The sequence below is a fragment of the Nicotiana sylvestris genome, chromosome 6 (genome assembly GCF_000393655.2).
Source record: "Nicotiana sylvestris chromosome 6, ASM39365v2, whole genome shotgun sequence".
NCBI lineage: Eukaryota > Viridiplantae > Streptophyta > Magnoliopsida > Solanales > Solanaceae > Nicotiana > Nicotiana sylvestris.
In genome coordinates this window covers 140,828,070-140,893,489 of record NC_091062.1, presented here as the reverse complement: position 1 = coordinate 140,893,489, position 65,420 = coordinate 140,828,070, and the positions used below count along the sequence as shown (strand labels likewise).

The window sequence follows — 65,420 nt, the reverse complement described above, 5'->3', positions numbered from 1 at the left end:
TGTAACTATGAGCTAGAGGTAAATATAAAACATGATAATCTACTAAAGAGTCTTACTGAAATATCATAGATGCGGAAAATACTGAAAGGTCTGCAAGTATAAACAAGTAGACGACAAGGCTAACACATGAAATCCTGCTAAGATCTGACTGACTGAGTTATAGTCTACGAAGCCTCTAAAGAATACTGCAAATGCTAATTGTTTACCGGGACAAGGTCCCCGGTATACCTTATTAACTGAAATACTATAATGACTAAAACAAAAGAGCGACAAGGCCCCGGAAGACTGGGGCTCACCAATAGCTGATACGAGATGTCCTAGCAAGCAGAATCGTCAACCTGAAAATCGTTACCTGCATCGCGCGATGCAGGCCCCGGGCAAAAGGGACGTCAGTACATTTGAATTGTACTGGTATGTAAAATAGCTGAACAAAAAAACTGTCAACACTGAAACTGAAACTGAACTGCTAGCTGATAAACTGATAACTGGACAAGGAAGTAAGGATGTGAATGCTCCCTCTTCTGAATGATGAACAACCTGTTTATCTGAACATTAAACTGCGGCCTCAGGCCCAATATTTATGTATATATATATATATATATATATGTGCACAACTGCGGCCTCGGGCCCAAGTATACGTATACATAAGTGCGACCTCGGGTCCAAAATGCATAAAGCATAAACTGCGGCCTCAGGCCCAAAGATGCATAAAGCATAAACTGCGGCCTCAGGCCCAAAGATGCATAAAGCATAAACTGCGGCCTCAGGCCCAAATACAAGTGTTCAACATTCAGGGATTTAAAATCAAGAACTGAGAATCATAATGCAATATATGATAGTGAAATATTGAATCACATTGAGTTACATGATACTGGAATACTGCATCACACTGAGTTACATAATACTGGAATACTGAATAGAACTAGACTGAGACATGTATTCTTGAACTGATTGTGAACACTGAAACTTTAACTGTTTATGACATACTGAGTAATCTATACTAAGACTCGGGGGAATCAAACTCAAGTCTATATTGAATACACACTGAGCTCACAACGTTCAGAATGAAAGTCATGAACGAGTTATGAAGCTAAAGAATAGAAGTTCTACAACGATTCAAGGAACTAGGCTTAACTATATTTCTGAGGCAATTGATACGTCATAAAAGAAACGTAATGTAGGGAGAATCATTAATATTCTCAAACATAGAGAGTTAGCCTCACATACCTCAATTTGCCCCTTAGTGATACTACAATGATCCACACTACTAAGAACCTTCAATCTACAACAACAACATCCAATGGAACCCAATATTAGTAATAAATTCCATAACTTATGCCATTTAGGCATATTATCAAACACCTTGTAGGCATAGATATTTACACCTCATAACTATAGTGTTGGTTCATCCAACTATCACCATTAACCAACAATTCATTCCACCATCATTCCTAACAAATTTATAACTTCCAACAACATATGTATGACCATCCATTCACACCCAACCAACAAATCCTATCAAATAATCACCTTTAAATCCCTACCATGGTCATGCATTTAAATTGGGAATTTATGACTTCCAATCACCATACCATAAGTTGTAATACTTGATTCATACTCATAATTCCATAATAACACCATATATGTAAGTCTAAGGGTGTAGGATTACCTCTTGTAGATCAAATCTTGAAAGACAACTTTTGGGGTGTTCTTGAGATTTTGAAGAAATCCTATGATACACAATCAAAATCATGTTGTAACTAGTGATTGAGAAGTGAAATCACCATGACAACACACTTAAAAACTCACCTTAAGTGTGCAATTGGATGCCTTGGTCGAGTTGGGGGTGTAGAGGAAGCCCTAAGCTTGAGAAATGACTCAATTTCTCTTATTTCCGGTCTTTAAGATATTTAAAACCTTCCAGACGCGCAAGCTTGCGCGCTGGAGGCAGAATACTCAGCAAAAACGCCCGACTTCGCGCGCGACTTCGCACTCTTGTTCGCGCTAGTGACACCTGCCTAGTAAAATGGTCATAACTTTCTGTATACACCTCCAAATGACGAACGGTTTGTTGCGTTGGAAACTAGACTCAAAGGGATTTAATTTAATAGGTTGTGAATCACACAACTCATTATATACAGGTAGATATGCTCGCCCAAAATGAGGTCTTGTGCATACTCATTTGCAAATTTTCAGCTATAATGAAAATTTTCAACTTGGCTTGGACTTAAGCCTTTCCTTAGACCCCAAATTACCTATAATATGCCTCGTACACTTATTATCATAACCACTCAATTACCATCACGCTAATACTCGTTTAATGCATCCACAACCGATTCAAATTACGGGTTGTTACATAATTAATTAATCATAAAAATATAAAGTTGTCATGAGTCATATCAAGATAAGAGCAAAATAACTTCCTTCAGAAATAGTAAAAGCAAATTAATGTTATTTTACTTCATTGGAAGGCTACATCGATTATGTATCCAATAAAATATATTAATAATTAATCGGTCATAATTTGCAAGCCTAAATCTAGCATCGTAGATTAGACTAAGATTTAATTTGTATGCACCAATAATGTAAAACTATTTTAACAAATATATAATATTAAAATTTGAAATAGAAGGTCGAATTTCATACCTGGATTATCCAATATTCTTCTTTCTTCATGTAAGATATCATCTGATAATAAAATCCATGTTGCCTCCCAAACATATTCTGGCCGTGATATTGAATTTGATAATAGTAACATAGCAAATAACTGCCTAAGATATGATGGGATTCCCCAGTTACTTGCCTCCTTTATGGCATCCACATACTCTTTGTCATCATCTAATAAACCCAGTGCATAACATGCATCTCTAAAAGCTAAATGTTCATGATTGTCGATTCTGCGTAAATCCTCATAACACTTAGGTCCTTTAATGACATTCAACAACATTCGAAGGTAATATTGCTCTCCACTTCCAGGTGGTACAAAGAATATTCTCCCTATTGAAAATATAGAATTTCTTTTTTTTTTCCACTTTTTTAGTTTTTTATTCCACACAAACTTAAGAGGAAATTCTGCATAAGTTAATTCTCTTGCTTATTCATATGTATTATTTGCCTCAAACCAGCTTAAAAACTATGATTCCTTTACACTTGGTCTATTGGCAATATCATCAATTGAATCATCATCAGAGAAAATAATTGTTTGTTCATTTGGTAGATGAAAGGAAAGTCTTTCTACCGAAGGTTCTCTATGGTGAATTGAAAATTTAAAAATTTTCCAAGTAGCTTCACACGGTGATATGTATCGACAATCATAATACATTGTTATTTCATCAATAGCGGTGAGTCTTCCTCATGCACACTTTGAGAAAAAGCTGTTGTCACACGATCATGACCCTTATTAACGTACTTAAATAAGTACTTGATTGATCGAGATTGATTGCATCATTCAACATTTATATGTGCGCCATACTTCAATAATAAATATCTATTGTGTGGCACCACGTACCTGTTATCCAATTCAATACCTTCTTTCTGGATAGTTCTACCATTGTCCTTTCTTTTATAAATAGGATATCCATCTTCATCGATTGTGGTATTTTCTACAAACTTTTTTGGAAAGTGTTTTGTACTTCTACCATTACGCATGCAAGGAGACGATTTTCTAGCAGAACCACACGGGCCATGCATCATGAAATTCTTCACGACCTTATAATAATACGGATCGACCGATTCATCTGGTATTTCTGCTGAAATTATTTGATCTATATCTCCAACATTTGGATATTTATTATGAAGAAAGAGCAATATGTGTGCATGAGGCAACCCCCGCTTTTGGAATTCTATACTATATATCACTGCAAAAAATAATAATTTGCGATTGGGGTAAGTGGTTGTAATTTATATGTAAAACAAAATGCTTTATTAAATCAGATTATAATTCTGATAAGAATTTATTATAAAAGATTAATTCTATACCTGATTTAACTGCTCCAATAATTTATTTCTCTTTCATATCCTTTATTAAACGATCCAATTTGATTTTGAACACCCTAGATAAAATGTCTGGGCGATCTTCTGGTTGCAAGCCCTTGCTCTTTACCAATCTACTAATCTCAGGCCACTTTGGGTTGCAAGTAAATGTGATGAATAGATTTGGATATCCAGCCCACTTGCAGATTGCCATAGCATCTTGATAATTTTAAATCATGTATCTTGCACCCCCTGTGAAGCTGGATGAAAGAATTACCCTTTTACCTTGAGAAGAAGGATTTATCTCTCCATGTAAAACTGCATTTTCTAATCCTTTATACATATGAGCTCGCAATTGTTTTTGATGAGTTCTAATATACTTCAACCTAGACGATTCAACCATTGTAAATCCATCGACCAAGAACTGTTGAAATAATCTTCTTGAGTTCACAATTGTTGGTACTTCGCCATTCCTTTCTTGAATTTTGTATGCGAAATATTCACGCATGCTAACAAAATGCCTTCCTCCACTTGATTCGTCATTTCCATTTAAAGGAATGTCTTCTCTATAATCATCTTCACCAAATGGAAACAATAAAGGATACTGAAGACCTAAATAGGCAGCATTCAACTCATTTATCCTTTGTAGATGTCTAGATTGGATTTCAACGATGATGTCTCGGTCACATCTAGATACATCAAAATCTCCAACTACCAAAGCAGCAACCTCTGAAATTATTGATAAGTTGTATCTTCTTCCATCATAGTTCCATTTTTCTATCAATCTGAGTCTAAAATTGGAGTGAGTATCTTACTGAAATTTGTCTCTGACCATTCTAAATGACTTTGTCAAAACATTCTGCTCATCAAGCATTTGTTTCAGATCTTGAACAATTTCAGCATGAAGTTGGTTTATTCTTTCACCACGACTGCATAAAAATAGGTTTTATAAAATTGATCTAAGTTTTTTTGTTAGATTATTCATGTAAATATAAATTTAGAATAATTGAATACTAACCCCAATGCATGAATTCTATTCTGAACTTCGTTTTCTTTGTCGTATATATATAATTGTGCAAACTTGGGGTGGATCCTTCGGGAGGCAATAAACTCCAGATTTGATGATAGTTTTGTCCAGATAATTTGAATGTTCTTGGCCCCTTTGTTTGATTAACAGAAGCATCAACTTTTCCTCCCATTGAGGTAAATGAAAACATTGAGTTATAACTTCTAATATTATCTCTGAAATGGTTACTTTTTTGACCTAGATAAAAGTATTTGTTGGTGAATCAATATTTGTTCATATATTGAAGATACTATTGAAGTATGGTAAAAGTAGATTTTCTTGTTACCTGATCCGAATAATAAGTGTTTTAAAATTGTGGGAGGTTCTTTTAGCTTTGGTAGGTGTATCTTTCCATGATTACAACACAAAGAGAACTCTGGTTATTTAGCTCTGACTTTCTTGTTGATTCTTTCTTCGTACCAGAAGTAAGCACCACAATGTTCACATTCATATGTAGGATCGCCTATATCCCAGTACTCTATGAATAAAAGAAGCAAATGTAAGATTAATGTCAAGATGTTATGTTATGGTATGCCTACTTATTGTATATACATATAGAAATAATAAATATGCATACCTTCATTTTCAATAATTGCATATCCAACATCAGGCTCTAAATATTATTAAAATCATATTAAGTTAGCCATATAAATTGAAAAGGCGGACATGAATGAATCATTGTTTGTGTTAAGATAAACATACCTTCATACTCGTCTTCATCTTCAGTTGCATCATTATTTTTTGCGATTGTTTTCACGTATTATTACGTTAAGTATTTAATCAAACTACCATTATTTTGAATATTAGTATAAATGTAGTTTATTTGTGTAATTTAATAGCTAAAAAGTTTATTCATTAAAAACATACTTGGTACATCACCATCAATATTGACATCCTCAAGTTCTAATAATAAGTTATAATAAAATGCCGTTAGTATATATAAACGATTCATGTTATATAAATAATTTTATTTATAATAAGAACATTGCAGTAGGGGTAGCTCATTTAAATCTGGTAGAAGATAATTTCTCTGCACATTTGAAGGTGACAAACCAAATTGAAAATGTTTCTCTTGAGGTAAATTTGGATATCGTGCCTGAGATTGAGACGATGAAGCGTGTGCACAACACTCTAAAAGTGTATAATGTTATCATGTGAAATGTTGGCGATTTGTTATGTCTGTTAAAGGTTGTGTTGCCTTTTCTTTTCCAAAAGCATCCCCTCTGATAGTAGCAGGACAAATAAAGTCTGTAAACCATAAAACATACAAATCAACCAACTAAAAGAAGTGGAATAAAATATCAGCAAGATGACATTAAACTAATATTGGCTAATACAGCCATTCATGACACCCATAAGGGACTGACTGTAAAATTGCAGTAAATGAATGCCTAAAATCTATAATTGAATAACTTTGATTTTATAAACATATCTACTAATTTTCTAGCCAAACCTTTCTCTCCACAAGTACATATCCACAAATTAAATTAAATGTCGTTGCATTTGTAGGCTTTATTTTCTCAATCATCTCATGAACTAATCTCCAGATTATCTTGAATTCCTAATACTCTGCAAAAATATTCATTATAAGACGGTACTGATTTGATATATTCTAGTAATTTCATTGTTGACCAAACCATAAAAGGAACTTGTATCCTAGCTTAGCACACCTATTTGTATTCCCGTTATTTATAGTTTTCATATTTAGAGCTCTCATCTTTTATGAACAACATTTACATCCCAAACACTAACGACAAAATGACGATTAGTTTGTTCAAAAGATCAAGAACCTTGTGATGTTGCAAAGCGTAGTTGTTGCAAAGTCCAAATCAATGTATGTTTAAGAAACCTAAGGATTTAATCAGAAAATTTGGGTAGAATAAGCAGGCGGGTACAAACACAAATCAACTATTAGCACCAACGATTAATAATACAAAGGCAGAACTTAAAGATTTCAAAATGATTCAGATATCATTACACACGCGTGAAGGCGTTTCACTTTTTTCTAGCCTGCAAAAAAAAAAAATAGAATGTCGGGAACTCAATGCTTGTGCCATATTTCCCCCTTGGAAAAACAGGACATTTGATAAGATTTGAACCTGAGCTTTCGATACAAATATAATTCTGATATAATCGCCTATTACTCGACTCGTCTACATTACATTAGATCACATGAGATTATTCGCGCTATTAGTTGCATTGTAAACATTGTATTATAAGATGTAATTTCAATCGCTTTCTAATCACTCTAGCTAAGTTTCTTTTGTATCTACATAATAAAAATGTCCTAATTAAAATCGGCGAGCCTCATGACTATTCCACTAAATTAAACTACCGCCTAATATTTTTTGTGTTTTCAGATTTTGAGATGAAAGAGATATAGATCATTAATTAAGAAAACTGAACATAGTCAACAACTTTAATAGCCTGTTTGGCCAAGCTGCAAAAATCAGCTTATTTTGAGAAATATTTTTTTTTTCAAAAGTGTTTTTCTCAAAAGTACTTTTGGTGAAAAACAGTTTGTGTTTGGCTAATTACTTTGAAAAGCACTTCTGAGCAGCAATTAGTGTTTGGCCAAGCTTTAAAAAACTACTTCTAAGTGTATTTTTCTCAAAAGTGCTTTTAAAAAAAGTGCTTTTGGAGAGAAGCTACTTTTTTCTGCTTCTCCAAAACTGCTTCTGCTTCTCCCCAAAAGCACTTTTTTTCCTTTCAAAAGCTTGGTCAAACACCTTAATTTTAGAAAAAAAGCACTTTTGACCAAAAGAAGTGCTTTTGCCTCAAAAGAAACTTGACCAAACAGGCTATAAGTCACCACATCTCCAAAATTAGTAGTTCAGTTAAGTTAATTTAAACTCCACAACATATATCACTTCTGCAACGTACATGAAGATTAATTTATTCAAAAGAACACATAAAAATTTACTTAACTAATAACTTATGCAAGTGTACGGTGGACATTGACAGAGCTTTTGAGACATCCAATAGCCACAAAATTTTTAAAGAATTACGTGTGGCAATTAGCCTAAGAAAAATCAGAGATAACAGAAGAGGAGTTAGGAAATATGTAGTATTTGGAAGCAATGAACAAAGAGTTTGTAAGCAGCAGTCAGGCAAATCTGCAAAATAGTGGATAAAAGTTCATACCATTATTATCCGAACAATATTTCGGCTGTTTCTGCTTGCATATGTTCATCCTATTTTTTCTTGCGAGCTTCTTCTCTTCTTCCATGTCAAATTGAGTAGAAACTGACTTAGGTGTGAGAAGTTGTAAAGTCGTGCGTTGAATGCAGTTGACGATACAGGGCATATACTGCGCCTCTATTTCGCTTTAAATGGTGTATTTGTATTTCATCGTATTTTTTTTAAGTAATTCTATATATTTTAATATAAATCCCAGTTTTTTCTTTTTCTGAATACAATAATATTGAAGTTGGGTTTTGGTGTGTTTTAATGGTTTACAACACAACGTAAATAGGATTAGATTTGTCTACTGATTTTGAGGAGAAAGCAATAGTGTATTTAAAAATGTAACGACCCGACCGGTCGTTTTGAGCTCTAGCGTGCCGTTCAGTAGTTTGAGGCCATGAGTAACTTCATTTCAGGTATTACGACTTGTACGCGTGGTCGGAATTGAATTTCGGGAAGTTCGTTGATTTGGAAAGAGAATTCTCATTTCGGAAGCTTTAAGTTGAAAGAATTAACTAGGATCAGAATTTTGAGTAAACGATCTCGGAATTGGGATTCGAAGGTTCCAGCAGGTTCGTATGATGATTTCGAACTTGGGCGTATGTCCGGACTGGGTTTTGGAAGACCCGGGAATGTTTTGGCGCCTATTGTGGAAGTTAGCATTTTGGAAAAAAATTCATAAGTTTGGGTTGAAGTGCATTTCAGTGTTATCGATGTCCGTTTGGAATTCCGAGTCGGGAGTAGCTCCGTATGGTGATTCTGGTGTTGGGATCGCTATCGGAAGTGAATTCGGAAGTCCGTGGGTCATTTTGGAGTCATTTGGCTAAATATAGAAATTTGAAATTTTTTGAGAAGTTTGACCGGATGTGGACTTTTTGATATCGGGGTTGGAATCCGATTCCGAAAGTGGGAGTAGGTCCGTAATGTCGAATTTGACTTGTGTGCAAAATTTGAAGTCAATCGGACCAAGTCCGTAATGTGTTTTGGGACTAGTTGGTATGATTGGTTGGGTCCCAAGGGCCTCGAGTGGATTTCGGGTGATTAACGGATCGAATTGGAACTTGAAGGATGAGCTGAAAGGGTCTGGTTGCTGGTGTAATTGCTTCTGCGGAGGGTTCACCGCAGAAGCGGCCCCGCAGAAGCGGTTGAAGTGAAGGAGTCAGAGACCGCAGGTGCGAAGGAATTCCCTCACCTGCGTGATCGCAGATGCGGTCGGTGCGCCGCAGAAGTGGGCTGGGGCAGCTGGAGGAGGACCACAAAAGTGGTATTGGAACCGCACCTGCGGAACCGCAGAAGCGGTCAAGTGACCGCAGGTGCGGAAAGGGCTGGTGGCAGTGAGTATTTTAAAAATCGGGATTTGGCCATTTCTCTCATTTTCCTCTTCGGGTTGGACGATTTTGGAGCTTTTGGAAGAGAGATTTTCTTCATCTATGTCAAGGTAAGTTGTTCCCACTTCTTAGACGTTAAATACATGGTTTTGTTTCGGATTTGACCATGAAAATTGGTAGAAACTTGGGGTTTGAGGAAAAACCTAGAAAATGGATATTTTGGATTTTTTACCACGATTTTGGGTATGAAATTGAGAGTAAATTATATATTTGAGTTCGTGAGGCTATGAGTAAACTTAATCTTCAAAATATTTCGGAATCCGGGCACGTGGGCTCGAGGGCAATTTTGTCATCTTTTCGATCGGGGTTAGAAATTGTTATAAATTGGATTGTAATGAGTAATTGAACATATATTAATGGATTTGCATAATTATTGGCTAGTTTTGGAGCATTGTGCATCGATTCGAGTCTTCGGAAGAGCGCGGAACACCGGTTATGGATCTTCGGAGCAAGGTGAGTCTCCTTTCTAACTTTGTAAGAGGGAATTATCCCCATTGGTGAAATAATTGGTTATGTGCTCCTATTTGTAGGGGCTACGTACGCACGAAGTGACAAGAGTCCATGCGTAGCTACTAATATGTATAAGTTAGGGTAGTCTAGGACCCAAAAACATGCTATACTTGGAATATCTGTAATCTTGTTGGCAGTTGAATTGCTTAAATCCTATCGAATTGGTAAATGAATTTCTAAAAGGATTAAACTTCTTTTTCTTAAATCATTAAAAGAGGATTGACTTTTATTTGGATAAATGTTTCCCGATAAATTCTTAATCGACTGTTTGAGCATGTATTCTATGTGTACCTGCGTCGCATGTATGATTCGCGAGCAGGGTGATTGTTTATTTAAAATTGACCGCGTCGCATGTGTGATTCGCAAGCGGGGTAATAGATGCATCTATGGTTTGCGTCGTTCGACCCTCGACAGTGCACACTTTACATTTCTGTTGGATCGGGCCGTACGACCTCGACATGGTTTGCGCATGCTTGTATTGCTGGTCTTCAAACTTATTGAAGTTGTTATTGCCTCTTCCTGGCTTATGAATATATGTTAAATGATGCAGAGAAATTTGGAAATTTCCTATAAAAGAAAGAATTGTCTACTTGCTTCAACCTATTGAATTACAATCATGTTTATAAAAATCCACGATTTAACATATTATTGATATAACATTATTGGACCCCTAGCAAGTGTCGAAGTCGACCTCTCGCCTCTACTTCTTCGAGATTAGACAGGATACTCATTGGGTACACGTTGTTTTCGTACTCATACTACACTTCTATGCATTTTTGTTGCATAGACACATGCATCTCTAGTGGCCTAGTGGGCGTAGCAGCATGGTTGATCGGAGACTTAGGTGAGCTGCATTTTCCGAGACGACCCGCATCCAGCAAGTCTCTTTCAGAGTACTATGTTTATTTTCTATCCAACATTGTATTCTGGACGGTTGTTGTATTACATTATTTCTTAGAAATTACTCATGCACTTGTGACATCGGGTTCTGGGATGTCTATGGGTTTATTCAGAAATTTTTAAAAGTTGTTGGATGTTTCATTATTTATTCAGTGGAATTTACTATGAATGGTTTAAACGTATAAAAGAATTGATTTCGGAAATAAAAACGAGAATTTAATTAAGTATTTTGGTTGGCTTGCCTGACAGCGGTGTCCGGCGCCATCACAGCCCTTAGTGGATTTTGGGTCGTGACAAAAAAAGTTGGTTTTCTTTTGCTTTATTTTGTGGTTTTTGCATTTTAAGACCCTTTTGTTTCCTTTAACTTATCTTTAATATGAGAAAGCTAAACTTTTCTGCTTTGGTCCCGGTCTCGCAGTAGTGACCCTCGCTTCGCTGTCCGGGACTTTCCTGATCTCTTCTGCTCCGGTCCCCATCTCGCGAAGTGACCCTCGCTTCACTGTCCAGGACATTTCTGGTCTCTTATGCTCCGATACCGGTCTCGCAAAGTGACTCTCGCTTCGCTGCTTCATTTACAAATTTGCTGCCTAAATTCTGCATTTAACATTTTCTCTTCTTTTCCTTACTTTTCAATTCTTTGCATTTTTTTCTTTAGTCTTCCTTTGTAATGTTAAACTTTAATCCTTATATCTCCACTAATTAAACACATGCATTTAAGCCCCAAATAAGCAGCCACCAAAGAACCAAGCTTTTCAAGTCCCTGAACAACAAGAGGCTATTCTTGTTCACTGATTGATCATGCTCAACAGGTGATAATGATTTTAGTAAATGCAGACCTGTCCAGTGGAACCTATACAGATTGAATTTGACATATCAAAGTATTAAGTAGCCTCTCAAATCTCAGCCAAAAGAAACGTTTGATAAGGAGCGGCCCCAAACAGTCCCAGCTTCTCTGTTTCAGAAATATACACTGTCAAGAATGAAAGATTAAAATACACCTTGAGTGTCATCACTATAATACATCTATAAAAAGAAAATACAGAGAGTTCTTCTAATATTCCTTTATGCATCCATAAGATGAGTCCCATGAACTAACCCAATTCTCCAGGCCCTGAAAATTCAATTGAAAGTAGCATGATCTACTACATTTTGATTCAATACTATTTATAGGCTGACATTTTAAAATCAGATAAAATGTTAATGTACATCCAAAAAACAATATACGCAGTTGAATAGGAAAACTTTACTACCAGAAAGAACCATGAAAAGCTTCAAATATCTTATCCATAAGTATTAAATTTCTAAACTAAGTAAAACGGAAAAGTGAAATAGCATAAATAACTTGAAATGATTCAAATACATTGTTCATAACTAATAAAACTACTAATAAGACTAATCAGATAATTCTTGGTTTCTCCAAGTGTTACATTTACAAACACCTTATGCTGTTTTTGTCACGACCCCAAATACCAGTCATGATGGCGCCTATCACATTACTAGGCAAGCCAACTCATTCATCTAATCACAACCCTTTTTCCTTACAGTAAGCCATTTTCTAACACAGGTTTTTAAATATCAAATTTTCATAATAAGTGTTTAAAACACAATTACATATGCGGAAGTCAAATAAACATGAAAACTACACAGCCCCCAAGTATCTGGTGTCACGAGTCTAGAGCCTCTACTATATAAGTGACTGTCTGATACAACATAAGTCTAGAAAATACGGAAAGAACAACATAAGAAGGAGAAAACAGGGCTGCGGACGCCATGCAGCTACCTTGAAATCTCCGGCAACCTCTGGATCAGCTGAGGACCCTCACTCTGCCACTCGGGCACCTGAATCTGCACACAAGGTGCAAGGAGTAACGTGAGTACACCAACTTAGTAAGAAATTAAAGTAAATAAGGTCTGAAAGCAGTGACGAGCAGTTAAAAATCATATAACTGAATATACAACAGGATAACAGGTCAACTCCACAGTTTAAAACCAGTTCCGTCGATAAATCATCAAATTTTAGTTTAAACACTTGAAATCATATACTTAGCAATTTTTCCAACAGAGGCTTATTTTAAAAGAAGAGTGAAATCGGTAAAAATAACATAACTAGGCTCAGGCAAGGTATCACTCAGAATATGGCCCCTCGGGCAGCCTCTCAGTCACTCGTGACTCAACTCTCGTCACTCAATACTCACTCTCAGCACTCAGGCTCATTAATATCTCATAGTAATAGAAATCAAAGTAATGGTTGCGGCGTGCAGCCCGATCCGTAATTTATAGTCGACTATGCTCACTGAGGGTGTACAGACTCCGGAGGGGCTCCTACAGCCCAAGCATCATATCGCTGTGGTGCACAGCCCGATCCAATATATATATCGCTGCGACGTGCAGCCCGATCCATATAAGTATCGCTGTGGCGTGCAGCCCGATCCATAATATATACATATAATATCCTCACTATTAGGTTCTCAACCTCTCTCAGTCATTAATCTCACAGCCTCTCGGGCACAACAATAGAAATTAGGGAACTCAGCCCAAACGGTCCTCACATTTTAAAGTAGAGTGATAAAATCAGTTTTAAACATTTAAACAGGTTAAATATGACTGAGGATATGCTTTCAACAAGTAGAGTGAGGAAAACAATAAAAAGGCCCCTAAGGGTCTCAATTGGTTGGCACAAGGCCCCAAACATAGCATACAACCCATATTATAGTATAAATATCTAAAGTACGGAATATCATAAGGTTCCAAATCAAATACGCGGCTTAATAGTCGCTACGGGACGGACCAAGTCACAATCTCTACCGGTGCACACCCACACGCTCGTCACCTAGCATGTGCGTCACCGCATTTGTCAAAACAAGTCAATACCGGGGTTTGTACCCTCAGTTCAAGATTTATAATGGTTACTTACCTCAAATCGGTGAAAATACTACTCCACGACGCCTTTTCCCCTCGAATCGGCCTCCACTCGTGTCGAATCTATCCAAAATTAGAATCACGACGTCAAAATATGCTAAGGGAACGAAGCCCAAGCGAAAACAATCAAATAATACCAAAAATTCCGAAATTGGCCAAACTCGACACTCGGGCCCATGCCTCGAAATTCAATAATTTTTACATCAATAGATTCCTTATCTCCCCACGAGTTTATACATATCAAAAGTTCTGAAATCCGACCTCAAATGGTCCTTCAAATCCTCAAGCAATGGTCTAAGTTTCCAAGTCCTAGTTTTCTCAATTTTAGCCCTTAAATTCCATTAATCATCGCTCTAATCCGTGAAATAATAGCATAGGAACGGGTTTTAGGTCCATATTCCCTACCTCAATGAAGTTCCCTTGAAATCACTCTTCAAAATCATCGAAAAAGCTGCCAAGCCGAATTAGAAATGGTGAAAATAACTCAAAATCGCGAAGGGCACAATTTATACCTTTTGCCCAGACATTTTCGCATTTGCGGCCCCTTTACCCGCTTCTGCAATACCGCATTTGCGGTCATTCGTCCGCTTCTGCAGAAATCACTTAACCAGCCAAAACTCGCATCTGCGATCAACCTTCCGCACCTCTGCCTTCGCAGGTGCGGTCCCACAACCGCATTTGCGGTCCCTGCCAACATCTCCAGATTCCACTTCTGCGGCCTCCCTTATCGCACTTGCGGCATCGCACATGCGGTCCCCAATCCGTAGGTGCGAAAATATCAGAAGCAGCAAATTCAACAGCTACAACAAAGTTTCAAACTCCCCATCAACCATCCGAAATCACCCCGAGGCCCCTGGGACCTCAACCAAAGGCACCAACATACCCCAAAACCTTATTCTAACATGTACCAATCTTCCAAACACCTCAAACAACATCAAATAAATCAAAACACATCGGATTTAAGCCTAAGTTTCCAAAATCTTCCGAATTCCGTTTTTGATCAAAAACCCAACCACACCACATCTGAGTGACCTGAAATTTTTGCACACACGTCCCAAATGACACAATGGGACTATTTGTACTCTCGGAATTCCATTCCGACCCCTATATAAAAATCTCGCCTACCAACCGAAAATCGCCAAAATATCAACTTCGCCAATTCAAGCCTAAATCTACTCCGAACCTCCAAAACTCATTCTGATCGCGCTCCTAAGTCCCAAATCACCTCCCAAAGCTAACTGAACCATCGGAACTCACATCTGATTCCTTTAACACACAAGTCAACATCCGGTTGACTTTTCCAACTTAAACTCACTCTAAAGAGACTAAGTGTCTCAAACCTTATCAAATCCTTTCCGAACTCGATCCAACCAACCCGATACCACATAACACGGATAAACAAAGCATAAAGAAGTAGAAATGGGGAAAACGGAGCAGTAACACATGAGACGAATGGCCGGGTCGTCATATCCTCCCCAAACTTAAACAAACGTTTGTCCTCGAACAAGTCAAGAAATATACCTGAAGCCTCAAACAAGTTTGGATATCTGCTCCGCATCTCCCGCTCGGTCTCCCAGGTAGCCTCCTCCACGGGCCGACCACTCCACTGCACTTTTACCGAAGCTATATCCTTTGACCTTAACTTTTGAACCCGACGACCCAAAATAGCTACAGGCTCCACATCATAAGTAAAATCATCATCCAACTGAACCGTGCTGAAATCCAAAACATGAGACGGATCTCCAATATACTTCCGGAGCATAGAAACATGAAATACCGGATGCACACTCGACAAGCTGGGTGGCAAAGAAAGCTCATAAGCCACCTCCCCAATCCTCTGAAGCACCTCAACAGGCCCAATGAACCGAGGACTTAATTTCCCTTTCTTCCCAAATCTCATAACACCCTTCATGGGTGAAACCTTCAACAGAACCTTCTCGCCAACCATGTAGGACACATCCCAAATCTTCTTACAGCTCTTCTGCCTCGACTGCGCTGAACGAAGCCTCGACTGAATTACCTTCACCTTTTCTAAAGCATCCTGTACCAAGTCTGTCCTCAATAGCCTAGACTCACCGGGTTCGAACCAACCAATTGGAGATCTACACCGACTCCCATACAAAGCCTCATATGGAGCCATCTGAATACTCGATTGGTAGCTGTTGTTATAAGCAAACTCTGCAAGCGGTAGAAACTAATCCCATGACCCTCCGAAATCAGTGACATAAGCACGCAACATGTACTCCAATATCTGAATAGTGAGCTCGGACTGCCCGTTCGTCTGAGGGTGAAAAGTTGTGATCAACTCAACATGAGTACCCAACTCCCGCTACACAGACCTCCAAAACTGCGAAGTAAACTGAGTGCCCTTATCTGAAATGATGGAAATTGAGACACCATGCAAACGAACAATCTCTCGGATATAGATCTCTGCCAACTGCTCTGAAGAATAGGTAGTACACACAGGAATGAAGTGTGCGGACTTGGTCAGCCGATCCACAATCACCCAAATACCATCGAACTTCCTCAGAGTCCGTGGAAGTCCAACAACAAAGTCCAAAGTGATCCTCTCCCACTTCCACTCTGGAATATCTATCTACTTAAGCAAGCCACTTGGTCTCTAATGCTCATATTTCACCTGCTGACAATTGAGACACCAAGCTACAAATCCTACAATGTCTTTCTTCATTCTTCTCCACCAATAATGTTGTCTCAGATCCTGATACATCTTCACGGCACCCGGATGAATGGAATACCGCGAGCTATGGGCCTCCTCCAGAATCAACTCCCGAAGCCTATCCACATTGGGCACACATATCCGGCCCTGCATCCTCAACACTCCATCATCACCAATGGTCACATCTCTGGCATCATCATGCTGAACTCTGTCCTTCAGGACAAACAAATACGGATCATTATACTAGCGCTCTCTGATGCGATCATATATGGAAGATCGAGAAACCACACAAGCCAATACCCGACTGGGCTCCGAAACATCTAACCTCACGAACCGATTGGACAAGGCCTGAACATCAACTGCAAGAGGTCTCCCTAACTATAATATATGCCAAACTCCCCATACTCACCGCCTTTCGGCTCAAAGCATCGGCCACCACATTGGTCTTCCCCAGATGGTACAATATGGTGATATCATAATCCTTAAGCAACTCCAACCACCTCCGCTGCCTCAAATTGATATCCTTCTATTTGAACAAGTGCTGGAGGCTACGATGATCAGTAAACACCTCACAAGACACACCATACAGGTAGTGCCTCCAAATCTTCAACACGTGAACTATGGCAGCCAACTCCAAATCATGAACGGGGTAGTTCTTCTCATGGGGCTTTAGCTGACGAGAAGCATAAGCAATAACTCTACCCTCCCGAATCAAAACACACTGAATACCCACTCTTGAAGCATCACAATACACTGTATATGACCCTGAAGCTGATGGCAAAACTAACACTGGAGCTGTGGTCAAAGTTGTCTTGAGCTTTTGAAAGCTCTCCTCGCACTCATCCGACCATACAAATGAAGCACCCTTCTGAGTCAACTTGGTCAAGGGCGATGCGATAGATGAGAATCCCTAAACAAACCGGCGATAATAACCCGCCAAACCAAGAAAGCTGCGAATCTCTGTGGTTGAGGACGGTCTAGGCCAACTCTGGACCGCCTCTATTTTCTTCGGATCAACCTGAATACCCTCGATGGACACCACATGCCCCAAGAAAGCCACTGAACTAAGCCAAAACTCACACTTGGAAAATTTTGCATAAAGTTTCTCCTCCCTCAATCTCTGCAACACAACTCTCAAATGCTCTGTGTGCTCCTCCCGACTACGCGAATACACCAGAATATCATCAATGAAGACTATGACAAACGAATTGAGATAAGGCCGAAATACGTTGTTCATCAAATGCATGAACGTTGTTGGGGCATTGGTCAGCCCAAAAGACATCACCAAGAACTCATAATGGCCATATCGGGTCCTGAATGCTGTCTTAAGAATATCCGAATCCCTGATCTTCAACTGGTGATAACCCGAATGGAGATCAATCTTGGAGAACACTCTCGCTCCTTGAAGCTGGTCAAATAAATCATCAATGCGAGGTAAGGATACTTGTTCAATTGCCTGTAATCAATGCACATCCTCATAGTGACATCCTTCTTCTTCACAAATAGAACCGGTGCACCCCATGGTGACACACTAGGCCAAATGAACCCCTTATTGAAGAGTTCCTAAAGTTGTTCTTTTAATTCCTTCAATTCCGCTGGTACCATATGATACGACAGAAAAGAAATGGGCTGGGTGCTCGGTACCAGGTCAATACCAAAATCAATGTCCCTGTCCGATGGCATGCCCGACAGGTCTGCAGAAAACACATTGGGAAAATCCCTCACAACTGGAACAGAATCAATACTGGGAGTCTCAACATCGACATCCCTCACGAAGGCTAGATACGAAAGACATACCTTCCCAACCATACACTGGGCCTTCAAGAATGAGATCACTCTATTGGGAATATAGTCAGTCAAACCTCGCCACTCAATCCGTGGCGCACCCGGTATACCCAATGTGACTGTCTTGGCATGATAGTCCAGAATAGCACGACACGGAGATAACCAGTCTATGCCCAAAATGGTGTCGAAATCCACCATACACGGTAATAAAAGATCCACTCGGGTCTCCAGACTCCCAATAGTCGCCACAAACGACTGGTACACACGGTCTACAATAACAGTATTGCCCACTGGAGTAGATACATGAATAGGTGAAACAAGAGACTCACGGGCGTATCTAGGTAACGAGAAAAGTATGATGACACATAAGAAAAGGTGAAACCGGGATCAAATAATATAGAGGCATCTCTGTGGCAGACTGAAACAATACCTGAAATCACGACATCTGAAGCAGCAACATCTGGTCTACCCGGAAGAGCATAGAAACGGGCCTGACCACCACCTGATCGACCTCCCTCTCTAGGGCGACCCCTGGCTGCCTGACCTCCACCCCTAGTTGGCTGGGCAGGTGGTGAAGTAACTGGAGCAGAAGTCGAGGGCCGACCCCTCTACTGAGACTGACCATCATGAAGACGAGGACACTACCTCCTCATATGACCAAACTCTCCACACTAATAACAACTCCCTGGTGCTGGAGATGGGGATGAAGGGAACCCTTGGCATCGGAATGACCAGTAGAAGGACCTGGCATGGAAGAAACCTGAACTGATAGAGCACGGGACAAACTCTGGGCTGGAAGGGCATTAAGTGATGAGTGTCTCTAATGAGAACTATGAGAACCATGACCTGAAGATGCCCCACGATAACCTGGGCGAGATGAATGAGCCTACCTAAATGGGCGGCCTCTGCCCTGCTGGAACTGACCCCTCGAAGGAGCACCACTAAAGCTTCTAGATCCTCGAGGCCTTTTGGCCTCCCTCTCCTCTTTCTCCTAGCGACGAACAGACTCAATCTCACGGGCAATATCTATAACCTCCTTGAAAGTATCACCTGTCACCCTCTCCCTAGTCATGAGAATCCGAAGCTGATATGTGAGACCATCAACAAACCTCATAATCTTCTCTCGATCTGTGGGAACCAACCAAACCGCATGACGGGCTAACTTAGAGAACCACATCTCATACTGCGTCACAGTCATCTCTCCCTGACGCAACTGCTCAAACTATCTATGCTGCTCCTCTCGGCGAGAATGTAGCACATACTTCTCGAGAAAGAAAATAGAGAACTACTGCTAAGTAAGGGGCGTTGCACCAACAGGCCTACGCCTCTCATATGCCTCCCACCAAGTGAAGGCAACCCCAGTAAACTAAAAGGTGGTAAAAGCTACACCACTGGTCTCTAGAATCCCTGCTGTACGAAGCATCGTCTAGCACTTATCTAAGAAACCCTAGGCATCCTCGCCCTCTGCACCGCTAAAAGTCAGATCTTGAGTCTACCAAACCTTTCTAGTCGACGCAGCTCATCGTCCGGCATAACTGGTACCACAAACTCCTGAGCTAGTGCAACTGGCTGGGCTGGAGGTTCCCCTGGTGTCTGAGGTCCCTGCACAACCTGCTCAGGTGTGCGAGCAATGGGAGTTTGGGTGCCTCCCCCGGCCTGGGAAGTAACTGCGATCGTAGTAACTGAAACTGCCTGAGCCAAACCGGTACACACTGATAAGATCTGAGCTAAAGCCTCCTGAAGGCCTAGAATCACAATGGGCACAGCTGGTGCCTGAGCTGGTACTGTTGTAGTGCCACAACTGGAACCTAATCCTGAACTAGGGCATCCTCGGCCTCTGGTGGCCCCAACTGGTGGAACTAGTGGTCATCTACCCTGCCCGGTAGCACGTGTCCTCACCATCTGTGAGAGAGTGGAATAACAGAAGTTTAGTATTCGGATCAACAAGTTCGCACGACAAGAATTTCAAGAATATGAAGATTTTCCTAAAGGTTCTGCATCCTCTCGAGGATAAATACAAACGTCTCCGTACCGATCCATGAGACTCTACTAAACTGGCTCATGACTCACGAGACCTATGTAACCTAAGCTCTGATACTGACTTGTCACGACCCCAAATACCAGTCGTGATGACGCCTATCACATTACTAGGCAAGCCAACTCATTCATCTAATCACAACCCTTTTTCCTTACAGTAAGCCATTTTCTAACACAAGTTTTTAAATACCAAATTTTCGTAATAAGCGTTTAAAACACAATTACATATGCGGAAGTCAAATAAACATGAAAAATACACAGCCCCCAAGTATATGGTGTCACGATTCTAGAGCCTCTACTACATAACTGACTATCTGATACAACATAAGTCTAGAAAATGTAGAAAAAATAAGATAAGAAGGAGAAAACAGGGCTGCGGACGCCATGCAGCTACCTTGAAATCTCCGACAACCTCTGGATCAGCTGAGGACCTCACTCTGCCACTCAGGCACCTGGATCTGCACACAGGGTGCAGGGAGTAACGTGAGTACACCAACTCAGTAAGTAACTAAAGTAAATAAGGCCTGAAAGCAGTGACGAGCTGTTAAAAATCATATAACTGAATAAACAACAGGATAACATGTCAACTCCACAGTTTAAAACCAGTTTTGTCGAAAAATTATCAAATTTTAGTTTAAACACTTGAAATCATATACTTAGCAATTTATTCCAATAGAGGCTTATTTTAAAAGAAGAGTGAAATCAGTGAAAATAACATAACTTGGCCCCTCGGGCAAGGTATCACTCAGAATATGGCCCATCAGGCAGCCTCTAAATCACTCGTGACTCAACTCTCATCACTCAATACTCACTCTCAGCACTCAGGCTCATTAATATCTCATAGTAATAGAAATTATATTACTTGCTGCGACATGCAGCCCGATTCGTAATTTATAGTTGACTACGCTCACTGGGGGTGTACAGACTCCGGAGGGGCTCTTACAACCCAAGTGTCATATCGGTACGGTGCGCAGCCCGATCCAATATACATATCGCTGTGGCGTGCAGCCCGATCCAATATATATATCGCTGCAGCATGCAATCCGATCCAATATATATATCGATGTGGCATGCATCCCGATCCATATAGGTATCGCTGCGACGTGCAGCCAGATCCATAATATATACATATAATATCCTCACTATTAGGTTCTCAACCTCTCTCAGTCATTAATCTCACAGCCTCTCAGGCACAACAATAGAAATTAGGGAACTCAGCCCAAACAGTCCTCACATTTTAAAGTAGAGTGATAAAGCCAGTTTTAAACATTTAAACAGGTAAAACATGACTGAGGATATGCTTGTAACAAGTAGAGTGAGGAAAAACAGTAAAAATGCCCCTAAGGGTCTCAACAGGTCGGCACAAGGCCCCAAATATGGCATACAACCCATAATATAGTATAAATAGCTAAAGTACGGAATATCATAAGGTTCCAAATCAAATACGTAGCTTAATATTCGCTATGACACGGACCAAGTCACAATCCCTACCGGTGCACGCCCACACGCTCGTCACCTAGCTTGTGCGTCACCGCATTTATCAAAACAAGTCAAATATCGGGATTTGTACCCTCAGTTCCAGATTTACAATGGTTACTTACCTCAAATCGGTGAAAATACTACTCCGCGACTCGCGTCGAATCTATCCAAAATCAGAATCACGATGTCAAAATATGCTAAGGGAATGAAGCCCAAGCGAAAACAATCAAATAATACCAAAAATCCCAAAATTGGCCAAACCCGACCCCCGGGCCCACGCCTCGAAATTCAATACTTTTTACATCAATAGATTCCTCATCTCCCCACTAGTTCATACATATCAAAAGTTCTGAAATCCGACCTCAAATGGTCCTTCAAATCCTCAAGCAATGGTCTAAGTTTCCAAGCCCTAGTTTCCCCAAGTTTAGCCCTTAAATTCCATTAATCTGCTCTAATCCGTGAAATAATAGCATAGGAACGCGTTTTAGGTCCAAATTCCTTGCCTCAATGAAGGTCCCTTGAAATCCCTCTTCAAAATCGTCCAAAAAACTACCAAGCCGAATTAGAAATGGTGAAAATAGCTCAAAATCATGAAGGACACAATTTATACCTTCTGCCCAGATATTTTCGCATCTGCGGTACTGCATTTGCGGTCATTCGTTCGCTTCTGCGGAAATCACTTACCCGGCCAAAACTCGCTTCTGCGATCAACCTTCTGCACCTGCGCCTTCGTAGGTGCGATCCCACAACCGCATCTGTGGTCCCTGCCAAAATATCCAGATTCCACTTCTGCGGCCTCCCTTATTGCACCTGTGACATCAAACCTACTGTCCCCAATCCGCAGGTGTGAAAATACCAGAAACGGCAAATTCAGCAGCTGCAACAAAGTTTCAAACTCCCTGTCAATCATCCGAAATCACCCTGAGGCCCCCGGGACCTCAGCCAAAGTTTCCAACATATCCTAAAACCTTATTCGAACATGTACCAATCTTCTAAACACCTCAAACAACATCAAATCAATCAAAACACATCGGATTCAAGCCCAAGTTTCCAAAATCTTCCAAATTCCGCTTTTGATCAAAAACCCAGCCAAACCACATCCAAATGACCTGAAATATTTGCACACACGTCCCAAATGATACAACAGAACTACTGCAACTCTCGGAATTCCATTCCGGCCCCTATATCAAAATCTCGCCTACCAACTAGAAATCGCCAAAATATCAACTTCGCCAATTCAAGCCTAAATCTACTCTGAACCTCCAAAACCCATTCCGATCGTGCTCCTAAGTCCTAAACTACCTCCGGAAGCTAACCAAACCATCGGAACTCACATCTGATCCCTCTAACACACAAGTCAATATCCAGTTGACTTTTCCAACTTAAACTCACTATAAAGAGACCAAGTGTCTCAAACCTTACCAAATCCTTTCCGAACTCGATCCGACCAACCCGAAACCATATAAAACGGATAAATAAAGCATAAAGAAGCAGAAATGGGGAAAATGATATGGTAACTCATGAGACGACTGGCCGGGTAGTCACATCCTCTCCAATTAAATAAACGTTCGCCCTCAAACGAGTCGAGAAACATACCTGAAGCCTCAAACGGGTGTGGATATCTGCTCCGCATCTCCCGCTCGGTCTCCCAGGTAGCCTCCTCCACGGGACTACCTCTCCACTACACTTTCACCGAAGTTATATCCTTTGACCTCAACTTTCGAACCTGACGAACCAAAATAGCTACTGGCTCCACATCATAAGTCAAATCATCATCCAACTGAACCGTGCTGACATCCAAAACATGAGATGGATCTCTAATATACTTCCGAGCATAGAAACATGAAATATCGGATGCACACTCGACAAGCTGGGTGGAAAAGCAAGCTCATAAGCCACCTCCCCAATCCTCCGAAGCACCTCAAAAGGCCCAATGAACCGAGGACTCAATTTCCCTTTCTTCCCAAATCTTATAAAACCCTTCATGGGTGAAACCTTCAACAGAACCTTCTCTCCAACCATGTAGGATACATCCCGAACCTTCTTATCAGCATAGCTCTTCTGCCTTGACTGCACTGTACGAAGCCTCTCCTAAATTACTTTTGCCTTTTCTAAAGCATCCTGCACCAAGTCTGTCCCCAATAGCCTAGCCTCAACTGGCTCGAACCAACCAACTGGAGATCTACACCGACTCCCATACAAAGCCTCATATGGAGCCATCTGAATACTCGATTGGTAGCTGTTGTTATAAGCAAACTCTGCAAGCGGTAGAAACTAATCCCATGACCCTCCGAAATCAGTGACATAAGCACGCAACATGTACTCCAATATCTGAATAGTGAGCTCGAACTGCCCGTTCGTCTGAGGGTGAAAAGTTGTGATCAACTCAACATGAGTACCCAACTCCCGCTACACAGACCTCCAAAATTGCGAAGTAAACTGAGTGCCCTTATCTGAAATGATGGAAATTGAGACACCATGCAAACGAACAATCTCTCGGATATAGATCTCTGCCAACTGCTCTGAAGAATAGGTAGTACACACAGGAATGAAGTGTGCGGACTTGGTCAGCCGATCCACAATCACCCAAATACCATCGAACTTCCTCAGAGTCCGTGGAAGTCCAACAACAAAGTCCAAAGTGATCCTCTCCCACTTCCACTCTGGAATATCTATCTACTTAAGCAAGCCACTTGGTCTCTAATGCTCATATTTCACCTGCTGACAATTGAGACACCAAGCTACAAATCCTACAATGTCTTTCTTCATTCTTCTCCACCAATAATGCTGTCTCAGATCCTTATACATCTTCGCGGCACCCGGATGAATGGAATACCGTGAGCTATGAGCCTCCTCCAGAATCAACTCCCGAAGCCTATCCACATTGGGCATACATATCTGGCCCTACATCCTCAACACCCCATCATCACCAATGGTCACATCTATGGCATCATCATGCTGAACTCTATCCTTCAGGACAAGCATATGCGGATCATCATACTGGCGCTCTCTGATGCGATCATATAAGGAAGACCAAGAAACCACACAAGCCAATACCCGACTGGGCCCCAAAACATCTAACCTCACGAATCGATTGGCCAAGGCCTGAACATCAACTGCAAGAGGTCTCTCCCCAATTGGAATATATGCCAAACTTCCCATACTCACCGCCTTTCGGCTCAAAGCATCGACCACCATATTAGCCTTCCCCAGATGGTACATTATAGTAATATCATAATCCTCAAGCAACTCCAACCACCTCCGCTGCCTCAAATTGAGATCCTTTTGTTTGAACAAGTGCTGGAGGCTATGATGATCAGTAAACACCTCACAAGACACACCATACAGGTAGTGCCTCCAAATCTTCAACGCGTGAACTATGATAGCCAACTCCAAATCATAAATGGGGTAGTTCTTCTCATGTGGCTTCAACTATAAGCAATAACTCTACCCTCCTACATCAAAACACAACTAATATCCACTCTCGAAGCATCATAGTACACGGTATATGACCTTGAAGCTGATGGTAAAACTAACATTGGAGTTGTGGTCAAAGCTGTCTTGAGCTTTTGAAAGCTCTCCTCGCACTCGTCTGACCATACAAATGAAGCACCCTTCTAAGTCAACTTGGTCAAGGGTGATATAAGAATCCCTGAACAAACCGGCGATAATAACCCGTCAAACCAAGAAAGTTGCGAATCTCTGTGGCTAAGGACGGTCTAGGTCAACTCTGGACCGCCTCTATTTTCTTCGGATCAACCTGAATACCCTCGTTGGACACAAAGTGCCCCAAGAAAGCCACTGAACTGAGCCAAAACTCACACTTGGAAAATTTTGCATAAAGCTTCTCCTCCCTCAATCTCTGCAACACAACTCTTAAATGCTCCGCGTGCTCATCCTGACTATGCGAATACACCAGAATATCATCAATGAAGACTATGACAAACGAATCGAGATAGGGCCGAAATACACTGTTCATCAAATGCATGAACGTTGTTGGGGCATTGGTCAGCCCAAAAATACATCACCAATAACTCATAATGACCATATCGGGTCCTGAATGTTGTCTTAAGAATATCCGAGTCCCTGATCTTCAACTGGTGATAACCCGAACAGAGATCAATCTTAGAGAACACTCTCACTCTTTGAAGCTGGTCGAATAAATCATCAAAACAAGGCAAAGGATACTTGTTCTTAATTGTTACTTTGTTCAATTTCCTGTAATTAATACATCCTCATAGTGCCATCCTTCTTCTTCACAAATAGAATCGGCGCACCCCATGGTGACACACTAGGCCGAATGAACCCCTTATCGAGGAGTTCCTGAAGCTATTTTTTTAATTCCTTCAACTCCGTTGGTGCTATACGATACGACAGAATAGAAATGGGTTGAGTGCTCGGCAGCAGGTCAATACCAAAATCAATGTTCCTATCCGGTGGCATGCCCAACAGGTCTGCAGGAAACACATCGGGAAAATCCTTCACAACTGAACAGAATCAATACCGGGAGTCTCAAAATCGACATCCCTCACGAAGGCTAGATACGAAAGATATCCCTTCCCAACCATACGCTGAGCCTTCAAGAATGAGATCACTCTACTGGGAACATAGTCAGTCAAATCTCTCCACTCAATCCGTGGCACACCAGGTATAGCCAATATGACTGTCTTGGCATGACAGTACAGAATAGCACGACATGGAGATAACCAGTCCATGCCCAAAATGATATCGAAATCCACCATACACAGTAATAAAAGATCAACTCGGGACTCTAAACCCCTAATAGTTTCCACACACGACCGATACATACGGTCTAAAACAACAATATCGCCCACTGGAGTAGATACATGAACAGGTGAAATAAGAGACTCACGGCGTATCCAGATAACGGGCAAAGTATGATGACATATAAAAAATGTGGAACCGGGATCAAATAATACAGAGGCATCTCTATGGCATATTGAAACAATACCTGATATCACGACATCTGAAGCAGCAACATCTGGTCTACCCAGAAGAGCATAGAAACATCCCCTGACCACCACTTGATCGACCTCCCTTTTTAGGGTGACCCCTGGCTGCCTGACCTCCACCCCTAGCTGGCTGGGCGGGTGGTGAAGTAACTGGAGCAGAAGTCGAGGGCTGACCCCTCTTCTGAGACTGACCATCATGAAGACAAGGACACTGCCTCCTCATATGCCCAAACTCTCCACACTCATAACAACTCCCTGATGCTGGAGATGGGGATGAAGGGAACCCTTGGCACCGGAATGACTAGTAGAAGGACCTGGCATGGAAGAAACCTGAATTAATGGAGCACAGGACGAACTCTAGGCTGGAAGGGCACTAAGTGATGAGTGGCTCTGATGAGAACTATAAGAACCATGACCTGAAGATGCCCCACGATACCCTGGGCGAGCTGAATGAGCCTACCTAAATAGGCGGCCTCTGACCTGTTGGAACTGACCCCTCGAAGGAGCACCACTAAAGCTACTAGATCCTCGAGGCCTCTTGGCCTCTCTCTCCTCTTTCTCCTAGTGACGAACAGACTCAATCTCACGGGCAATATCCATAACCTCCTCGAAAGTATCACCTGTCACCCTCTCCCTAGTCATGAGAATCCGAAGCTGATACGTGAAACCATCAACAAACCTCATAATCCTCTCTCGATCCGTGGGAACCAACCAAACCGCATGATAGGCTAACTTAGAGAACCACATCTCATACTGCGTCACAGTCATCTCTCCCTGATGCAACTGCTCAAACTGCCTACGCAACTCCTCTTGGCGAGACTGTGGCACATACTTCTCCAGAAAGAGAATAGAGAACTACTACCAAGTAAGGGGCACTACACCAACAGGCCTACGCCTCTCATACGCCTCCCACCAAGTGAAGGTAACCCCAGAAAATTGAAAGGCGGTAAAAGCTACACCACTAGTCTCTAGAATCCCCGCTGTACGAAGCATCCTCTGTCACTTATCTAAGAAACCCTAGGCATCCTCACCCTCTGCACCGCTAAAAGTCAGAGGCTTGAGTCTACCAAGCCTCTCTAGTTGACGCTGCTCATCGTCCCGCATAACTGGTACCACAAACTCCTGAGCTGGTGCAACCGGCTAGGCTGGAGGTGCCCCCAGTGTCTGGAGTCCTTGCACAACCAGCTCAGGTGTGCGAGCAACGGGAGTCTGGGTACCTACCCCAGCCTGGGAAGTAGCTACGACTGTAGTAACTGAAACCGCCTGAGCCAAACCAGTACACACTGATAAGATCTGAGCTAAAGCCTCTTGAAGGCCTAGAATCACAATGGGCACAGCTGGTGCCTGAGCTGGTGCTGCTGTAGCGTCCACAACTGGAACCTGATCCTAAACTGGGGCAGCTGGTAGATCTGCTAGTGCTGCCCTAGCTGCTCTACCCCTACCACGGCCTCGACCGCATCCTCGGCCTCTGGTGGCCCCAACTGGTGGAACTGGTGGTCGTCCATCCTGACCAGTAGTACATGTCCTCACCATCTGTGAGAGAGTGGAATAGCAAAAGTTTAGTATTCGGATCAAAAAGTTTGCACGACAAGAATTTCAAGAATATGAAGATTTTCCTAAAGGTTTTATAGCCTCTCGAGGATAAATACAGACGTCTCCATACGATCCGCAGGACTCTACTAAACCAGCTCATGACTCGCGAGACCTATGTAACCTAGGCTCTGATACCAACTTGTCACGACCCCAAATACCAGTAGTGATGACACCTATCATATTACTAGGCAATCCAACTCATTCATCTAATCACAACCCTTTTTCCTTATAGTAAGCCATTTTCTAACACAGGTTTTTAAATACCAAATTATCATAATAAGCGTTTAAAACACAATTACATATGCAGAAGTCAAATAAACATGAAAACTACACAGCCCCCAAGTATCTGGTGTCATGAGTCTAGAGCCTCTACTACACAACTGACTGTCTGATACAACATAAGTTTAGAAAATGTGGAAAGAACAAGATAAGAAGGAGAAAACAGGGCTGCGGACGCCATGCAACAACCTTGAAATCTCCGACAACCTCTGGATCAGCTGAGGACCCTCACTCTGCCACTTGGGCACCTGGATCTGCACACAAGGTGTAGGGAGTAACGTGAGCACACCAACTCAGTAAGTAACTAAAGTAAATAAGGTCTGAAAGCAGTGACGAGCAGTTAAAAATCATATAACTGAATAAACAACAGGATAATAGGTCAACTCCACAGTTTAAAACTAGTTTCGTTGAAAAATCATCAAATTTCAGTTTAAACACTTGAAACCATATACTTAGCAATTTTTCCATAGAGGCTTATTTTAAAAGAAGAGTGAAATCAGTGAAAATAACATAACTTGGCCCCTCGGGCAAGGTATCACTCAGAATATGGCCCCTCGGGCAGCCTCTTAGCCATTCATGAGTCAACTTTCGTCACTCAATACTCACTCTCAGCACTCAGGCTCATTAATATGTCATAGTAATAGAAATCATAGTAACTGTTGTGGCATGCAACATGATCCATAATTAATAGTCGACTACGCTCACTCGGGGTGTACAGACTCCGGAGGGGCTCCTACAGCCCAAGCGTCATATCGCTACGGTGTGCAGCCCGATCCAATATACATATCACTGCAGCGTGCAGCCCGATCCAATATATATATCGCTGCGGCGTGCAACCCGATCCAATATATATCACTGCGGCGTGCATCCCGATCCGTATAAGTATCGCTGCGGCGTGCAGCCCGATCTATAATATACATACAATATCCTCACTATTAGGTTCTCAACCACTCTCAGTCATTAATCTCACAGCCTCTCGGGCTCAACAATAGAAATTAGGGAACTCAGCCCAAACAGTCCTCACATTTTAAAGTAGAGTGATAAAACCAGTTTTAAACATTTAAACAAGTAAAACATGACTGAGGATATGCTTTCAACAAGTAGAGTGAGGAAAAATAGTAAAAATACCCCTAAAGGTCTCAACAGGTCGGCATAAGGCCCCAAACATGGCATACAACCCATAATATAGTATAAATAGCTAAAATACGGAATATCATAAGGTTCCAAATCAAATACGCGGCTTAATAGTTGCTAACGGACGGACCAAGTGACAATCCCTACCGGTGCACGCCCACACGCTCGTCACCTAGCATGTGCGTCACCGCATTTATCAAAACAAGTCAAATACCGGGGTTTGTACCCTCAGTTCCAGATTTACAATGGTTACTTACCTCAAATTGGTGAAAATACTACTCCGCGATGCCTTTGCCCTTCAAATCGGCCTCCACTCACATCGAATCTATCCAAAATCAGAATCATCAAAGGAGCCGCCCCTTCGCTGTATGGTTGTTCGACGAATAGGCCCACATCGCATTTTGGTAACAACTTCGGAGCGCCTGGTACCTCTCCTGATGCTCTTTCATCTAGTCGCGGAGTGTTTTGTTCTCATTTTCCATCTCTTCCATTTTCTTTAAGATGGCCGTAAGTGCGTCGTTGCCTGTATCAGTAATAGTACGGGTGTTACCTGTTCGTGTAGCTTTTGGCTCATCGGCAGCAGCTACGGTTTCTGTGGGTAGCCTTCGACACCTCCCTGAATGGGTTTCTCGAGCATGTTTCTCAAGGTACTCGTTAACCATTCTTCTAGTAGCCTTTTGACAGCCGGTGGCGCTTCTCCTACTGCGGATGTTGAGGTTTCCCTCTTGCGCAAGATCGTTAGATCCCCGTGTGGAGGAGGTGAGATCTCTCCTTCAGGTGTAACGATTGGTGTTGCATTCTCACTGTCTTCTCTTCCGACTTCGTTGAAGGAATTCAGGAAGTTGTTTGTGACACCTTCTATTGCCTTTAGCCTCGCTTCTCCCTTTTCCGCCATCGTTGGCTTTTATGGAGCTGAAGAAAGGTGATTATTTCTTTCAAGAATCTAGATGAAAACTACGATTTCAGCTATAGAAATCCCCACAGACGGCGCCAAATTGTTTGACTCAAAAGATATTAAGACCTTTTTGAACAAATCAATCAAAGATGAAGGGGTAAATCTTAGCTGAGGATAATAATCTCTAGAAAGATCGATAAATAAGGAGAAGATAGGTCACGAGGTTTCTTTTCATTCATAAAAATAGTAATGTCTCCAGAGTTTTTAATACCGGTTACAAGGTTATTGTCCTCCTTTTATACTAAGAGAGAAATTCTTCTAAACTGTAAAGGGCAAAATACAAGGAATATTCAAAGGAATATACCCAATGTCCTCTGATAGCCATACATTATTACAAGGGTCGTCCCGTCTCTGGTTTGTCTCAGGGTCGTCTCCCTCAGGGCGTCAATTCGAGGAGACTCTGTTAATCGTCGTACTCGTCGTCGGTCGTGGTCGGTCAAATTTGGACCCATACAGTATGCTCAATGCCAATACAATAAACAAAACAAAAAATTAATATTACTTACAAGTTACAACAGTAACGAATATAGTTATATAAATTTATATGTCAAAATTGATAGATTACATATATTAAAACTAAACAAAAGTATTTTTTTTAGATGTAAAGGCCACCTCTACGACCTTGAGCATTAATCAATTCAATTTGAATCTCAATTTCACCACATTCTACATGTTGCAATCTAAGAATCATGTTTTGTGTCATCTTTCCATTCTCCCATACTATGCAACTTTCATCAGAAAGGCAATTGTCCCTGTTTGGCTGAACTCTATCCACCCTGACACCATCTGGGAGTCCTTCTAATCCCATGTTTATTGCATCAATATAGGGTTTTATATCTATCTTGGCATCTCCCATTTTGTCATCTGCAGTGAACGTATCTTTGTCATACACCGTCTACAAAAAAAGAATATTCAGACAACCCATGTAAGCAATTCATTTGAGTCAAGTTCTTGTTGAATTGTATAATCATCCCATCAATAAGTTTAAACTATTAATAACGAGATACATTATTTGTTTCTTGTTTTAAGCCTGCAGCCAGAGGCGGACCTATATTATATAAAGAGGGGTCGCCGACACTCGTAAAATTCGGTAAAAATTACATGTATACATGTGCATGTTTTTAGAAAATAGTAATATACAAGTAGTGAGTACACTATATACAAAACAGATTTTGGTTGAATCCAAAAGTGCACCTGTAACCTTTAAATTTTGGGTCCGCCTCTGCCCCAACACGACCCTCACGTACAAGTTTAATGACTTTTTTTTTGGTCAAGTACGTGAAGTTCATCGTCAAATCTATATTGTATAAGCCTCAACTTTTTATATATAAATTCAGCTAAATTGAGGAGGATACTTACTAAAGTAATAGGAAGGCTGGGATCGTAGAGTGCAAGGCTCAACTCCTCATTCCATACAGGATTGATATTCTCTTTAATAACTCGAGTCTTCACTTTCTATAGAATACAATTAGGAACAATATCAGAAGCAAGGATAGGTCACACTCCTATATTAGAAAATATTGCATAAATTGGAAAATATGGTCTCCTCACATTCATGTGACAACACAGAATGTAAAAAAGATAAACTCTCAAATTAAACCTCGTGAAGACAACAATTAAAAGCATATCTTCACTCCTCTTAATTTGGGATATGTGTGTAGCAAATCTAACGAAGATTCGGTCTTTGTTTGTGGATATGAAACAAATGAAAAATAATTCAAAAAATAGCCACCATAATTCCACAAATAACATATATAATTTCAATAACAGATTCATGAAAACCATGCAAAAGCATTGATTGATACAAAAATAAAAAGAAAAAAGAAACTATAATATTTAGAGAGAGAAAGAACATGCCTGGCCGCCCATGGTGATGACAACATAAGGATCACTACCAAAAGCATCTCTCACTGCAAGATTAATCCCTCTGCGTACTCTGATTTTCAAAACACCCAGTGTATTCATCTCTCTCTTTCTTTTTTACTTTCTTCTTTTTTCTTTCTCTTACGTTGAGGTCAAATATGTATAGAAATTCAAAAATAAATAGTGTGCTTAAAAACAGGAAGAAGAGTGTGCAAATGAGCTTCCTAGGACTTAGATAATTAAGGTGAGCCTCCTAATATATTTGCTATATTTTTCTTTTTAAAATATGTCTAAAAAAATATCAACACCTTTTTTAAGTACTATGAGGCTATTTTCATAACATTGTACATCAATCAATAAAACTAAACTTGAAAAATGACAACGTCCCAAGTCTCCCCAACCTCAAAAAAGCGTTAAATAACTAGGTTAAACAAGGTGGAAGTTTATGTATATAATCGAGTTAATAATCGTCTCTCTTCTTCTCCTTTTTCTATTCCTTGTGCATAATTTTTTTTAAAAAAAACTAGGTCAAGTTATAGTCTAATTGACAAACGGGAATTACTCAAATGGTCAGTACCCCCACGTATAATTCGAAGGGTTCGAGTTACCAAAAGAGCAATATGTCACGTCCTTAGTTGTTAACTAAGTACACGTGCGGCACTTGATAACTCGCTCACGATCTTGCACAACTTGCTCACGTTCTTGCTATGTCAAGTCAGCCTTACTACACTCAAGATCGCTAAGAGAATGGAAGAAAGACCACAAGAGAATTGTTAAAGGAAGATTTTTATTAGAGAGAACTTGAATTGTTTGCATGATGAATTACAAATGAATGGCCCCCTTTATATACTAATCTCCTAGGGGCTAGTGTGTAAATATTAATTATTACACAATTCCTTGGTATTTACAAGATAAGGGCTTTTTCTAAAATTCTCTACAAGCTTAGAAGATTCCAAGGACTTTCCTAGCAAATCCATAAGGATCTAGGATCTTCCTAAAGAAATGTCCATACCTCTCTAGAATCTTCTCACAAATGCTAGCATTCTTCTTATGTAAGCTTCCACATGGCATTAATATATGTCAAATGGTGCCTATGTGGCATGATGACATGGCAGGTCATCACACTCTCCCCCACCCAATATTGCGACGACCGCGGCGCAATGCTGCTGCATAAACTCTCGGATCTTATCTTTGAATTGCCACAAGTCTTCATATCATTCCCACGTGGCCTCCTCCAGTGATTGCCTTTTCCCAATCATGCAAGGCGGTGATAGTCATTGGCGCCCGACTTGATTGGCCCCTACTCGGATCATCCTTATCTTCATGATATGGCTTAAGCATGCTGGCATGGAAGACAGGGTAGATCTTAAGATACGATGGCATGTCAAGCTTGTATGAGATCTTGCCTACCTTGGCGACGATCTTAAATGGCCCCTCATACTTGCGAATCAGATTCTGATGCATGCCCCGTAGTGCCTTGAACTGTCTTGGGTTAAACTTCACCATGACCATGTCCCCAACTCTATAGTATGTGGGACGCTGCTTACGGTCCGCAAACTTCTTCATCTTCTTAGCTGCCTTATCCAAGTAGGACTTAGCAGTGTCGAGCTGCTCCTCCCATCCTTTGGCCATATGATAAGCCCCCAAATTTTTTCCCTCGAACGCGGCTGGTAAGGAATGTGGAGTTTGTGGTTGTTGGCCTGTGGCTAGCTCAAATGGTGTCCGTCCCATGGACTCACTCCGCTGCAAGTTATAAGAGAATTGAGCAATGTCTATGAGCCTTGCCCAATCTTTCTGATGCGCGCTTACATAATGCCTCAAGTAGCATTCTAGTAAGGCATTGACTCGTTCCATTTGTCCATCCTTTGTGGGTGGAAACTAGTAGAAAAGTGCAGCTCCATACCAAGTATGTCAAACAACTCTCTCCAAAAGTTTTCAGTAAAGCGGGGGTCTCGATCACTGATTATATACCTTGGTAAGCCCCAATACTTCACCACGTTCTTAAAGAATAGCTTGGCGGCTTCCTTGGTTGTTGAACCTGGTGAGGCGAGCATGAAGGTGGAATATTTGGAAAATCTATCCACAACCACCATAATAGTACCATAACCATCGGACCTTGGTAGGCAAGTGATAAAGTCCATAGTCACGCTCTCCCATGGATGCTCTGCAACTGGTAGTGGCTCCAAAAGTCCTCCGGGTTGTTGTTTCTCAACCTTGTCCTGCTGACATACAAGACAAGTCTGCACATAACATTCTATATCATCTCGCATGCGTGGCCAATAGTAGACTGACTCAACTAAGGCCCTGGTGCGACGTTGGCCTAGATGACCAGCCCATATTGTATCATGACTCTCCCTTATGATCCGCCGTCTAATGTCTCCAAACTTAGGCACGTAGACCCGCCGACCCATGGTAAGCAATATGCCGTCTTCTACCCAAAAACATCTCGTCTTGCCCTGGTTGGCTAACTCGATAAGTTGTTTGGCTGCTGGGTCATGTTGCATGCCTTATTTTATAGCCTCCCGAATATCCCATCTCGCTGAAGTGATTGCAGCAAACTCGGCTTTCCGGCTCAAGGCATCGGCTACAATGTTACCTTTGCCCGGCTTATACTCCAGCGCATAATCAAACTCGGCCAAGAAATCCTACTACCTAGCCTGCTTTGGTGTGACCTTCTTCTGTGTCTGAAAGTAGCTAGTAGCCACATTATCAGTCTTGACCACGAACCTCGACCCGAGCAGATAATGTCTCCATGTACGAAGGCAATGCACAATGGCAGTCATTTCCTTCTCTTGTACCGTCTAATGTCGCTCCGTCTCATTTAACTTGCGGCTCTCAAATGCTATGAGATGCTTATCCTACATCAGGACACCCCCAATGGCAAAGTCTGAGGCATCTGTGTGCACCTCAAAAGTCTTGGCAAAGTCAGGTAATGCCAAGACTGGCTCCTCTATTACAGCTGCCTTAAGGCCTTCAAATGCCTTTTGACAATGCTTCGTCCAAACCCATGGCTTGTTCTCTTTAGCAACTCAGTCAATGGTGTGACCTTTGCTGAGCATCCACTGATGAACCGACAATAGTAGTTAACAAGGCCAAGGAGGGATCTCAACTCAATTACCTTTATGGGTGCCTCCCATTCCTGGATAGCACGTACCTTAGCCTCGTCCATGCATAGCTCGCCATTGCTAATGACATGGCCCAAGAAGTGCACCTTTGATTGTGCAAACTCGCACTTCTCTCTCTTGATGTATAGCTCGTTCTCCCGCAAGACTTAGAAAACCTTCCTTAAGTGCTCCATGTGTTCCTCCAAGGTGTTGCTGTAGATGACTATGTCATCTAGGTAGACTACCACGAACTGATCAAGGTAGGGATGAAAAATCTTGTTCATAAGGGTGCAAAATGTGGTCGGTGCATTGGTTAAGCCGAAGGGCATCACCAACCACTCAAAGGCTCCATATCTCATCACACATGTTGTCTTTGGCTCATCCCCTTCCGCAATGCAAACCTGGTAGTAGCCCTTTCGAAGATCCACCTTGGTAAAGTACTTGGATTGCCCAAGTCTATCAAACAAGTCAGCAATGAGTGGGATCGGGTACTTATTCTTCACGATGACCTTATTAAGTGCTCGGTAGTCTATGCACAAACGCAACGATCCATCCTTCTTCTTCTAGAACAATACTGGTGCGCCAAAAGGTGCCTTTGATGGGCGAATATGACCAGCATCTAGTAGCTCCTTCAATTGTTTCCTGAGCTCCTCTAGCTCGGGAGGTGTCATACGATATGGGGCAAATGCAGGTGGCTTAGCCCCTGGCTCCAACTCAATCTTATGATCCACCTCTCGCCTGGGCAGCAAGTGCTTAGGCAACTCCTCGGGCATGGCATCTTTGTTTTTCTTAAGCAACTTCTCTATGCAAGGTGGCACTCACTCTTGAAATTTTTTGTCTTCCTCTAGACTTGCAATGGTTGCCACGAATGTCGGCTCCCCCTTCTTGATCCCCTTGACAACTTGCATAGCTGAGAGTTGTGTTTGGATCTGTCCGTGTGGCATAGCCACTGTAGGTACCACGCAAGCTCCTTCTCGCTCCATAACCAAGAGACGTTGGAGGTAGGGGTCGATTAAAGTATGACAATGTCTAAATAACTCTTACCCCAGTATGATGTCAAAGATATCCATAGCGGTTACGGTAAAGTTTGTCATACCTTTCCAAGTTCCCAATTTAACACCAACTCCATTAGCTACCCCCCGAGCATTCTGTATCTCAGCATTCATGGTCTTGACGCGAGAATTGGTTGGAGCAAGCTTCAATTCTAGTCTCTTTGCGGCAACCTCAGTCACAAAATTATGAGTTGCTCCAGTATCCACCATTGCACGAGCGGGCTTGTTGTTGATGGGGAGATCCATATACTGATTTCCATTCTCGGTAGGTTGGATAGCTTGCTTCGTGATAGCACCACATAATCCGATCATACCCAACTGTGCGGTTCCTGGACTCTCTCCTTGTGGCTGCTCCTTCCGCTCACATACCATGGCACTGAGGCTCTTGAGGTCAGGACAATTCCTGAATCCATGTGGCCCTCCGCATATATAGCATCCCTTCTTCTCGACATGCGCCTTCTTCTCGGCGTAGCCCTGACGACCACTCGACTTTTTGAAATCTTGAGTCTTGGATTATTGTTGTTGTATCTCCTTAACTTTGCCACGGTCTCCCCCACCTTTGGCATTGTTAACCTTTGACTCTTTGACATTGCTTTTGTCGTGCTTGTCATTCCTGAAATCAATCAATGATTCGGCCTCCACTATGGCTTGGTATATATCAGTGACTTGTCGGCGTTGCAACTCCTGCTTAGCCCAATTTTGCAACCCGTCTATGAAGTGGAACAACAAGTCATCATTGGTCAGGTTGGGGATTTGAAGCATAAGGGTAGTGAACTCCTTGACATAGTTACGTATGCTCCCTGTTTGCTTCAATTCCCTAAGCTTGCGCCTTGCCTCGTACAAGACGTTGTTTGGAAAGAACTGTCGCTTGAACTTTGCTTTGAACTGATCCCATGTGCTAATAATACATAGACTTTTATCTACGTCGGCCATCTTCCTTCTCCACCATAGCATGACAATCTCTGAGAGGTACAATACTGCAGTGTTGATCTTGGACTCCCTCGTCACCACAACATTGCTGGCTACCTCGGTCACGCCAGCATTGACATGCTCCTCGAGTGACTCTATCTTTGCCTTCATAGCATCGATAGTACTCAAAGCCTCCATGAGTCTGCACTCTAAGGCAGTGATGGTTTGCCTTAGTTCCATCTCAGTCTGTGTACGTCCCTCCAAGTCATTTCAGATACTCTCAATCTCTTCAAGAGTGTGCCCCTCAAGAACGTTAAGGGTGCCTTCCACCTTCCCCAAACGTTGGCCAAATATTTCCACGGCGTCCATCCCCGCGTTCATCTTCATCACCCACTCTTTACCGAGCGAGACGTCCTCTGGAAGGACCTTCACTTCATCCTCGCTCGCCTCAGTGGCAGATGTTTCTTGGGATGTAAGCCCTTCGTTTGACACAACCTCAAGTGGCACCTCCTGGCTCTTGTTGGTGGCATTCCTCTTTTTGCTACGGCCACTCTTGCCAACAACATCCTGGATGACGTTGGCTTGGGTGTTGGCAGCGTTAATTTCTCCGTCGTTCGCCATTCCCTTAGTTGAAACCTTCGCTCGGATACCACGTTGTCACGTCCTTAGTTGTTAACTAAGTACACATACGACACTTGATAACTCGCTCACGTTCTTGCTATGTCAAGTTAGCCTTACTACACTCAAGATCGCTAAAAGAATGGAAGAAAGAACACAAGAGAATTTTTAAAGGAAGCTTTGTATTAGAGAGAACTTGAATTGTTTGCATGATGAATTACAAATGAATGACCCCCTTTATATACTAGTCTCCTAGGGGCTAGTGTGTAAATATTAATTATTATACAAGTCCTTGATATTTACAAGATAAGGGCTTTTTCTATAATTTTCTACAAGCCTAGAAGATTCCAAGGACTTTCCTAGCAAATTCATAAGGATCTAGGTTATTCCTAAGGAAATGTCCATACCTATCTAGAATCTTCTCACAAATACTAGCCTTCTTCTTATGTAAGCTTCCACATGACATTAATATATGTCAAATGGCGCTTAGGTGGCATGATGACATGCCTGGTCATCACAAATAGCTCTAATATATAGGAAGAGGGGTCAAAGGAGAATCAAAGGGGAGAAAAGAAAAAGTTATCGTCTAGTTTATTTTTCAAATGGTTTTTAATTTAAAAGACAAATAGAGAAGAATCTTGAGTCTTGACCTACTTGGTATTATGGTCCGTTAGATAAAGCTGTATAAAACATATAGCCGAAGTCGCGTAAAATGACACATTTAGAGGGTGTTTGGCTAAGCTTATAAGCTGGTCAAACTGACTTATAAACACTTTTTGGCTTATCTATGCGTTTGGTAAAATTAAAAGTGCTTATAAGCCAAAAATAAGCCAAAAGCCATAAGTTGGTGTCCCTTAACTTATCATTTCAGCTTATAACCACTTTAGGTTTGACCAAAATATTTACTATTCTTCCCTAAAATACTTCTTTTTAAAACAAAACTTTTCGTATACCCAATTCTTTAGTTGCTTATTATTAATTTTAGTACTTTTATCCAAACACGTAACTGCTTATTTTTAAAATCACTACTTTTAAATAAGCTTTTCAGCACTGGTTAAGCTATAACCTCGCAAAAAATGGCTTCTCTCTACCGCCGTCTCCATGATGTATTCACCAAGACCGCCAAACCCCAGGTCCTTACTGCCATCGCCGATGTCAAATCCAAAGTTCCTCAACCCGTCAAAGCCATCAGTAAACCCGAATCCTCTAAAGAGCAAACATTTCGGTCGCTGATTCGTAAATTCAAGCAAGACTCAAAGAATCCTAAATTTCGCCGCAGTTATCAAAAATATGCATCTTTCGTACGCCGGCTCATCCAGGACGAACAGTTCTCAGCTATTGAAGATATCTTCGAACACCAAAAAGTTTACCCAGAAATAAAAAGTGAGCGTTTCGTTGTACGATTCATTTCCTTGTATGGGAAAGCTGGTATGTTTGAGCATGCCCAGAAACTGTTCGACGAAATGCCTGACTTAGACTGTGAGCGTACAGTCATGTCATTCAATGCTCTACTGGGAGCTTGTGTTAATTCGAAGAAATATGATAAAATTAGTGAGATTTTCAGGGAATTTCCTGGAAAATTAGCTATTGAGCCAGATGTTGTTTCGTATAATACGGTGATCAAGGCCTTCTGTGAGATGGGTTCACCGCATTCTGCAGTTCAGCTAATTGAAGAGATGGGAAAAAATGGAATTGACCCTGATGTTATTACTTTCAATACACTTTTGGATGTGTTTTACAAGAATAATAATTTTTCTGAAGCTGAAAAAATGTGGACTTTGATGGAAAAGAAGAATGTTATTCCGAATGTTAGGAGTTATAACTCGCGATTACGCTCGTTGGTAGAGAACAGTCAGGTTGTAGAGGCTGAGGAATTGTTTGAGGAGATGAAGAAAAGGGGAGTAAACCCTGATACTCATAGTCATAACGCGATGATTTCAGCTCGGGCAAAGGATGACGATTTGGAATTGGCTAAAAGTTGGTATGCGAAGTTGGAGGAAAACGGTTGTCTTCCTGATCTTGTGACATTCGTGTTACTTATTCCTCTGGCCTGTGATAAGGGTGATCCTGATTTCGCTTATAAGTTGTGCAAGGAGTGTATTGTTTTGAAACATACTGTTTATACTAGTATAATACAACGGGTTGTTGATATGTTGGTTGCTCACTCCATGATCGAAGAAGCAAAAGAGCTTGTGAAGATGGGAAAGAACTGCTCTTTCCATTATAAGCTGACAGTGCCAAATGATGCCTAGTAATATCACATCTCTTTGACAGTTCGTCTCCACTGGTTGGGATTATGATATTACAAGTTTTCTGTTTCGATGATTAGGTGGTCCTTGTGAAAGAATTAGAAGATCTTGTGGAGTCAGGGAAGATTAGAGAATTAGAAGATCTTGTGGAGTCGGGGAAGATTAGCTGGAACCATTATATGCTTACAGAAGGGGAAAAGATGCCTAGTGATATTACTTTTCTGTCAAAGTAAGGAGTTTAGCAGCAGGATATAAGGAGTTTCTTGTTTCAATGATGAGATACCGCTCGCATTAATTGGCGCTTCCAGTTTCCAAACTTCCAATTGCCAACTAATTAAACAAGAAAGATTTTACTCTTGCCAAAGGGTTTTTCTTGTTTACTTGTAGAACTTCATGTGCAACGTCAGAAAACAGGAATTTTTGACTTGTGTTTTACCTTGATTCCCCAAGGAAAGTCTATCTTAAAATTGTATTTTCTCAGTGTCACATTTGTAGTAGTATTTTTTTTTCCCAGTATTATTTGCTTCACTTCGTGATATCCTTGATAATTGGAGTTAATTGTAAACATAGTGGTGGAATCTTTACAAGTGGTGGACTCTTCTGTTTCCGTGATACAAATTTCTATAAGAAACTTCATGATCATCTTATGGGTAACAAAAAGTCTACTGATTTGAGTCAATTTTATATTCCACGACAGCGCTACAGGTGGTTGATCAACTCATTCCAGAAAAAGCCAAAGAGCTTGTGGAATTGGGAAATAGTCGTTCACTCCTTAATGGATTCATGTCAACATGTACCTATCAGAACTCTAAAGAAGACACTCATCGTATGTCTAGTTCAATCCATTCGAAGTAATTATAGACTAGGAAGGTCTCTGCTAGAGGTTAAGTAGGTTAAAAAATAGAAATATTATGAGTAATAATATTAGCATATAATTAGGGAAAAAAGCAATTGCTTACCTAAATTGTTTTGTTGCAATATAAGTTTGTCTGGTTAATGACATTTTGCAGGAGAACGGAAGTTCGACCTTTGATCCGGCCAAAATTTTTTCGTTCTAATAAGACATTGAAGAGAATTTTTTAGAAGGAACTTTTAATATCAGGTTCATTTTGAATAATTGGATCTTAATTTAGTAGGTGGATTGCCTTTTCAAAAGTAATTTTTATGTCCCAGTTACATTTTCTTTTGTGTAAATGTCTCAAAACGTAAACTTTAGTAAAGGCTTTTGAAATAAACCAAAAAGTGATAGTTTCATCCCAGATAGTTTGTTAATTGCATTAATCCATTCTGTCCCATGTAATTGCATGTGTCTTTACAAAGCTTAGACAAGATATAAGGTATATAGTCTGAAATTTGAATCACTCGTCCTAATTATATTATGCATTTCTCCTTCGACAATAATAAGGCTTCTCTTTTTATGCATGTACAAGTATGCCTAAATCATATGAACCAAGCGTGCTAATCACTGTATTTTACTGTGTTGCATAATGTTAAACATGTCCCTTTCGATTCCTATCTCATCATATATTCTCTCTCTTACACTCGTAATTGTTTGCTAAGAACGATTATCTTTGGTCATGGTTTGATCGATGCTGCTGCCCTATCTACAAGTTTGATTTTATGGGTCAACAACTTCCTGCTCTAAATACAATTTAGTATTTAACCTTTGTCGTAATCTTTGAGATAGGAAGTTCCTCTAAAAATAAGTGTCCATGTTCTGATTCCAATCCTAGAAGATGGATGCAAACCAGTTTGGTCTTTAAGGAACATGACCAACTGTATGATAATTTTGGATTCAAGAAACAGGAAAAACTGCACTTATTCTTCTTTATTTCAATTTTGTGTTCAACAGAAGAAAATGGGTAATGTCCTGCCTTAGCAAAATAGTACTGGGCAAATAAAGTTCAGCCTAAGATAAGCTTCCTTTGGGAATTAAGTAAAACACATGTCAGAATTGCACATATTCACGAAACCTTTTGGAACACCAAATTTAATCTTTTTAATTAGCTGGCAATTGAAAGTGCCAATTAATGCTGGAATAGGTGGTGTCTCAATTGAAAAAAAAACCTACTTACATATTGCACAACTCAAATCAGTGCTGGAATAGGTGGTGTCTCATGATTGAAACAAAGCTCATGATATAGTAACCCAAATCAATAGAGGAAACATATACCGACCAAACTTTGACAGAAATATTGTATCGCTGGGCATTTATTCCCTTTTCCAGCTTATAATGGTGGCATCTAATTCCCTAACTCCACAAGATATTCTACTTCTTCGATCACGATTGTCACACTCAAGGAAATTAGAAACTTGTTAAATCATAACCCAATCAGTAGAGGCAAACAACTCGGGTTAACAGAGATGTAATATTACTGGAGATCGTTTGGCATTGACAGCTTATAACGGAAAGGACAGTTCTTTCCTATCTCCAGAAGCTCCTTTGCTTCTTCGATCATCGAGTGATCAACCAACGCATCAACCACCCTTTGGATTGTACCAGTAAAAACATTTAGTTTCAAATTAATACACTTCTTGCACAAGTCATAAGCAGAATCAGGATCATCTTTATCACATGCCAGCGTAATAAGTAACTTGAATGTGGGACGATTAGGAGCACAACCGTTTTCCTCCAACATAACATACCAAATTTTAGCCAATTCCAAATTGCCATCCTTTGCACAAGCTTTAATCATGGAATTATAAATGTATGTATCAGGATTTATTCCCCTATTCTTCATCTCCTCAAACAATTCCTCGGCCTCTACTACCTGATTGTTTTCTACCAACCAGCGTATTCGCGAATTATAGCTCCTAACATTGGAAATCACATTCTTCTTTTCCATCAAAGTCCACATTTTTTCAGCTTCAGAAGACATATTATTCTTGTGAAACGCATCTAAAAGTGTATTGTAAGTAACAACATCAGTGTCAATTCCATTTTTTCCATCTCCTTCACTGCTAAAACTGCGGAATGCAACGAACCCATCTCGCATAATGCTTTGATCACCGTATTATACGAAATAACATCTGGCTCAATAGCTAATTTCCCAGGTAATTCCCTGAAAATCTCACTAATTTTATCATATTTCTTTGAGTTAACACAAGCTGCCAATAGAGCATTGAATGATATGATTGTACGCTCACAGTTTAACTCAGGCATTTCGTCGAACAGTCTCCGGGCTTGCTCGAACATACCAGCTTTCCCATACAAAGAAATGAGTCGTACAACGAAACCCTCATCTTCTATTTCTGGGTAAATTTTTTGGTGCTCGAGGATATCTTCAATAGCTGAGAACTGTTGGGTTCGGCTGAGTCGTCGTACGAAAGATTCATAATTTACATGCCTGCAGCGGAATCTGGGATCTTTTGACAAATACTTGAATTTACGAATCAGTGGCCGAAATTTCTGTTCTTTGGAGGATTCGGGTTCACTGATTGGGTTGAAGGGTGGAGGAACTTTGGGTTTGGCGTCGGCGATGGCTGCAAGGACTTGGGATTTAGCGGTGTTGGTGAAGACATTATGGAGACGGCGGTAAAGAGAATAGGACATTTTTTGTGAGGTGAAAATATTAAATGTGTCATTTTTCAGGATTTCTGATTTTATACTTTGGGGACCATAATACCATTTATTTAGGATGTTATGCTTTTTCTTTCTTTCTTCGACAACAACAGCGCCCCAGTAAAATTCCACAATTGAGGTATGAGGAACGTAGTGCATATGCAAACTTTACCCCTACTTAGATGGAATAGAGAGAATGTTTTTTATAGGCCATTGGCTCAAGGAGACGGAAAAGACGAGAAGAGACAACAGTAGAGAGAATGTTTCTGATAGATCATCGGCTCAAGGAGACGGAAAAGACGAGAAGAGACAATGTGACGACATGATCGGTCGTTTTATGTAATTGCGCCTCGTTACTCCCCCCCACACATGCTCCATACATGTGTGTTTATAATTTTATGATTTACGGGGTTGATTAGTTTTGTTCTGGGAAGATTCCAGGTTGATTTAGATCCTTTGGTTCCTGACTTAGAAGCTTAAGTTAGAAATATTGACCAAAATTTGACTTTTGTGAAAACCATCTCGAGACGGTGTTTTGATGGCTCCGATAGCTTCGTATCGTGATTTTAGACTTGGGCGTATGTCCGGAATCGAATTTGGAAGTCCATAGGCCGATTTGTGTTGTTTGGCCAAAATTTGGCAATTTGAAGTCTAGAAGTTTGATCGTAGGTTAACTTTTGGCGATCGGGATCGTAATTTGGTTTTGGTACTTGGAATAGGCCCTTTATGCTATTTAGAATTTGTCTGCAAAATTTGGTATCGTTTGGAGTTGATTTGATAGGATTCAGACGTTTAGTTGCAATTCTAGTAGTTCTTGAACTTTGAAATTCATGCGTTTTAGTGTCCTATTTGTAGTTCTAGATGTTATTTTTGTGTTTTGATCGCGCAAACGAGTTCGTATAATATTTTTAGACATGTGTGGATGTTTGGCTTCGAGCCCCGAGGGCTCAGATGAGTTTCGGACGTGTTTCAGAGTGTTTTGGACTTATCACAGAAAATCTGGTGTGTTGGTGCTCTCATGTAGCAATTGCGAGCACCAGCCTCGCATTTGCGAATATAGCACAATACCTTGTTCGCGTTTGCAAAGATTAAGCTTGAGCTGGGCAGTTCGCATTTGCGACCAAATTATCGCATTTGCGAAGGGACAAGGTTCGCATTTGTGAAGTCCTTGTAGGCTGGGCAGTTACCATATTTGCAAGAAATTCTTCGCAATTGCGAGGGTTCGTAATTGCGAACCTAGTGTCGCAATTGCGACATCTGTAACTGAATAAAGGTTAGAAGGTCAGGATTTCATATCATTGTATCATATTTTAGAACCCTAGGCTCGGTGGGAGGCGATTTGGAGAGGGAATTTTCATCTACAAAATATTTGGTAAGTGATTCTAATCAATTTCCAACTATATTTCATGATTATATCTTAGGTTTAACATCAAATTTATATGAATCAAAGAGGAAAATTTGGGAAACTTTGTCAATTTGAAAAATAAGAATTTGAGTTTTGAAAGTAGATATGGACTCGGATATTTAAAATAATCACATATATGAACTCGTGAGATTATGGGTAACCGGAATCTACCTTTGGACCCGGGTTTTGCTCGGGCGGGCCTCGGGTTGACTTTTGTTGACATTTTGGAAAAAATGTAAAGATCATAACTTTGTCTATTGTAGTTGTTTTCTCTTGCATTGTTTGATGATATTAAGTCAATTTTAGTTAGATTTGAGCCGTGAGGTGACGAATTTTAGGGGAAAAGCTATTTCCGAGGGTTGAGTTGGCCTAGTTGAGGTAAGTATCTTGCCTAACTTTGTGTCGGGAGACTACCCCTTAGGAATTGATTTGTTTGTGCTAATTGTGTTGTGTGAAGGCCGTGTACGCAAGGTGACAGGCTATATTTGGTATTTGACCGGTTTAGACTATTTAGACTCTTATCATGCTTTTAATTGAATTGTCTTAACATGTTATATCTTTCATTGTTAATCCACCCTTTCATGTGCTAATCTACCCTTACATGCTTTATTTGACATTGTTAATATTGTTTCACTTCTTACTTGCTAATTTGCTCTTATATACTTTAGTTGAAGTTATCGCCTTCCTTGCGTTTTGTTACATCTTTAAATTGTTGAATTACTTGTAGTTGAAGTTGTTATTTCGTGAAATATCTTGTAGTTGAGTTATTGGTGTTGAAGTTGAGAAAGCCGTTATCATATTAAGGCAAAGATGTTAATTGTTGAGATATCTTTTTTGTTATGCTATTCACTTTTATATTATTATTATTGAGATTCTTGTGCACATTATGGTTAAGTCATGGGCTATTTGTTGTGAAAATATTGATATTGTTGATTCTTCTGGCAAGTTGTGGCGTATGGGCACTTGTAGTTCGAATTGTGATTATGTTCTGATATTGATACGCATGCGGTCATAAAAGGCTTGGGGTTGATACGCATGCGGTGAGATAAAGGGGTTTGATACGCGTGTTGCTAGTAGGGGAACTACTTGAAGCCACGCAGTATGATAAGGTGGGCTAAAACGCGGGTAGCTATTTCGGAAAAAATATTTTTTAAAACTAAATGTTAGGCTCCCTCGGTGATATAAGGAAATATTGTGATTGAAATTGAGAATTGTGAATTCGAGGCGGTACCTCGGTTGTGCTTCTTGTTGTATATGAGGCGGTACCTCGTTTGTGATTCTTGTGTTTATTTCATGTTGTAAAAAGTTATTGGTGAAATTGTTCTTGTTGCTTTCATTCTTCCTGTCTTACCAGTTTTGTCCGTATTTGACTATTGTGTTTCTCTTTATTTTGTTTCCTTGTTGTTATCTCTATGGTTACAATCTGGGCATTAGTCTATGTTGTTAACCTGCTTCGTTATCACTTATTTCTCTGCTTTCTATTACTTCTTGTTATTATCGTTCTGTTTATTATGTCCTAGTAGGTGTCTTGACCTAGCATCGTCACTACTCTATCGAGGTTAGGCTTGATACTTATTGGGTACGGTTGTAGTGTACTCATACTATGCTTCTGCACATCTTTTTGTGCAGATCCATGTACGTTTGCCCGTGCTAGACGTTAGTGATTGATTGTAGTTGTTTTTTTCGGAGACTTCAAGGTATACCTGGTCGGCATCCGCAGGCGTCAGAGTTGCTTTCCCTTATCTTTCATTCTATTGTATTTTTTATTGAGACAGTGTTGTAGTAGATATTCCAGATTATTCTGTGGAGCTTATGACTCAGTTCCACCGGTTTGGGAAGAGTGTTGTTGAGATCCTACTTTAGAAGTTTATATGAGTTTATCAGCCTTGATTTTTTTGGGTAAGTAAAGTATATTATTTACCAAGAGAAATATGTGCAAGTATAATCAGACCCTTCAGGACAGATGGCCCCAACCTTGGTTTTGGACTAATTGTGGCGCTTCTAAACCTATTATCATTCACGTCTTTGCATACATGCAACTATGGATATACAGTAAGTTCTTGCATGAAACTAGCTAATTTTGGTCTTAAACTACTCCTGTAGTGAATTTCCTGGACAATCAATCGTGTGATGTCTTTCACTGTCCTCTTCTTCTGGTTGAAGATTCTGCAGTTCCTTTCCTGACACACATAGTAGATGGCAACAGCAAGCATTAGCCTGTATACCACCCCTCTTGAGTTCCTTTGATTAGCATGTATGATGGTCCATTCAAGTTCCTCATTCCAGCCCTGTACACCTCTATCAGTCTTTGCTTTAGTATTTCTGTTGAATATTTCTATTAAGTTATTATTAAATGTTAGGCTTATCTAGTCTTAGAGACTATATACTATCGATATCCTAAGGTGGAAAATTGGAGCCGTGACAAGTGTATACATAGACCTTACCTCTACCCAGATAGAGTAGAGAGTGTTTCTGATAGACTCTCGGTTCAAGGAGATGAAAAAGACGAGAAGAGACAATATATCAGTACCATCAACAGAAACCATAGAAATAATACCATCACCATAAGAACCAGAAAATAGATGAAATTGCAATAACAATAACAGTAACTAAGGCTCAGTGCTATGAAAAACGAAAGTATAGTATGAACACAACATTAACCACTAACAGTTAAGATCAACCCTATCAAACTAGCCTCACCCCGGTACGGAGTAGAAAATACTCGACTACCTCCTAACCTACAACACTAATGCTCGACCTCTACACCTTCCTATCAATGGTCATGTCCTCGAAAATCTGCAGCCATGTCATGTCATGCTGATCACCTCTCCTCAATACTTCTTAGGCCACCCTCTACATCTTCTCATACCCGCCAAAGCCAATCGCTTACACCTCCTCACCAAAGCATCATGACTTCTCCTCCGCACGTGCCCGAACCATCTGAGCCTCACTTCCCGCATCTTGTCATCCATAGGAACCACGCGCACCTTCTCCCGAATATTTTCATTCATAATCTTATCCATCCTAGTGTACCCGCACATCCACCCCAACGTCCTCATTTCTGTTACTTTTTTTCTGGATATGAGAGTTCTTAACCAACCAACACTCTCCCCATACAACATGGCCCGTCTACCCACTTATGATTTCTTTTTCTTCCTTTTTTACTAACTAGTATTAGTACCCGCACGATGTGCGGATAATATTATGATCATGCTAAATTTTATAAATTAAAAAGAGCAAATTATATGAATAATTATTGACACAAACTTAAATATTATAACCTCATATATAGCCGGTGATACAAACAAATAAAAATACAATATGATTCAAAAATAAATACTCCTCCCCTTTCAATTTACATAAAATATTTTTCTTATTAGTTTGTTCCAAAAGAATGACACATTTATATATTTGAAAATAATTTAACTTTAAATTTTTTATTTTACCCATTTTACATATAATCAGAAGTTCTTACACCCATGCAAATATCATGACCCCCACAAAACTATTAGGATCATAAGTTTCAAAAGTTTTCTTTTTCGTTCTTAAATTTCGTGTCAAGTCAAACAATCTCATCTATATTGAAACTGAGTGAAGTCATATTATATAGAGTAATAACAAATAAAAATACATTTAGTAATATCTTAATTTAAATTATAAAAATATATTATATTATTATCTCAACATAATAAATTCTCACATCAACATCAACTTCTACCAACCTAAAATTACACGGTGACAAATTAATATATACATACATGATAATTTATTAACAACTAATATATTCTAACTTTTGGGAGTTACCAACTTATAAACACAGTTGGATCGTAATTTGCTCAATAATTTTGCTAGTTACCTCAATTTTAACCACACAATTAAAGTCACATTGTTTTTAGCAATTTAAATTATACCTTTGGGATATAGTTAAGATTAATATATTATAAATAAATAAATGTTAGCCTGCTTTAAATATTTTTCTTCCACGATGCACATGTACTAAAAGAAGATGAGTTCTTACATGAAATTCTTAATTAAATGAATTTTACCTTATGATTTTATGATCCACTTTATTTTGTGCCAATAGCAATCTCAAATAGTGCAATTATATTCATCTTCGTGTTTTGTAACGACCCGATCAGTCATTTTGAGCTTTAGCACGTTCTTCGGTGGTTTGAGGTCATGAACAACTTCACTTCAGGTATTATGACTTGTACGCATCATCGGAATTGAATTCTAGGAAGTTCGGAGTTGATTTGGAAAGAGAATTCTCATTTCGGAAGCTTTAAGTTGAAAGAGTTGACTAAGGTTGGATTTTTAAGTAAACGACCTCGGAATCGGGATTCGAAGGTTCCAGCAGGTCCGTATGATGATTTCGGACTTGGGCGTATGTCCGTACCGGGTTTTGGAAGACCCGAAAACGTTTCGGTACCTATTGTGGAAGTTAGCATTTTGGAAGAAATTTCATAAGTTTGGGTTGAAGTGCATTTCGGGGTTATCGATGTCCCTTTGGGATTTCGAGTCGGGGAGTAGCTCTGTATGGTGATTATGGAGTTGGGAGTGTGATTGGAAGTGAATTCGGAGGTCCGTGGGTCGTTTTGGAGTCATTTGGCTAAAGATAGATATTTGAAGGTTTTTGAGAAGTTTGACCGGAAGTGGATTTTTTGATATCGGGATCGGAATTCGATTTCGAAAGTTGGAGTAAGTCCATAATGTCGAATATGACTTGTGTACAAAATTTGAGGTCAATCGGACGTGATTCGATATGTTTCGGCACCGAATGAAGAAGTTTGAAATTTTAAAGTTCAATAAGCTTGGATTGGAGGTCGATTCATGATTTTTGCGTTGTTTGATACGGTTTAAGGCTTCGAGCAAGTCCGTAATGTGTTTTGGGATTGGTTGGTGTGATTTTACAGGGTCCCGGGGGCCTCAGGTAGATTCTGGATGGTCAACGGATTGAAAATGGAATTTTGAAAAAAGGCTGAAGTTGTTAGTTGCTGGTGTAACCGCACCTGCGAGACTAGGGCCGCAGGTGCGGAGCCGCAGAAGTGGCCATATGGTCGCAGATGCGGTTTTGACCAGAAGTGAAGAAACCGCAGATGCGGTCAGGTAGCCACATAAGTGGAACCGCACCTGCGATGGTTGAGGCGCAGAAGCGGAAAGGGAGCCTGGTGAGAAACCGCAGGAGCGGTAGAAAGGCCACACTTGCGGAACCGCAAAAGCGGTCAAGGGATCGCAGGTGCAGAAATGCTGGAGGCAGTGAGGTTCTCTTAAATCGGGGGTTGGGTTCATTTCAACCCCATTTCTTCCATTGGAGCCGATTTTGGAGCAACTTTGAGGTGCCATTTTCACCACCAAGCATGATGTAAGTAATTTATGCTAGTTTTTGGTTAAATACATGATTATATATGGATTTGGACATGGAAATTGGTAGAAACTTGGGGTTTGAGGGGAAACCTAGAAAATTAATATTTTTGGATTTTGACCACGACTTTGGGTATGAAATTAAGAGAAAATCATATATTTGAGTTCAGGAGTTCATGGGTAAAGTTAATCTTCGAACAATTTTGGAATCCGGGCACGTGGGCCCGAGGGCGTATTTGTCAACTTTTCGATCGGAGTTAGGAATTGTTATAAATTGGATCATTAGGGGTAATTGAGTATATATTAATGGATTTGTATTATTATTGGCTCGCTTTGGAGCTTGTTCATCTGTTCGAGTCTTCGGAAGAACGTGGAATGCCGATTATTGGTATTCGGAGCGAGGTGAGTCTCCTTTCTAACCTTGTAAGAGAAAATTGTCACCATAGGTGAGTTAATTGGTTATGTGTTCCTATTTGTGGGGGCTACGTACGCACGAGATGACGAGAGTCCATGCGTAGCTACTATTATGCTATTGTCCGGGTAGTCTAGGACCCAAAAGTATGTTGTACTTGGAAATATTTATAATCCTATTGATGGTTTGACTTGCTTAAATTCTATCGAATTGGTAAATAAATTTCTAAAAGGATTAAACTTCATTTTTTTCTTAAATCGTTAAAAAATGAGGATTTGGGATTTTCCTTGGATAGTTGTTATCTAATGAAGTCTGGATTAACTATTTGAATATGTGATTCTATGTGTACATGTGTCGTATGTATGATTCGCAAGCAAGGTGTTTGTTTATTTTATGTTGACCGCGTCACATGGAGGATTCGCGAGCTAGGTAATAGATGCATCTATGGTTCGCGCTGTTCGACCCTCGGCAGTGCACATTTTACATTTTTGTTGGATCGGGTCGTATGACCTCGGCATGATTTGCGCATGCTTGTATTGCTTGCCTTGAAACTTATTGAAGTTGTTATTGGCTCTTCCCGGCTTAAGAATATATGTATAAATGACGAAAAGGAAATTTGGAAATTTCCTATAAACGAAAGAATTGTTTACTTGCTTCAACCTATCGAATTAAAATCATGTTTATAAAAATCCACGATTTAATATATTATTGATATAACATTATTGGACCACTAGTAAGTGTCGAAGTCGACCTCTCGTCACTACTTCATCGAGATTAGATGGGATACTCATTGGGTACACGTTATTTTCGTACTCATAATACACTTCTGTGCATTTTTGTTGCACATGCACATGCATCTCTAGTGGCCTAGTGAGCGTAGCAGCGTGGTTGATACAGAGACTTAGGTGAGCTGTATTTCCAGAGACGACCCGCAGTCGGCAAGTCTCTTTCAGATTACTGTATTTATTTTCTGTCCAATGTTGTATTCCGGACTATTGTTGTATTACATTATTTCTTAGAAATTACTCATGCACTTGTGACACCGGGTTCTGGGATGTCTATGGGTTTATTCTTAAATTTTAAAAGTTGTTAAATCTTTCATTATTTATTCAGAGGAATTTACTATGTACTGTTTAAACGTATAAGAGAAGTGATTTTGGAAATATTTAAAATGAGAATTTAATTAAGTATTTTGGTTGGCTTGCCTGACAGCGGTGTCCGGCGCCATCACGACTCTTAGTAGATTTTGGGTCGTGACAACATGGTATCAGAGCACTAGGTTCCCTTAGGTCTCACGAGTCATGATCAAGTCTAGTAGAGTCTCGCGGATCGGTACGGAGACGTCTGTACTTATCTTCGTGAGGCTACAGGGCTGTTAGGAGTACTTCCCTTCTTGATTCCTCATCGTTCGATTTGATTCCTCGAGGCTTATGCCCTTGTTCCTTCCTACTCAATCTTACGCGACGTGAACCGCTGGTTATAAATTTAAAATTGAAGAATTGTAATGGCACTACAAATGTGGTGCGGGGTGTTTCTCCCTGCGGGGTTGTCTGAGCTATTATCGTTGCCTTGTGGGAGGATATTCTGTCGTTTCAACTCAGTAGCGGTACTTCTGATAGCTCTGAGGTTAGGCACAAGTTGCCATGATGCTATGAGCGATTGTTCCGCAATATTGATATGATGGTAGGATGTTTGCCTACGTGTCAGGGGTAGTGAATGACTTGAAAGGAGGTTTACTCAATGCATGATCTAGAGATTCGGTATTTTATTCCCGGCAGGGGAAAGGCGAGACTAAGAATGTTTAGATTTGGGTTGATGAAGTAACGAGACTTGGTAATTGCGAGCATGGTGGAATTTTTATCTGCGATGTAATGTCGCCGTCCTCGATTGTATGTGTTAAGTTTGCCGGTGTTATGGTCTTTTGCAATTCGCCCTTGGGTGGGATATTGTGAAATAATATTGGAGAAACGACTGTTGGATATCGTGGGGTGCGGTGGTTCAGGATTGAGTCGGTGTTTCTAATGTTTACGGCTCGAGAAAGATGATCCCCAGAAAGGTTTAAAGTAGTAGCGATTTGTGGGTTCAAGTGCTACGAAGATAGATTTTATTAAGGCAACAACTGAGCAGCAAATGATGAGGAAGGACATGTGATAAGTGTTAGGTGGTGGTTAAAATTTCTAGAAGGACAAGTATAAGAAGCAAATGTCGAGTAGTCGATTAAAGGGGTGAGTTCTGCCAAAGTGGGAGAGTGGCGGAGTTGCATAGGGGCTTGGTGGTAGGATGACCACGCACCTTGAGGAGAGTTCGAAATGATTTGGGAATTTTAGAGATTGGTGATTGGGGCCTATGGATTTAATTTGGAGCGTGGGCTATTATGCGGTAGGAGATTTGATATGACGGAAAGGAGCTGCTTGAAATGAAGAAGGATACAACATAACTTTGAATTGGAAGGATGTTGCCGCACATCTAATTGATGTCCACGAGGGGTGAATGTACTTGTGCAACTAGAGAGTAAGCTCGGACTCAGGATGGGTTATTGATGTCGTAGTGATTGTACCCCGTGCAGCAGCGTTGGAAGATGTTGGAAAGTGATTTCCACAGGTGGGTTATTCCCTATGAGCAGGCTAGCGGTTGCGTGTTTGGCGAAGCTTCTGCGGAGGATTTTACTGGCCATTCCGGTAAGAGGTTGAATATGTGGATGTTGATAAAGACTCAGAGTGTTCATGAAATGCTAATTGAAGGATTTCGAGGAATCTGGCGGTATAATTTCACAAGGTCATGTCAGTAAGAAATAAAGAATCTTGGTGGGTTTCAGAGATGTGCAATAGTGGCTTCAAGCTAAGTGGGAGAGTCCTACCGCCTATGGTTGGATTGCATGGTCGTCTATTTGTAAGGTTTAGGATTACCAGCATATTGGTGAGTTATTTCAGCTAAGGGAAAGAACATAAGTAGTAATTTGAGTGAAGGAATTGTTAAAGGTGTGCTATAGTTGGCCTTATTGGCTCATGTTCGGGCTTTGGGAAGATTTGGGATTTATGTTTCATATAGAGGTGATTTACAATGGAAGTGATTCAGTCGGGTGCTTTGTGGAGATGGGTGTTCATGTGAATAACTGTCCTAGTGGATTCAAAGGTTAAGGTGTGGTGCCTAAGGATTTCGAATCCATAAGTATGGTTAAGAATCGAGCTTTTATAGAAGATTATGATAAGTGGCTCGGAATGTTCTATGATATTTTCGACTTGCAGTGTAGCATTGGGAGGAAAGTGAGAAAAAGACTTCGGATTCATAGAGGAATTATCAGATAGGTGTATCAGTTGAAGATGTGAATGTGCGTGCAAGGAGGGTGTGAAACGGTTCATGGGTTTGAAGACAATATGGTCTCGTGGAATGGGGTTACTCAAGATGAGTGTGGATTTAGGTTGGTGATGTAAGGAATGGAGCTATTATTATCTCTAAGTCAAGTTAAGGATGAATTAGAAGAAGTTAGATTGATTAGCCATGGTTGAATTCGTATAATAGTGGCGGTGATCAATTCCTTCAGCGTGATTAAGTTATGCATGCGATTTGTGGCAATACATGCGAGGCTTGACGGCCGCCGTAATTGATTTTATTTGGAAGTATTCAAGTATTATGGACTTGTTATGTGTAGGCGGATCTCGGAAGGGTCATGGTAGTTTAGACCACTACTTGAGAATTTGAATGTTCGACATTTATGAGAATTCACTCGCGTGTAGCTATGGTTCTCTTGGAATGAGTTAAGTAAAAAGTTTTTACGTGATGAAGTGTTTACCCTAATAGTGGGTCAGGAGTTATGATGAAATTCTGGTACTATCGCATATTGGCTTGTTAGGTGCAGTGAGTGGTATAGAATTTGAAGTGAGGATCAAGGTTGCAGTTTGGTGTTGACAAGGATGTCACGAGCTCGGATGAGCAGGAAAGGAGTTTCGATGTTTAAGGTAAGTTGGTATTGTCTTCAGCGTCACCTGAGATCGGTGTTTTGTGAAAAAGGCTTTGCATCCTGGTTAAGGATTCTTGATCGCTTTTCAGCGTTAGTGCGGCCGGTGGTTTGGATGTACAGACCTGTTATCTGTCACGGAAGGTTGTGGGAGCATGCCCCACGGGAAGGCTGTATAAGTATGGCATGTAGTCACTTGATTGATTGAAGAGTTAAACCAAGTATGAAGATTGTGGTGATGACGTTAAATTGAGAATTGATGCTTGGAGGGCACACAATTTATTGGGTTGCGAACTGTGAAGGATTACTCCGGTTATGATGGTCGTTCTTGTGTGTTATGAGAAAAGGGGGGGGGTGATTATGGACCTTTGAAAGGTTATTAGCCTGGTTCAGTGCGATCAGAATCAGCTTGAGGTCTGTAGATGGATTTAAATGTGAATGGGCTCTATATCAGTCCAGATGTGTTCATTTCAGCCATGCTCTCCTTATGGAGGAGTAGGCGGGGTGTTATTTAGTCGTCAGCTATTTCATGTAATGATATATTGCGCCGTGTGAGTCATGAGATGGCTTGGTGGATTTCTTATGTGTTGAGGTTCTGCGTAGAGATGACGTTATATGAGCAGAATGGCTCTTGAGATTCAGATCGTATATCGCACCTCAGTTGTGCTTGAGTTTTGTAGCTTATGGCGCTATATGTCTCCCAGGGATGGTATTATGCACTTAGCGTGCTTGTGACCGACATTCGGTATCTTGTTGTAATGAGCAATCTAGCTCGCTGTGTATCTCTTTATGTGAATTTTATGCGTGGATCGGGTGGCATGCCGCCATGGGTATGTTGTTTGGATCGGGTTGCGCGCCGCAACAGTGTGATGTTGAGTACAGTTCCCCGTATCTGTTTTTATGTGTTTTGTTTCCTATCGTTCTGAGAAAAACTCATATTAGTTGTGTGCCCGCGTCGCATGTATGATTCGCGAGCAGGGTGTTTGTTTAATAATGTTGACCGCATCGCATGCACGATTCGCGAGAGGGGTAATTGGATTTCCTTTTCAGAGTTCGTTTTCCTTTTGCATCTCATTCGAATTGGTAGCCTATTGGCGTATTGTGGCATCATATGAGACTTTTGGTCATGTCTGGGTGGCTTATTGCCTGAGCAGTTCGTACTGGGTGAGATGGGATTTAGGATCAGTGCAATCTGATTATATGAAGTATATTAAGGAGCTAAGACCATTATTTGGTTCAAGATGAGGTGATGGTTCTTGTCAGGAGTATAGACCCAATGATTTGTTGATTCGGCAGATGGTTATGAATTTCTACACGTCTCTTCCATCGTGGCGATATTGTTAGGGTTAAAGCAAGACCTATGTAGGTCATGAGGTGCAATGGGAGCATCAGATTCATGGAATTTCGATTTATTTGATCAGAGAATGTTATTGTAGTCTTGTGAGTAAAGTGGTGCAGAGTGTGAATTCAGCTAAGATATGCAGTCATGTTTTGGTGCTGCATGTAGTTATTGATACGGTGAGCGTATGTTGGAACTGGCCTGGCAGAGAATTTCGGATAATGGAATTGGGCTCTAAGGCTTATTTGCTTAAGTGAATAAGGATATCTTCAGATTGACCGAGCAAGGGCGCCCAGCTGAGTAGTGGTAGCACGGGTAGGTGCTCGAGGTGTTAAATGGTGATTTCGGACAACCCCAACACAGTTCTTAGCACGTTTGAGGACGAACGTATATTTAAGTGGGAGAGAATGTAACGACATGACCGGTTGTTTTGAGCTTTAGCACGTTCTTCGGCGGTTTGAGGCCATGAACAACTTCACTTTAGGTATTATGACTTGCACGCATCGTCAAAATTGAATTCCGGGAAGTTCGAAGTTGATTTGGAAAGAGAATTCTCATTTCGGAAGCTTTAAGTTGAAAGAATTGACTAAGGTTGGATTTTTGAGTAAACGACCTCGGAATTGGGATTCGAAGGTTTCAGCAGGTTCGTATAATGATTTTGGACTTGGGCGTTTGTCCGTATCGGGTTTTGGAAGATCCGGGAACGTTTCGGCACCTATTATAGAAGTTAGCATTTTGGAAGAAATTTCATAAGTTTAGGTTGAAGTGTATTTCGGTGTTATCGATGTCCGTTTGGGATTCTGAGTCAAGGAGTGGCTCTGTATGGTGATTCTGGAGTTGGAAGCGCGATCAGAAGTGAATTCGGAGGTCCGTGGGTTGTTTTGGAGTCATTTGGCTAAAGATAGAAATTTGACCAGGAGTGGACTTTTTGATATCGGGGTCAGAATTTGATTCCGAAAGTTGGAGTAGGTCCGTAATATCGAATATGACTTGTGTGCAAAATTTGAGGTCAATCGGACGTGATTCGATATGTTTCGGCACCGAATGAAGAAGTTTGAAATTCTAAAGTTCAATAAGCTTGGATTGGAGGTCTATTCATGATTTTTGCATTGTTTGATGTGATTTAAGGCCTCAAGCAAGTCCGTAATGTGTTTTGGGATTGGTTGGTGTGATTGGACGGGGTCCCGTGTGACGATCCAAAGGGGTCATCACCTGTTTTCTTAACCATTCTGTTCTTCCAAGGCCTTGAAAACCTCATTTAGAGTTGCCTCGATTTGCGTGCGCAGTCCGGCACGTAGCCGAAAAGCTTAAATATGAAATTTGGTGAAAAATGCTAAGTTTTGATGTTAAAATGAATAAATTTGACCTTGGTCAACATTTTGGGAAAACGGACCCGGACCCGTGATTTGACGGTCCCGGAGGGTCCGTAGAAAAATATGGGACGTGGGCATATGCTCGGAATTGAATTTCGAGATCCCAAGCCCAAGAAATGAATTTGTTTGAAAAATTGTTTTCTGGAAATGTTTAAGGAAATTGGAAACGAAATCTGATTAGAAAGCGATGATATCGGGCCCGTATTTTGGTTCCGGCACTCGGTACAGGTCTTATATATGTTTTAAGTCCTTCCTGTAAAATTTGGTTGAAATCGAACGTCGTTTGATGTGTTTCGGACTTGAAGTTTTAAATTTGAAACTTGATGAAGTTTGAGGAAAAGTTCTTGATTTTGAGGTTTGATTCATTGATTTTGAGGTTATTTAGGCGATTTGATCACACAGATAAGTTTGTATGATGTTGTTGAGTTAGTACGTGTGTTTGGTTAGGAGCCCCGAGGGCTCGGGAGTGTTTCGGAGGTGTTTCGGGATGGTTTTTGGCTTATAAAAGTTGCAGGTTTTTGTTGTTCAGTGCCCAGGGATTTTGTTCTTCGCGTTCGCGTGGTCCCACTCGCGAACGCATAAGGCAAAATTCCTAGGAGTTCATTTTCTTCTTCGCGAATGCGAAGTTGGTGACGCAAACGCGAAGCTGAGGAGGGTAGGCCCTTCGCGAACGCGTCCCTCCTCTCGTGAACGTGTAAGGTTGAGGGGGAGGGGTCTCCAGTTTAAGCTACGCGAACGCGATCACTGTGTCGTAAATGCGAAGGCTCTGGGAGCTGATGCTCCGCGAACATGAGCCTATTGTCACGAACGCGAAGGTCTTGAGACCTTACCCATCTCGAATGCGAGCTGCCCATCGCGAACGCGAAGGGCAATTTTGCCTAGTTATTTTAAGACTCCAAAATAGAACCCATTACGGGATTTCTCAAAATTTTACAAAACTTCTTCTTCTCCAAAGCTCCAAGACGATCCTTGAAGCACTTTTTCACCATAAGCTCTTGGGTTAGTAATCTTTAACTTATTTCCTTCCATTTTCATCAACATCTATTGAAATTCTAGGCCTAAAACATGTGATTAAGGGTAGAAATTAGGGAATTGGGTAGAGTTAGGGCTTTTTAATTAATTGTGATTTAGACCTCGTTTTGGGGTCGAATTCTGTTATATATTCGGGCTCGTGGATGAATGGGTTATCAGATTTTGGTTCGAACCTAGTGTTTTGGCCCGGGGTCGGTTTTTGGGTTTTTGGGAAGAATGATGGAAAAGCTATAATTAGGCATTGGGTTCACATTGTTTAGCATTTATTGATGTATTGAAGTCATTATTGTATAGATACAATCGATTTGGAGCCAAATTCGAGAGGAAAAGCGGTAATTGAGGATTGATTTGGCCGTGGAAGTTTGAGGTAAGTGTTTGGTCTAACCTTAGCTTGAGGGATTAGGAGTTGAGTCCTATTTGCTATGTGATAATTGTTGAGTACGACGTATAGGCATGGTGAAGAGTATCTATACGTTGGTGTCTAGCATGATCGTGAGTTTTTATGTTGTGAATATCCTGATTTTGTTGTGCCTTTCATGCCTTAGTGATAATTTCTTTATGTTGTGAAAAGCTTGTGAAAGAAATTATGACCTTTGAACTTCGAGGAGCATTTGCTCGAGTTATATTACAAAGTGTGAAAGTAGATTAAATGATTGAACCCTTTGGAGCATTGGCTCAAATGGTAAAGTGAGTTATGAAGTAACAGCGAAAGAAAGAGAAAAAGTTATTAAATTGTTCCCTTGCCGGGATGTTTGTTGCTTTGTTGATTATCTCCCTTGCCGGGATGCTGAGATTATTGATATTGTTCCCTTGCCGAGATTTAACTGTTTAATTGTGTTCCCTTTCCGGTATTTCTATTGTTATTTGTTTACTCCCTTGCCCCTTTGTTTGTGATTGTTGTTTGGGTGAGGACGAGAGTAAAAGCACAAAGGGTGATGCCTTGCAAATCATTGAATTCTGATTCTTGTTGATATTCTGGCTTTGTTGTTTCTTTCTTTTATTGAGGTTTTCTATTTGGAACTGTTACCTCCCCACAACATGTTTCCCCTTCCCACATTGACTGATTATTTCCTGTATTTCTTTTCCGCTGTACATATAGATATTTGAACTGCACAGGTTATTTGGTAGTCTAGTCCTAGCCTCGTCACTACTTCGCCGAGGTTAGGCTAGGCACTTGCCAGCACATGGGGTCGGTTGTGATGATACTACACTCTGTGCTCTTTTGCACAGATCCATGTATTGGACAACAGCAGTAGCGTGGGAGCCAACCTTCAGTCTACCGAGACACCGAGGTAGCCTTGCGGCGTCCAGGCCCGACGTCTCCTCTATCTTATATTTCATTCTGTTATCTCATGTATTCGAGACAAACAATGTATATTTCTTTCAAACGATTGTATTTAGTACTCTTAGTAGTTCGTGAGTGATGTGACACCAGTTCTTGGGTAGAGGCGTATGTTGACTTTCGCATTATTATTCAACTTATTTAATTTAAGTCTTCCGCTTACTTATTTAATTCTGTTGTTCTCATGCTATCAGTGATAATTGTTAAAAGAAGTAATGTGTTAATGAAAAAGGTAGTTATGGGTTGGCTTGCCTAGATCTCATTAGTAGGTGCCATCATGACTCTCGAGGGTGGAAAAATCCGGGTCGTGACATCCCGGGGGCCTCGGGTGGATTCCGGATGGTCAACGGATCGAAAATAGAATTTTGGAAAAAGGCTGAAGTTGTTGGTTGCTGGTGTAACCGCACCTGCGAGACTAGGGCCGCAGGTGCGGAGCTGCAGAAGCGGCAATATGGTTGCAGATGCGGTTTTGACCAGAAGTGAAGAGACCAAAGATGCAGTCAGGTAGCCACAGAAGCGAGACTGCACCTGTGGTGGTTGAGGCGCATAAGCGGAAAGCGGGCCTGGTGAGAAACCGTGGGAGCGGTAGAAATGCCGCACTTGCGGAACCGCAGAAGCGGTCAAGGGACCACATGTGCGGAAATGCTGGAGGCAGTGAGGTTCTTTTAAATCGGGGGTTGGGTTCATTTCAACCCCATTTCTTCCATTGGAACCGATTTTGGAGCAACTTTGAGGTGTCATTTTCACTACCAAGCATGAGGTAAGTAATTTATGCTAGTTTTTGGTTAAATACATGATTATATACAGATTTGGACATGGAAATTGGTAGAAACTTGGGGTTTGAGGGGAAACCTAGAAAATTGATATTTTTGGATTTTGACCACGATTTTGGGTATGAAATTAAGAGAAAATCATATATTTGAGTTTGGGAGTTCATGGGTAAAGTTTATCTTCGAAATGTTTTGGAATCCGGGCACGTGGGCTCGAGGGCGTATTTGTCAACTTTTCGATCGGTGTTAAGAATTGTTATAAATTGGATCATTAGGGGTAATTGAGTATATATTAATGGATTTGCATTATTATTGTCTAGCTTTGGAGCTTGTTCATCTATTCAAGTCTTCGGAAGAGCGTGGAATGCCGATTATGGGTCTTCGGAGCAAGGTGAGTCTCCTTTCTAACCTTGTAAGAGGGAATTGTCCCCATAGGTGAGTTAATTGGTTATGTATTCCTATTTGTGGGGGCTACGTACGCACGAGGTGACGAGAGTCCGTGCGTAACTACTATTATGCTATTGTCCGTGTAGTCTAGGACCTAAAAGCATGTTGTACTTGGAAATATTTGTATTCCTATTGACGGTTTGACTTGCTTAAATTCTATTGAATTGGTAAATGAATTTTTAAAAAGATTAAACTTCATTTTTTCTTAAATCATTAAAAAGGAGGATTTGGATTTTCCTTGGATAATTGTTCCCTAATGAAGTCTGGATTAACTGTTTGAATATGTGATTCTATGTGTACCTGCGTCGCATATATGATTCGCGAGCAGGGAGTTTGTTTATTTTATGTTGACCGCGTCACATGGAGGATTCGCGAGCGGGGTAATAGATGCATCTATGGTTCGCGCCGTTCGACCCTCGGCAGTGCACATTTTACATTTTTGTTGGATCGGACCGTACGACCTTGGCATGATTTGCGCATGCTTGTATTGCTTGCCTTGAAACTTATTGAAGTTGTTATTGCCTCTTCCCGGCTTAAGAATATATGTATAAATGATGAAAAGGAAATTTGGAAATTTCCTATAAATGAAAGAATTGTTTACTTGCTTCAACCTATCAAAATAAAATCATGTTTATAAAAATCCACGATTTAATATATTATTGATATAACATTATTGGACCACTAGTAAGTGTCGAAGTTCTCGTCTCTACTTCTTCGAGATTAGACGGGATACTCATTGGGTACACGTTGTTTTCGTACTCATACTACACTTCTGTGCATTTTTGTTGCACATGCACATGCATCTCTAGTGGCCTAGTGAGCGTAGCAGCGTGGTTGATACGGGACTTAGGTGAGCTGCATTTCCAGAGACGACCCGCAGTCGGCAAGTCTCTTTCAGATTACTGTATTTATTTTCTGTCCAATATTGTATTCCGGACTGTTGTTGTGTTACATTATTTCTTAGAAATTGCCTATGCACTTGTGACACCCGATTCTGGGATGTCTATGGGTTTATTCTGAAATTTTAAAAGTTGTTAAATGTTTCATTATTTATTCAGAGGAATTTACTATGTACTGTTTAAACGTATAAGAGAAGTGATTTCGGAAATATTTAAAATGAGAATTTAATTAAGTATTTTGGTTGGCTTGCCTGACAGCGGTATCCAGCGCCATCACGACTCTTAGTGGATTTTGGGTCGTGACATGTTTAACCTATCCAAATCTATTTCATTCTAATTGACACACACACACACACACACACACACATATATATATATATATATATATGATCCCATCGGCTGCTCGATTAATTGGCTCATACAATTTGAGAGAACATAAATATCAACAACGCGCTAAAAAGTCATTGTCCATACCTATGACGACCCGGCCAGTCGTCTGATGAGTTACCGCTCCGTTTCCCCCATTTCTGCTTCATTATGCTTTGTTATCCGTGTTTTTTGTGGTCGAGTTAGTTGGTTTGCGTTCGGAGTGGTTTTGGTAGGAAATGAGACACTTACTCTCTTTTAAGAAGGGTTAAGTTGGAAAAGTCAACCGGATGTTGATTTATGTGTTGGGGTCTCGGATGAGAGTTTCGATGATTCGGTTAGCTTCGGGAGGTGATTTATGGCTTAGGAGTGTGATCGGAATTGGTTTTGGAGGTCCGGTGTAGAATTAGGCTTGAATTGGCGAAGTTAGTATTTTGGCAATCTCCAGTCGATAGGTGAGATTTTGATCCGAGGGTCGGAATGGAATTCCGAGAGTTGTTGTAGCTTCGTTATGTCATTTGGGATGTGTGTGCAAAATTTCAGGTCATTCGGACGTGGTTTGGTTGGGTTTTGATCGAAAGCGTGTTTCAGAAGTTTTTAGAAAACTTAGGCTTGAATTCGATGAGTTTTGGGAAATTTACTGTTGTTTGAGGTGTTTTGATGATTGGAACAAGTTCGAAGAAGGTATTGGGTCATGTTGGTGCTTTTGGTTGAGATCCCGGGGGCCTCGGGGAGATTTCGGATGGCTAACGGGAAGTTTTGAAACTTGAGTGATTGCAGATTTTCTGCTGCTTCTGGTGTTTTCGCACCTGTGGTTTGGGGACCGCAGGTGCGGTCTCGCAGATGCGTTGTTTAAGTCGCATAAGCGGAAGGCTGAGGGAGGCCTAGTATCGCAGATGCGGAAAAGGAACCGCACCTGCAAAGCCGCAGATGCGGCGGGTGGACCGCAGATGTGGTGTGGATCCGTAAGTGAAATTCCGCAGATGCGGAGAAATGACCGCAGAAGTGGTACCGCAGAAGTGGCTATTGGACCGCATATGCAGTTATGTCTGGGCAGAAGGTATATATGTTTCTTCTTCGCGATTTTTGAAGGGTTTATTCATTTCAACTTCGGACTTAGAGTTTTTGGGCGATTTTGATGAGAGATTTCAAGAGAACTTCGATAAGGTAATGATTTGGGACATAAAACACACTTCTATGGTAATATTTGTAGCCATGTGAATTTTGACCCTCCCCAAGATTTTTCATATTTTAGCACGTAAAATTTAATTTAGGCCTAATCTCGTTATTTCAACTAATTTTGACTCTTTTACTTTATTTTTATCACAAAAAATAAAATTTACAAAAAAAAATATATTTTCATCTTTAGGTTAAAGTCAATTAGTACATTTATATTTATAGTATTATAATATTTGAAAATACAAAAATTAGTCTCACTTTTAGTATTTAGTTTTATACTAGTTTATATTAATTTAGAGTGATTTTTATATTTTTATAGATACATTATACTATTTGGTCTTCCGAGCCTAGATTCAAACCCAAAAGACATGGTCCAACCCAATTCCATAGATCCAAGCCCAATACCCATAAAACCCTAACACTTTAAAAAGACCCTTCTTCTTCACAACCTACACCTAAACCTCTAAGACAAAAAAAAATTCCAACGCCCCGAATGAGATCAGCCGCACCCCAGCCGTTCCCCTCATACAAAATAAAACCAATTAGCCAAAAAAAAAACACACACAGAGCATTATTTTCTCTAAGAGAAAGTCGAATCAAGACAAAAACCATCAATACAAGAAATCTTATATCTCTCTTTTCCTGGTTTCTCTGACTATTTTCTAGAAAGAGAACCTGAACTCCTATTCTCAAAACAATAAGATCAAAACACACCCTTTTTGGTTTTGGGTGAAGTTTTGTTCCGATAAGAGCCTAATAATGGTGGGACTATTATTCATCGTCAAAATACTTTGTTCATCGTCAAAAACCAGTCCAGAACTAGTCAAAAGCGACCCCATGTCCAGCAGTTGAGTTTCTAACCAAGGTCATTTTCGAGATCACCGTCGAGGTTACAGTCGATCGATTCTGTTCCGGTCGCGATCTAGTCTTTGCTCATAGTTGCTGTTGTAACCCGTTTACACTGAAGCAATAAATGTTTGATTTTTTTTATCCTTAATCTCTCTTATTGATATATTGAATGTGCTTAGTGTTTGGTTTGAGTTTTTTTACACTTGTAGCTCAAAGTGGCCTATTGTACAATTGTTGAAGTTATCCATATGTTTGTGCACCTGAAGATTAGTATTTGTCTTGTTTTTCTCTTTAACAATTACATTTAAGTTTAGTTCTAGTGCTGGAATTTGCAAAGAAAATGAAAAACGTTCTTTACTAAGGTTAAAGAAAGAAGTAAATGATCCTACAAATATATTCTCCACTTGGGTTGATGGCGAGGATTGTTGTAATTGGGAAGGAGTTTTATGTCACAATGTAACTGGTTCTGTTATTGAACTTT

The 65,420-nt window shown here is 40.6% G+C and overlaps 3 protein-coding genes across 3 annotated transcripts; 1 reads left to right on the top strand and 2 right to left on the bottom strand.

Moving 5' to 3' along the window:
• Positions 1-31,022: 31,022 nt before the first annotated feature.
• Positions 31,023-32,845, bottom strand: LOC104235654 (protein C2-DOMAIN ABA-RELATED 7-like). Its single transcript, XM_070150123.1, has 3 exons — positions 32,707-32,845; positions 32,213-32,304; positions 31,023-31,748 (listed from the first exon to the last, which is right to left on the bottom strand). The coding sequence occupies exons 1-3, from the start codon at positions 32,816-32,818 to the stop codon at positions 31,449-31,451; spliced, it is 504 nt and encodes a 167-aa protein (XP_070006224.1). The 5' UTR covers positions 32,819-32,845; the 3' UTR covers positions 31,023-31,448.
• A 6,630-nt stretch (positions 32,846-39,475) lies between these two features.
• On the top strand, positions 39,476-41,681 carry LOC104218543 (small ribosomal subunit protein mS78 (rPPR3a)-like). The gene is made up of 5 exons (XM_070149265.1): positions 39,476-40,633; positions 40,729-40,877; positions 41,219-41,298; positions 41,346-41,474; positions 41,659-41,681. Exons 1-5 carry the CDS (start codon positions 39,476-39,478, stop codon positions 41,679-41,681), a joined length of 1,539 nt encoding a protein of 512 aa, XP_070005366.1.
• A 1,339-nt stretch (positions 41,682-43,020) lies between these two features.
• Positions 43,021-44,201, bottom strand: LOC104218544 (small ribosomal subunit protein mS79 (rPPR3b)-like). The gene is made up of 2 exons (XM_070149264.1): positions 43,669-44,201; positions 43,021-43,615 (listed from the first exon to the last, which is right to left on the bottom strand). The coding sequence occupies exons 1-2, from the start codon at positions 44,199-44,201 to the stop codon at positions 43,021-43,023; spliced, it is 1,128 nt and encodes a 375-aa protein (XP_070005365.1).
• Positions 44,202-65,420: the final 21,219 nt, after the last annotated feature.

Bases quoted from the DNA above. Each gene is read 5' to 3' on its own strand.
- LOC104235654 (XM_070150123.1), bottom strand. From the start codon at position 32,818: ATGAATACACTGGGTGTTTTGAAAATCAGAGTACGCAGAGGGATTAAT. The intron at 32,305-32,706 runs GTTCTTTCTCTC...TTCTATAGAAAG, and splicing joins CACCATGGGCGGCCAGGCAT to TGAAGACTCGAGTTATTAAA. The intron at 31,749-32,212 runs GTAAGTATCCTC...CTTTTTTTGTAG, and splicing joins CCAGCCTTCCTATTACTTTA to ACGGTGTATGACAAAGATAC.
- LOC104218543 (XM_070149265.1), top strand. From the start codon at position 39,476: ATGGCTTCTCTCTACCGCCGTCTCCATGATGTATTCACCAAGACCGCC. The intron at 40,634-40,728 runs GTGCCAAATGAT...TTCGATGATTAG, and splicing joins CTTTCCATTATAAGCTGACA to GTGGTCCTTGTGAAAGAATT. The intron at 41,475-41,658 runs GTATGTCTAGTT...GACATTTTGCAG, and splicing joins CTCTAAAGAAGACACTCATC to GAGAACGGAAGTTCGACCTT.
- LOC104218544 (XM_070149264.1), bottom strand. From the start codon at position 44,201: ATGTCCTATTCTCTTTACCGCCGTCTCCATAATGTCTTCACCAACACC. The intron at 43,616-43,668 runs GTATAATACGGT...TGCATTCCGCAG, and splicing joins ATTGAGCCAGATGTTATTTC to TTTTAGCAGTGAAGGAGATG.